At 38.7% G+C, this 63,147-nt stretch overlaps 1 protein-coding gene across 1 annotated transcript; it reads left to right on the forward strand.

Annotated features, from left to right (window-relative positions):
- Positions 1-6,389: 6,389 nt before the first annotated feature.
- Positions 6,390-57,464, forward strand: XPO4 (exportin 4). Its single transcript, XM_010194946.1, has 22 exons — positions 6,390-6,489; positions 10,095-10,236; positions 10,500-10,638; positions 21,004-21,120; positions 21,909-22,062; positions 29,827-29,939; positions 32,367-32,524; positions 32,797-32,971; positions 37,550-37,726; positions 39,926-40,068; positions 40,183-40,328; positions 41,671-41,848; positions 43,471-43,630; positions 45,265-45,434; positions 46,400-46,574; positions 47,695-47,988; positions 48,692-48,872; positions 50,398-50,516; positions 51,467-51,597; positions 52,382-52,499; positions 53,807-53,899; positions 56,795-57,464. Exons 1-22 carry the CDS (start codon positions 6,396-6,398, stop codon positions 56,990-56,992), a joined length of 3,375 nt encoding a protein of 1,124 aa, XP_010193248.1. The 5' UTR covers positions 6,390-6,395; the 3' UTR covers positions 56,993-57,464.
- Positions 57,465-63,147: the final 5,683 nt, after the last annotated feature.

Genomic DNA, 63,147 nt, shown 5'->3' on the forward strand with positions numbered 1-63,147 from the left:
CTTTCCAGCCACTCGTCCCCAAGCCTGTAAAGTAAAGTAAGTAATCTTAGTAGGCAAGTTTGGTGTTCCATAATCCTACTAGTGTTTAGGCTGTGCTGTTCATAGGGGACCTTTTTGTAGGTGGGAATACTGTGGGTGTCAGCTTAAAACACGCCGGTGTGCACGCTCTGTGTTCTCTACAGCAGCAAAGTCTGGAGGAGTGCGTGGTTGTTCTGTGTGACGTGCTGATTTGCACATTTCCCCCAGTGTAGTGGTAGGAAGACTCTGAATTCGGTTGTATTCAGTGCTGTCTTGCCATAGCAAGAGTCTGTGAAAAATCAGAATTTGTCTCTAGCAAATACTCCTGCCCGCAAGGTATGAACGCTGTCCATCCCATCCTTAATTTTGTTTATACGTGATTATGGGCAGGATTTTTCTTAGCAAAAGTATGATGCAGAGCTAGCAGTGCAAGCTGGTTAACTAAACCGCAGTTAAATAAAAAACTATCCCATTACTGATTTTAATAATAATGTTGTCGCTTGAATGTTAGAAGTTGTCAATTTTAAGATGCTGTTGCTGTCCACAAGTGACCGATAAGTAATATTCTCTGGCATGTCAAATCATTAAGAAAATAATGTCACTTCTAATATATGATTAAAAAATGTATTTTGTATGTCTATGATGATCAGTATGAAGCTGTCTGAACAGAATCACATCTGGGGGTGGGATTTGATACTTTTTTTTAAAGCAAAAAGTATTTTCAAAATAAGGGGAAGGAGCTAAAGAGGCAGACACCACTTCATATGTGGATGTGGTGTTACTTCTTCAGGCTGTTACGGGCAAATGCACGGTGACTTCAGCTTTAGTCTTACGGAGAAACCATCTGGTATTTGCAACCTTTATTGTGCCTCTGTTATCTTCATTGCTTGGCTCTCTCCATCCTGACAAGTCATAATTACATTTCTATATATGAGTATATTACCGAGGTAGGAAATGCTTGTTCTAACTGAATACGTATGTGTAGCTTCAGATCCTTTATCTTCATCTGACTATTTCTACTTAAAACAAAACTCTATGTCCCTTATTTTTACCACGTGTGCCTCCACCAGATGTTTCCTAGCCATGTGTGTATTTTCCAAATGACAGCTGGTCGATCTAACCCTTTCTCTTATCTACTTCTTTCCTGTTTTAATAATATTTTAAATTACTTGTAATATCTGTTTGTGTTAATCAGTTTCTATGTAGGTGACGTATGCCAGTTTTGTAGTCTCTCTAATCATTCCCAGTTGTGCGGTCCTTTCTTGTAGCATCAGTGAATAATATGAGATCATTTAAATTGATGGTGCACCATCAAGGGAGGACCAGAAAAAAGATGATCAAAGTTAGAAAAGAGAAATCTGTGTTCTAAGGAAGAAACACAGATGGGTTATTTTGGAGAAGGGAAAAAAGTAAATAGCAGTATATAAACTTATGGAATTTAATGGTGCTGCTGTATCAGGTGTTCTTCTTTATCTTCCCATGGTACAAAAGGGTGGTTGCAGGCAGTAAGAATGAGAAAGCTGGTTAAAAACCTACCAGGACTCATGGCTGTTTAGGAACCTGTGGTTTTTGGAGGGTTTAGTATTGTTAATTTGTAGCATTTGTGATTCTGCATTTTTCAGATCAGTGGATTGGCTGTACTAAGATTGCCAGAGATAAACAGTTGTTATGAACAAGGTTGGCATGCCTCCTGTTTTGTTAATAGAGAGAGGGACGGTGGAGCTTCGACTGTGATACGAAAAGTAAAGTATCTGGTCTAATAGTCAAGGAAGGCAAAACCTGACTTGGGACTAGTTTTACATGACAGTTCCTGTCCTTCCAAAATAATTCTCATTGCTATAACATCTGTGTAAGCTGAGATAGGTTATCTCCTGAAATAGTGAGCTGATTTTATTGTGGTTGGTTTGTTTGGGGTTTTTTTAATGTATGAAAAAAATGAAAAATCAAATGTAGGGTGATATGTGAGTCTGTGAAAGGAAACTGTTAAGACTCTAATCAAGGATTTAAGAACCTAATTTCTACCATTAAAGTTTGTTGCCCAACTTTTGCAAGGCTTGCCTGCATCTGGAATGTAGACTGAGGGACTGATCTTTATGTGCAGAAGGAGCTGTGGTCATTCCCTGTGCATTCAGTCTTCGTAAAGAAAGTTGGAGCACACTTATACTACACCAGAAAAACACGTTTGTACCTATGATTTGGACAGGTTTTCTGTTCGGCTGCTCTGTGAAGTTTAGTGTTTCTGTTCTTTTAAAAAAGATTTTTCCACTGGTTCATTTACTGTTTCTGGTTTGAGGAGAATCATCACAATTATTTGTGTTCAAAGAAGAAGAGTGAGAAGGGAAAGGAAAGCAAAGACCTTGGCTTTCCCATGCATTTTTCTTGAGCAGAAAAGCCACAGTAAAGGTATTTCACAACCACACAGAGAATGCATGGGATTTCTGTACGCACGTGCAGGATTTTGATCTTCTAACATGTGCTTATTGGCTTTGTTACAATCTTGTCATCAAATACCTTACCTTAATTTTTCTCTCTTTTCTCAGTTTCTCTTGTCCTTGTGTGAATAATCGCCGTTTGAGTCCTGCTGGATCCTATCAGTAGGCACCGCTGTTGCTGTTCCTGTTCTGTATCCAGACAGCCTTGGTAGCTGAAAGGATGTAATTTTATTTGTAATACTGTGTTATATAGGAACTCTGTTCTCATGGGGCAGTATCTTGCTATGTTAAAGCCAGAAAGATGATCGTTGTCCTGGAGAACCTTTTTATGGGTAACTTGTAAGAGAAAAGGGAGAGCAGATGTGTGTTAGTGGTAACATCAGATGGTACAGAAAGGAAAGTGGTAGAGCTGGAAATAGTTTTGATATGCCAAAATAGTGCCATCATTACCACACTGTTTTTTAATTCTCTGTAAGCTGGATGGTAGAGAAGAGTTTGCAGAAGGCAATTAGAAAGAAAGCAGTGGGTGTGTAGGTATTTTGGGAGGACCTGCCAAGCACAGTGGGTACTTGGCCACGTTTCTAACCCTGTTGTGCCGAGGGGGTGCTGGGCTCCGGCTTCCAGGGCTCTGGGGTTCACCTAAATCAGCGTTCGTGTAATGTGAAATTTGTACACAGAATATCTATGTGCTGGGCTTTCCGTTAAAGCCTTAAATTATCTGAGTGCACAGATAGCTGGTGTTTGAGTGCAGTGAGGGCTGTGAACTGCGAGCTTCCAGCTCCCTCTGCTGGCTCTACAGGACAGTTTAAAGCTCAGTTTAAAGCACTTGTCTGTTGTGGACAGTTTTGAGAGTCTAAACGCATCATGTATTATTAAATTATTGTGATTTTTAAAATTAATACATGGATATGGTGTGCCGTATGCCTTTCCAAGGTCAGTTGTCAAGACCTTATGCCAAAGGTCTTCTGTAGTCAGAATTAAGAGAAGTAGAAGGGTTAAAATAGTGTAAAGTTGGAGGTCTCTTTTCTGGTTATTGTAAGCATAAGGGGGGATTTTCCATAAAACTTTCTGTACTTTTTAAATGTTGCCATAATTTGCTGCTGATCTTCCTGAAAGTGCCCATAAGCATTACAGAGCACTGAAAATAGGTATGGTTTCTATATGACAAACTCAAAATATGTTTTGCTAATGCAATATCAGTTCAAGATCAGGTAACCCTGGTTTGCTGCTCTGGTTCTGAGAATGTGAATATAAATGATGCTGAACTTGCAAAATCTTGTGCTCTGTTACTTACACCCAGAGGGTTCCTTTGAATTTGGCTGTAATTAACGAGGGTTCACAGGACTGCAGAGCTGTGAGCTGCAAGGTCAGTGCTGCTGAAAGGGCAGTGTCACTCCACTCCTTTTCTCTCTGTTGTTGCTCTGGCACTTGCCTGACTTCTTGATGCTTATTAGAGTAGCAAAAGAGTGGTCATTCCCTTTGCCTCCCCCCCTTTTTTTTGTGGCCTAGTTGACTGAAGAGATAACGTGTGGAGGTGACAAGACCTTACAGGTGAGAGCAAGAGAGGAGTGGGACCTGTCCTTTTTGTAGCAGGGAGTTATTTTAAGTCACTTGTCTCAAAAAATTGGATTATTGGATCTCCTGAAGCTCCACTGGCCAAAGCTTGAGTTCCTTGAGACTTCAGAGTATTCCCATGGCACTGCATGGCAACAGAGGCTGTAGATTAAACATATTTTAAATGGTAATTGGTGCTGCAAAAAGCAGCCTGTCACCAGCCATTATGTCCCACACTGTGCTGGCATCTGATGAACTGAGCTGGGAGACTGGTCCAGATGAAAATAACCTGCCCTTGGTGGGATGCTTTTCAGTGATCACTTCCCCAGCCTGGTTCTCTGTGCATTTGCAGAAATGCTCGCTCATAAAACAGGAAAAAAAGAGGAGACTGCTGTTTTGTTTGTTTGGGTTTATTTGCCATAGCACTGGCTAAAGTACATGTCAAGGTGTTGCTTGTCATATAGTTCATTCCTGCATTTTTGATAACCCACTCCAAATATTCTTCTAGCGCTCAGTACGGCTCTGTTGCAGCGAGTGCAGCTGGAGCCCACACAGAGAAGTGCTGTCCTTCAGACTCCAGGAAGCACGGGTTGTTGACACAGCTCCTGCTGATCACAGAATCACACAGAATCACAGAACGTTAGGGATTGGAAGGGACCTCAAAAGATCATCCAGTCCAATCCCCCTGCCGGCGCAGGAACACCTAGATGAGCTTACACAGGAAGGCGTCCAGGCGGGGTTTGAATGTCTCCAGAGAAGGAGACTCCCCAGCCTCTCTGGGCAGCCTGTTCCAGTGCTCTGTCACCCTCACTTGACAAGAAGTTTCTTCTCAAATTTAAGTGGAACCTCCTGTGTTCCAGTTTGTGTCCGTTACCCCTTGTCTTATCATTGTTTGTCACCGAGAAGAGCCTGGCTCCATCCTCGTGACACTCACCCTTTAAATATTTATAACCATGAATGAGGTCTCCCCTCAGTCTCCTCTTCTGCAAACTAAAGAGACCCAGCTCCCTCAGCCTTTCTGCATAAGGGAGATGCTCCACTCCCTCAATCATCTTTGTAGCCCTACGCTGGACTCTCTCCAGCAGTTCCCTGTCCTTCTTGAACTGAGGGGCCCAGAACTGGATGCAATATTCCAGATGCGTGATGGCTGGCTGCGTGCAGGAGAGTGGGGTTTTTAGCACAGAAGTGTCATGTGCCCCAGTTTAGGGAAGTGACTGTGGCCTTGTAGTTGGCACTGGTGAGGCCACACCTTGAGTACTGTGTTCAGTTTTGGGCTCCTCGCTCCAAGAAGAGCATTGAGGCACTGGAGCGTGTCCAAAGAAGGGCAATGAAGCTGGTGAGAGGTCTGGAGCACAAGAATTATGGGAGCAGCAGAGAGAGCTGGAGTTGTTCAGTCTGGGGGAGCCTGAGGGGAGACCTTATCACTCTCGATACCTACCTGTAAGGAGGTTAGAGATGTAGTGAGGTGGGTGTTGGTCTCTTCTCCCAAGTAACAAGTGATAGGATGAGAAGAAATGGCCTCAAGTTGTGCCAGGGGAGGTTTAGATTGGATATTAGGAAAAATTTCTTTACTGAAAGAGAGGTCAAACACTGGACCAGGCTGCCCAGGGAGGTGGTGGAGTCACCATCCCTGGACATGTTAAAAGAAACAAATGCGTAGATGTGACACTTGGGGACATGGTTTAGTGGGCATGGTGGTGTTAGATTGATGGTTGGACTCGATGATCTTAGAGGTCTTTTCTAACCTTAATGATTCTGTGATCCTGTATAAGGAATGGGTGTATAAGAAGATGAGTGTAGGCAGCTGGAGAACTGGACAACCAGCTGACTCCTCTCAAATTCAAGCCCTCACTCAGTCTTTAAGATGTCAACTATAATGTGAGACACTAGAGGGTAGTATGTTACTGCCACTACTTTATTTTAGAACATATCCATAGTCATGATTTTTTTAATCGCTTGAATTTATTATACAGTTCAATATTTTAAAACAAGTCTAGTACTAAAGAGAAAATAGTACTTTGTTTCTGTGATGATGAGCGTGGTGTGTGATGATATTTTTGGTTTGAGTAGCAAAAGGTTTGAGTTGAATGGAGATCTGATTTTTTCTTCAGAAGCATCCTTAGGAATACAATACTTAGGATTAGTCACACTCTGCCTGATGTCTCAATATTCACACTTACGTGTACACAATGTAAATACACAGTGATATATAAGAAGAGGCCATGACTGAGAAAGAACAGGTGGTTTTGCCAGGAGATACTTGGTTTTGATGTTTAACAAGGCAAGTATTTATAAGTTCATGATATTGCTTATATGTATTCACAATTGAGGTGGGGTTTTAGTACTTGAATAACTTTATTTTCCTCTCTTTTCTTTCAGGCACCACCTTCCATGGTCAATAATGAACAACGCCAACATGCCGAACACATATTCTTATCATTTAGAAAATCAAAATCACCATTTGCTGTTTGCAAACACATTTTAGGTATGTTTTAATGAATTAAGTTAAGAAGTACGTACCTGTTTTTATAACTGGAACGATGTGGTTCTTCTGCAGCTGGGAATGTGAACATTAGCTTTGATACTTTTTGATGGAGTGTGAAGCCCATTGCTGCTGTTTGGTTTTGTTCCTGGCAGCTTTAAAGTCTGCAATGTGCAGACTTCATGTAGCAAAGTTCCTAAACTGATTTAGTAGATTTGGGTTTCCTCTGCTATGTGATTATTGTAATACTGTCTGATCCGTGGAGCTTGTGTAACTGGCTGTGGTGCGATTGCTTGCCTTGATGCTTCCCATTGAATCAACCAAGGATGCAATTTTATGTACTTTTGCCAGGTTTTGCACTGGTGCTGAACTTTTCGATGGCGAGAATTTGTTTCAGGTTGAATGTTGTGGTAAGCAGCTGTTAACAGCCCAACTGTTGCGTTAAAGCAAAAAAAGTTAAAGAAGTTTCTGTCCACCTGGTAGAAGCAATAGCGTTGATTCAAAGTTTTGTGGGGTTATACCTGTGGAGAAAGGAAGGAGGTGGGTAGGTATCTCCTTCTATCAGAAATTGAGTTTTACTGGAAATGCTGTAAATGTGGTTGTGTTACAAGTCTTCAGAAACAAATCTGTTTTTACAGACACTAGAGAGATTTATTAGAGTTTGGCAGCTAGATAATCTGAAAATTGTCAGAGCAGTAAGCATGTAAGATACCTGCTCAGCACCGACAAGATGGGAGTGCTGGGGGCGGCTAAGGGGGAGGTTTCAGTGAGACCTGGTGAGGAAAACCTGGAAATTTGTAGAAAAGAACACATGCCAAAACCACATAAAGCAACTTTTCTTTCAAATAATTTGCCAGAATGAACAGGAAAATATTAGAATTATGTTTAAAATAGGATTATTTTAATACTGAATTCATTCCAGAGTAATTTTCTTAACCGTTATTTCTAACTTCACCGTATTAGAGACATATAATTCATGAATATTCAATGTTGATATTGCAGGCCTACTACTGCGTTGTTAAATTATACTGTGATATATAGGGCAGGCTGTGGTTCCTTTCCTACACCTACTCCCCAACCAAAATTTTTTAAACAAATTAGTTTCTTCTAGTTTTAGTATATTATATTATTACTTCATCTGGTCCTGAAGACTGTAACCACACTTTTTGCTTTATGAGTCTGCAAAATTGATGCTTTTCATTTTCACGTTGATTTTTAGAGAATTTTAAGTGGGCAAAAAAAGGTAAGTAACTTAACAGAACCTTTTGGTCTCTCATAAATGATGTATTTGCCACTGCTCAGAAGTAAATAATGGTAATTTATGAAATAAATACCTATGTGTGCTAAGGGATACATCACTGCATCTTGCTCTCAGAAGGGAATACAATTTAGCATTAATAATGAAATAGCACTGCAGACATCTTTACCACTTTTCTGCTGAAATGTGGCTGGTTGAAGGGAATGTGATCCTTTTTTTAAACAACTTTTGCACGTCTAGAAATGTTGCATCCTTACACTGCTCACGTGCTAGCACCACTGAGAAAACCGCATGTTTCCAGGTTTTCCCTGGCAGTGGCTGCTTCGGTGTGCGGTTGTGATTGCTGAGACCTGGAAATGAGACTTTTCCCAAAACCTTTTGGTCTGTGAGTGAGTGTCTGTGCAGTCTGGACAGAAAGCAGCTGGTTAACGCTTGGGAGGCGAGGAGGGAGAGGCAGGGATTATGAAATCAGAAACTGGGAAGGGAAACAAGCTGTTCATGATGAATAGAAAAATTAAAGTGTACTGAAGGGATATGTACAGGTAAGAATAGGTAGGAACCAGAGGATCAAAGCAGATGAGTTTAAAAAGAAACAGGAAAAAAATGGTCAAAACAGGAATGAGAATGGAGGTTGAGAGACATAACCAGGATGTTGACAGCATTCGTGGAGAGAAGAGTGTATGAGCGATATGGGGAGAGCAGTGGAGGTGATGAGCGTAGGGAAAAGGGGTACAACTGCTACTGTATTTTTTTCTTTACAAACCTGGAGTTGAAGCCAGGAAGCTTGAGGCTCTGCGTTGTTTGTAAGCTTATAGCTCTTAAATGAACTGGCAAAACTTGTCCTGTCTTTCTTTAGTAACTTCATGTAGAGGGTAGTGGTTCTGGGGCTGGTTACGAGCTCACACCGAGTGCTGGAGGTCTGCACTGTTAGTGACTGCAGTTGTGCATCTGCAGTGCAAACACAAAGGGGAAATTCCACTCTCTCTTTTTTCTTTTCTTGATAGCATTCTCTTTTTGTGTGAGCTTTGTACAGTTTGAAAAGACAAAGACCCAGAAGGTAGAAAATGCCAGAATTAAAATACCCATGCAGGAATAATCTGTCTCATTTTTGTGTGTTAGACATACACATTACTCCTAATGAAGTGGATACTTACTTTTCCAAGTTAAGCTAAGTACATTTAACGCTGGCTTATTTTGATTTAAGCATGTTTACCTGTGTAGGGTATAGATTTGAAGCCTGATTAAATGACTCAAAAACATTTTAGCTAATTGGCTGCTATCTTAGATACAGAACTTGCATGTAAAGGAAATCTATATTATGAACTTGTGTGTATATTATTGGGGAAGAAGGTTTTTATAGTTATTTAAACCCCATCATTCCTTGACTGAGGCTTTCTCAAATAAACCTGATTGTTTTAGTCCTGGCAGGTTTCCCACCGTAGCTCAAACTGCTTCTTGTTCAGGAATGCTATTTCACCATTGCATATTTTATGCTTTTTTCAGCCTGTGGCTACACCTTTTCCAAATGCTCTGTCACCTACAGAGCGCAGAATGTTTTGAAACTGGCTACCAAGATACTACCTGCTATTTCTGAGTTAATTTTTAAAAGCAAATCAACAACAACAACAACAAAATCTGTAGCTTTGTATCATTGTCCAAATTAAATTCAAATTCCGGAGCTTTTCCATAAATTATGTTTTGTAGTCACATAAACTGTTACCTTTTTCCATAACATCTTTTTATTAATAAGGGCTAGTGATTCCTACACTTTGTTAGAAAGTTATATTTTGGTTACCTTAGGACAAATACAGAAGCTCGAACATAGTGTAGGAAACCTTAAATGTACCAGTCTGTAAAACTTTTGTTGTGATCATTAAGCACAAGTGTTATCTTTGTGTGTAAGTGGACTTGTTTCTCATTACCATTCATAAAATACGTGTAACTTCATGCAGCGTTAGTTCCAAAGGCAAGCACATGAATTATAAAAGACTCATCAGTTCTGGCATGCCTGACAATTTAATCATATCTTAATGTACTGTGATTAAATCTCTGTTATTTTTATTTTATTTTGTTCCACAGTTGTGTTAGTGTTCTTGTTCTTGACTTGTGGCCCATCTCCTCATGCAGTCAACTTCTCCTCTGACTCACATAATATTGGATTATTTGCCAGTTGGGTTATTGGTTTCCCCTCAATTTTGAGGTGTAAATTCTTTGTCTGATTTCATAGCAACAAAATTCCATTTAGTGATAAATTAACTAATCATAACTTCTTTTTTTTTGTTAGAAATACATACAAGCTAAATACACGTATGTCTTCTGATACTCAAATTGCCTTTGTTTTTCCCCACAGAAACTAGTAAAGTGGATTACGTCCTTTTTCAAGCTGCTACAGCGATAATGGAAGCAGTTGTAAGAGAATGGATTCTCCTGGAAAAAAATAGCATTGAATCACTGCGAACATTCCTTCTAACCTATGTCTTACAGAGGCCTAAGTAAGTATAGAAAAAAGCATCTCTGAATGTGTAGGTTTCTGCATGAAGTCTGGATTATCCTTTTATTTCCAAGGGTAGCAGTGGAAGATCATTTCCACAGTAATTTGTCTTCCAGTCTTAACACTTAGTTGACTTCAGTAGAGTTGTCAGCTTTCCCTTATGAATTCACACAAAGTGTTTGAAAAAGAAATGATTTTAAAAGTTTTATTGAACACTGCCATTCAAAATTATCTGCAAATATATTTTTGCAATGTTGTCTACAGCCTTCAAAAGTACGTTCGGGAGCAGATTCTATTAGCGGTAGCGGTGATAGTGAAACGGGGATCATTAGACAAATCAATCGATTGCAAAAGCATTTTTCATGAAGTCAGCCAGTTGATCAGCAGCGGTAACCCCACTGTGGTAAGTACTTTTTTTTCTTCTTCAAAACACGAGCAGTTTGTATCGGTAACATAAGCTGTATATACTTAGTGACTATGAAATCTTGTGTACTTCTCTTATGTAAAAATAAAAATTAGAAATGAAGTTGATAGCTATGCAAGCAATCATTTACCACGTCAGAGATATTTGAATAAGAATGTTCTGGGACAGGCAGTAGTACGTGTAGTTCTTTGGTGCACAGTTACACCGTGTTTCTTAGGGAATAGGTTTCTCTTGATAGCTGCTTTAACTGTCACTAATGTGATGTTTTGCTGTTTTTTGTTTCTCTGGGTCTCTTTCATAAAGCAGTGTGATCTAAAATGGATTTTTCCATTAGCTGGCAGGTTCCCCACACGCTCTGTTCCCCTTCCATCTGTGCAGTGCTGCACCCTCCTGTGCTCAGCTGTCGGAATAGGCTGCCCAGCGAGAGGTAGGGGCCTCTGCCACATTCGGGGAGGCGGGTAGGTGGAGAGAAAGGGGCGTGAGGAAGTAAAACGTGGAATGGAAATACAAAACTTACTCTAGATTTAATGTCACACTGCTAGGGGTAAGTGTTACCTTCCATACTGAGCTCAAAGTGGAAACAAGGTGTCCAATATCTATCTATGCATTTAGTGAAATTCCGTTTGCTATGCCAGGAGATAAGTTTAGAATAGGTCATAATAGAGGCATGTAACTAGAGATTAAAGAGAGGTGGTTTTTCTCCTACCAAATGCAAATCACAGATTATGTAGATTCCAGGCTGAAACTTTGAACCCAAGCTTTTCTCCAACAAAACAGACCTTGAGGAACAGACTCCTGACATTGCTGAGCATTTAGAGCAGCAGTTGTACTAGATGTGAGTGGCAAATGTTTAGCTCTGAAAATTCGATCAAAATGTGCTAGAAGTAATGCAGCTCGTGTCATGGTCCTAAAAATAGTGTGTCACCTCTGAGCACAATTGATCTTCCCCCAGGGTATGGAAATTTCAGTTACACTTCTAAACTTAATTTCACTGTTATTTAGCTTAAGGAGAGCATTTCAGCCTTTTTGGTTGTGCGTCATTTGGATAGAAATGGGTATCTGTTTAGGACAGCAATGTTAAGTTCGTGGTTTTTTGCAGGGAGCATGGCCTTCTTATTAAAATGGAGTTACAACTGAGATTTTTCAGACTTTTTGCGTGCTGGTGTTTATGCTTACATAGTTTGTGATCTTTCCATAAAGATACAAAGATGGAATAAATGGAAACCTGGATGTAGGTGCTGAAGTCCTCCCTGAAGTAACTCTTGCACAGTCCAGCTTCTGTGCTTGCGTTAATATACAGACACAGCGTATGGCGAGCTAAGGCTGCCAGCTGTAAGCAGATCACCCTGCGCTTGCTGCATGTCGCAGGGGAGCTCTGGCTGGGGGAAGGAACAATACTGCACTCTCTTCTCCAAGTTTCACTCCTTGCCATTGTACAGAGACCAAGTTCGGCTCAGCTTTTTATTTCCCTTTATCTACCCCTCTTCACAGGTATTACTTTCTCCATAGTTTTTCCGGACTATTTGTTCTCAGGTTTTAAGAAGGGTATTTAAAATGTCTTTAGTATATAAAGATGTTTTCTATTCTGGTACGCTGATACAATGTACTAATGAAAAATGACAGGTGATGCTGCTGGAACATCTTTTCTGTAAAGCCCAGTGACTCTGTGCACTTTTTGAACATGTCTTTCCTGTGATGTGATGTGCCCTTTCCTCAAGTCTTACACGCTCAAGTGTCAGAAGTCTGTCACTTCGTTGTGACTCCCTGTTCTCTACTGGGTCTCTTGGTCCCTTTCTGTGTCCTTCCCAGACTTCTACTCCGTATTCCCTCTGACTGCTGCCCACCTCTGTGTCTTCCTACATGAGGGTCACTTCAGCAGCTGAGAAATAACATATGGTGTCAACAGTGTAAAGCTCTCAAACATGGCTCCTAGCTGTTGATAATGGCTTTCTACAGCAGTTTGTAATTGAGAGCAGGTCTTTTTTAAAAACATGGTCTCTTGCCTGCTTCCTCCTTGCTTTCTCCTCTGAAGCTTCCTGGACTTTCTTTAACTTACAGGAATAAAGTAGGTACATAATCTTTTCTGTTCCCTGCAGCCCTCCACTCGGTTCCTGATGGACGTCTAAACTAGATTTGGGTGTGTTACTCTCATGCCCCTTAAAATGTTTGGGACTGTTCAATAACATGATGTGCAGTAACATGTTAACATGCCCTGAAGGTTGGTGTCATGAGGAGAACAGCTAATGTAGATGATGCTGAGTCTTTTGCATGTGTCCCTTTGCAGGATCCGATTTGCTTAATATCTCAGCTTTTTAAGTATTAGTTGAAAATATTACTAGAAACGGATGTACTTCGAGGATGGGTCTTGAAGGTATGTTGAATAGCACTGTGACAAACTGACACAGGAGCAAAACTGATGAATGAACTGTTGAGAATGAAAAAATGCAAAGGATATTGGAAGGAAGAAAGTGGACAAGAGCTTAAAAAGATGGCTTTAGTTTTGAGTAATCTTGTCACAGTGGAACACAGTATTCGTGTTAAGGAAATGACAAGGCACTGAGGAGAGGTGGTGCTGCAGGATGGAAAGGATGTGTGGTCAGAGCCAGGGTTTGAACCTGGAGTGCTGGCTCCTGCTGCCGCTTCTCTGATGCATGGACCTTTCTAGATCTCATGGAAGGAACCTCTGTCTGCGAAGGGAAAGCAAACTGTAGAGGGTCTGGCTGCCTGTTAATTTATAAATGAGTTTAGATAGTAATCCGCTGGGAGGACAAGGATCAGCTTTGAAGTTGCTGGTTTTGTTTTTCCTGGCTCCTCCTGTAACATCAATGCATCCATCCTCCTGCTCATGAAGGACAGTCTCTAATCTCCCTCCAACAGCAGTTTCAGGATCTTTTTTCAAAATCTTCATCTCTGGGGGACAGAGCTCTGGCAGTAGACAGAGAATCACAGGCCAGTCTTAAAATGCTAAATACATGTTTTCTATGACTGACTTCAAGATTTTTTGAGAATTGTGTGAGCCAAGTTCAACTATGAATGGCTTCAATTTCTTGGCCTTTTTGTGTTAGAATATCCTGCTTTTGCATAGCTGAAGGATTTCGTTTGTCCGTCATCCCTGCCAGAAGGACAGGAATGCTGGCAGCTAAGGTGGCTGGTTCCCAGAAGGAGGAACTGGTCTGCATGTGAACACGGTCAGATGGACTTCATTTAAAACTGGCCTAGGATATGGGTTACACCTCCGTTTCTTCCATAATATGGGTCTAGGCACATGCAGAGGGGTCCAGCGGCTGTAGACCTGACATGAGACTGGGAAGTAACAAAAGCTGTGTTTTGTAAGAGCTGCAATGCATACAGTAAAATGTATTCTAATATAAAGCTCCATACTTAAAGCCTTCATTTTTCCATATATGCAAGAAGCCTTGTCAAGACTTACTGGAAGAGCTCTGGGATCCTAACAGTTCCTTCACTCTTAAAATCAGTAAATCTGTTCACCTGTTTCCCAGTGCTCATGGTTGGGCTAGAGAGAAGATTCAGATGCTTCAGGTTACCTAAAACTGCTGAGGAACGTGCTGTGGCTGGATCTGCTGTGAACAGTGAGAAGTATTAATAAGCAGAACTCTAGGCACTCATCCTCACTGAAATTAATCTATTAATAATAATGGCTGCATAGATAAATAGTTACATTTATTTAGCATTTATGGTTCTTATTCCTGTTCTGTAAGAGGAATTTTACTTCTGGATCCCTGTCTAGCTGTTGCTGCCTCATGTGGTAGGGTAAGAGTTGAGGAGGGCTTTCATGACTTTTACATATTGACAAGAATGTATATATTATTTCCCACCTCTCTACCCTCAGCTGTATCTTCTGGTCTAATAAAATTGTTACCCTGTCTTATGAACCTTACTGCCCTTGAAACATGTTGACTATAAAAACCAGATGGTAAACCAGGATTTTTAAGCTGTTTCCTCTATGCTGACAAGTGCTCTCTATAAAGGCCTAAGTTAGAGTGTTAAAGGTTGGTTTGGGAACTTTAGGAATCCAGAAACTACTCCAAATATGAGGTTAAAAGTTTGTAATAGACATGTATGAGAAGTTTAAAAGGTAAGTATTTTTAGCAGTTGTATTAACCAGGGTGCCTTTTAAAGTCTTCAGATTTTTTTTTCTGTTGAAAGAGAGCCTACTTCACTGGGGATGCAGTACAGCAAGACTCCAGCTTAGTTGCTTAATAACTTTAATATTATAAATTAATAGTTCCCAGTATTATAATTTACAACAGAGCTACAGTTTGAAAGGCAAGGCTGGGAAGTGAGGAGAAGTGATCCATAGGAGAGATGTATGCCCCCTGTTCCTATGTTTGGCATCCAGGACTCTTCATTTCCTCAATTCTGCTGTCTCATGAGATGTGCACGTGGGGAGGCCCTCACCTGTAGACCCCATAGACTCATTGGGAAGGAAGAAATTATGCTTTTCCATGTGTTATGCCTATATTTCTTTTATTATTGTGGTGACACACAAAGAAACGGGCCTCTCTTTAAGAAGTTTATTGACCCTAGCTGCTCTGTCTTTGAGTTTAACTGAAAGTCTTGGATTTGTTCTTGCAAATCCTGTAGGGGTGAAGATTCAACTGGTACCTTTCGGACAGGAGCCTGGAGAAGGATAAATGGCATTCAGACCTTCACTTCTTTATGAGATTACTTTTTTTTTTTCTCCTCCTCCTGATTTCTGCTTCACCACTTTGCCTGTCCCCAGAGAAACAAAGAAAAGCACTTTTTGCATCAGCAAACTGCCTGGACCTCTTTCTTTATGAGTAGAGGCTGCAACTTCCCTTCTCTCTTCGGCCAAAGCCCGCATGCTTCACATGCCTCAAGATCATCTTCCTTTGACCCCAGTGCTTCGCAGAGGGATTGGTTTCCTCTTTCTCAGCTCATTCTGGGGTGTTTCCCTTGCTTGGTTTTCCTGGTTTTCCCCAAAGAAGGGGCTTACTGCTGTTGTGATTGTTTAACCTGGTGCTGTGATGGTTTAACCTCATCTCTTTGCAGAGGGGCAATGGGAGGCAAGGGGTGCACGGCCCAGCCAGTCCCTTACTGCTGACAGCACAAAACTGCAGCTGTGGGTCCTATTCCTATCATCCTGTCTCTGCTCTACAGCTTTTTTCCACCAGTTGGCTCATTTGGGAAGAAACAACCAGATAAAATCTAGTAGGTTCTTCCTGATGCTTGCTTATATTTCAACAGAATATATTCTTGCTTTCTTTGGATGGGAAATACTGCTTCAGCTCCTGCGTTTTTTGCCCCCCATTGCAATACTCACTGGAGTGGCCCCAGTTACTCTGCATTTCTAATGGTATTTCTTTTGGTCCTGTGGCCGTCCTGTTAACCTTTCCATTTGGTTTTGCAGCTTACATTCTGGGGATATACATACTCTGAGAATGTCGGCAAATACAGCTGTGCTTGTTCAAGGAAGTTAGGGAAGAAGTATATTACTGCCTCTATAAAGGAAGCCTTGCTTTCAACAATTTAATTGGTAAATTTGCTTTTGTGACGCATTACTGAAGTTTTAACACCTAGGAGCAGCACAGCAAACTGTACCTCTGATAGATTTACTCTTTGATTCTTACTGCTCTTGTGCAAGTTAAAATTAGGTGGTTTAGGGATATTATTAAATGCTTCTTGTGGCTTCCCATTGGTTTCAGTGACAGAGTTGACATATGAATGAATGCCTATTTAGGCTAGCAGTAATTTAATAGAACAGGGTAGATGTTATGGTTTGGTTTATTATTTTAAATATATTTACTTATTTTTCTGTAGGTGTAACTAACGCTTGCAGGAGGTGGGAGGGTATGTGCATGATAGTTAGGGTTTTGTAGTAAAATGAATTATTTAGTCAAGCCTGTGACAACCTAGCTGTATCTCTGCTCTGGGTTTCAGGAAGGAGGAAGCACTTTTGGTGGTGTAGTTCGTTCTGCTTTGGCTTTTCTGCTGTGGAGCTGGTGCACCACATGCTCATTTTTTCCTAAGCTGCATTTGAACTCTTCTTCCTTTCAGATGCTTTGTAACCTAACTACCCTCAAATGAAGCCATTCGCTTATTCCATGGGCAGCCCAGGCACAAGTGTGAAATCCCTTGAAACATTATGGCTTTAACTCCTGTTATGGGGACATTCCGTTTGGAGGAATAAGCCACATTTACCTTCTGCATCTGACTTTTATGAGTTACATACAAATATTGTTTGCTGTTAAAATGTTGCATGGTTTTTCTCTAACGTCTGTGGTTTATTAGAGTATTTTAAAAAGAAAATGACATAAATGATGTTACTACTGGGTGTCTGATTGCCAAGTTAATCTCTTATCACAGGTCCCATTGATCTCCTGTTTGAGCAGCTGAGGCTCTATTTTATGTATAGCGATCTTTCATAAAGTTTATTCCTGGTAATAAAGCTAACTGGGGTGAGTGCCAAGCTATTCTCAGAGGCAGTCTGCTCTCAGCAGGAGAAGTATTTGATTTTGTTAGATGGGGTTATTGTTTGGGTATGTACTTGTGGCAGAACTGGTGAAGTTGCTAGTGAGTGACTCAAACTATGCTCCGAGGGGTACTCTCACAGGTATGAAATTAATGACAGTACTGCGCAATAGATATTCAGATCTGACTTTTAATATGATGCCCAGAATTACGTGCATTTTCTACTTATTACTGTATCGTATTATTAAATTGGATTGTTAATTTCTTCTGTGGCGTGGCAAAAACCTTATGAAAACCCACACTACAAAACAAAGAAACCCCTAGAACTTTACATGTGTTAAGTGCATTCAATTTTATTGTGTTTAAAAAGGAAGTCATTTTATTTCACAGAGCACAACTTCATTGGTTTATATGAAATTATGTAGTTTGTCAGATTTTTTCAAATCTTTCTTCTGATAGCCTGCATTTGTGCTGAGGGTACTTAGTGTCTTCATACCAAACATACGTGTAAGTTAGAAAATATATTTCAAAATAGTAGTAAAGTAAAAATTTACTTTTAGTAAAGTTTAGTTAAGCTTTATTTCAGAGTTTCTTAAGTGTTACTGTGTATTCAGAAGAGTTCAAATTGCAGGGCAAATGTTCTTTTCTGTTCATTAGCTTGTTAATATTAATATGAAGATGGCAATCTTACTGCTATGCACAACAATCTATATAAATTCCTATAGTCCTATAGCTAAATTCCTAGGAAACCAATCTCAAGCAATCTCCTCTCAGCCTGTTGTTGCAGTAACTTTTTAAATTACTGGCCAGCATTTCATCTTTGGTTGTCTTCTGGTCTACTGACCTGGATACAGGGGAGTACTTACCATTCCTCATGGACACAAGGGGTAAGTGCAGATGCTGACAGTGACAGGAGGGTGTGGATGTGCCTGTAATGCACACAGCACCCTTGGGCTTGTGAGAGAACGGGGCAGGATTTGCACCCCAGGTATTGACATGCCAAGGTGAAGAAGCTGGTGGGATGCTGAGGATTTGGTGGGAGGGAGTAGAGGGGAGGGATGCAGCGTGCCTTGGCGTTTGCTGAGAGCTGGGCTGCTCCAGGGAATAAATAGCGTGTAGACCTCTAGTAACACATCACATTTCTTCTTTCATGCCCAAAGCAGGTTCTGGTGTCAGAACTCCCTGAAATAGCTGTTACTGCAATCAGTGGGGCTGGTCACTGCTCAGGGTGTTCTATTAAGCTCTTAGGAGATTCAGTCTGCCTAGCTGCATTCGTTGCTTTTTACAGCTTTGAACCATAAAACTTTACCTTCCTTTAAAATTTCTTCTTGAAATCGGGAGAAAAGAACACACAAAAAAACCTGAAACACGCCTTTATCATGCATTTACACATTACTATCCAACCAGAAAGGGTAAATTATTATATGCCCTATAAACAAACTGGAGAAAACAGAGGAAGAAAATATCTGTTATTTCAGCCAATATTAATTACTTGGGAACACTTTTTTCCCCTATTTCTCCTTACCTGTCATTTGAACATACTGATTTATTTTCCAGTAATTGGCAACCGACTGGGGGTGGTGAGTGCCCTGCTTCACTGCCCTGCTTGTCCTGTGGTGCTCTGCATGGTGGCTTGGCATGAAGATCTTGGCACGATAAAACAGAAGCCACTTAGCTTTAGCCAGACTCCTGTACTGTTGTAATCGTTACTACTACATGGTAATCATGGTATATTACAGAGCATTGGGCTGTACAGATTTGTAATTGCAACTAATGAAGTCCTTGCATCATGGCTTCTCTGAGCTCAAAAGCATCAGTGTGTCAGTCATTCAGATATCAAAATTCTGCGTTTTAGAGAGTTGAGAGCCTTGTGGGACTTCTGCATCTCTGGCGTGTACTGAAATTGGGCAGTGTTCTTTGGCAACTTTGCATCATTCTTTTAAAAACATGGGTTCTTACCTGAAGCGTTGTTCTAGAGCCAAACTTCGGGGCTTTATTCAGGTTTGGGGGTTTTTTCCCCCCCAGATTAATTCTTTTCATATGGAACTTTTAATGCTGGATTTTAAACCCAGTGTTAGCCTACGCTATTTTTTTTATATTGGATCAAATCTGGATTTCCTCTAAATAAAAAAAATATATTGTGTAAGTAGCTTACACAGAAATTTGGAAATAAAATACTGAAATATTGGTGCTAATTAGACCTCTTTCCAAGTCTAGTGTAGAACTGACAAAATTGTGCTTTTGCTGGAGTAGCTGAAAGTGTGATGCTGTTTTTCATTGGCTAAACATTGGTTTTATCACACATGGTGTGTAACAGTTGTGACTGCAGATGAGAAATAGTACACTTGAAACGCTTGAAATAAATAGCTTTTTCTTTAAAATGGGAAAGCTTGCATTTAGCAACTGGCCAGCTATTACACAGTACCCATACATTGTCACGAAGCCACCGTGTTCACTCCGTCTGGGACTTATTTAGCAAGCAAGAATGTTAATTTAGTGTATACTGGCTAAGATAACTTGTTGTCTGGGGGGTCAAGGTACTGACTTCAGAGGCATTTCTGAACAAAGATGTTGCAGTTGGTGGGTGGATGGCACTGGTCTCAGCTGTCGTATGAGCTTGCATAAATAGTATCATCTCCACTTTAATCTTTCGGGTGTTCAGAGGTAGTGTGCATATTTCAGTTTAACCCCTGGACACTTGCTGGCATGCGTGACCCTTTAGCAATTCCTGTCCCTCTGTCCATCCCTGGCACCTTGGCTCCAACCAGTCTGGGAGGATAGCCAGTGATTTGGAAGGTTTTGTTCAGAACATCTCTTGAACAAAAAGGGCTTTAATTTCATGGCTGTGCAGTTTGTATTGTGCTTATTACTATGGCACACTTCTGAAGTGCTACTTGCATCTCCACTGTACAATATTCACCCCTCTGTGTGTGCAATGATCAGTTAAAATAATACACTAAAACTGGTGGTGGTGGTTATTGGACTTTGGCATCAGGGAAAAAACGCACTTTCAATGTGTTTCAAAAAAAGAGCTGCAAAGGCTGGAGCAGTGTGTTTCATAAAGGAAAGTTGGCTTTTAAGTTGTGTTTTGGGATAAGAATTTTATTATCTTACCTTAAATTTTGAGAATGTAAAAAGACACTTAGGTCCTTGAAGACAGAAGGTTTATCTTTAGAATTAACGTGCCTTTTCCACACCAACTTTTGTATTGCTTCAGAAACATCATTCTAATAGAGTCATTTTAAAGGTTGTTTCTGAGGCTTTTGGATGTTGTGCTTTGGAGGGAAGTATCCAAAAGCTTGCAAGCATGAGAGCTTTCTGTGTATTCCTCTCCTTTTTTTGGTGGGGGCAGAGACAAGATGTAGTAGTTGGTGTATTGCAGGTGTTGTTTTTTACTCGCTTTTATCACTTTCTTTGGTATAAATTTAATCATGATCCAATACCAACATGGTAAGTGTAACAAATGCAAAGAAGGGCCAAAACACTTCAGAGTGGCCTGATCTATTAGATCAATACAAATAAGCAGAAACTGAATCTTCCTGAAACTAATACCTGTAAAGCCCTGTGCACAGGGAGAGGAAGTAACCAGCAAGACTGGGAAATGGATTGCAGTCAGTTTATTTCCATTCTGTAGTGACGATCACACAGATGCTACCTTTTATATTGCTCAAATACTTGAATTTCTTTTGTAAGGAAGGAGCCTAGATGATTCCAGAGGTGGTTCACCCAAGGATCCGTATTCCTGACAGTTGGACTTGTTCTCATTTGTCTTAGAAGAAACTGAAATAGTAGTTGTAGAACAATGCTGATAAAAATATTGAAGGACAATGTTGGTGGTATTATTTTATTTGACATCTTTTAGTTATATTATTCTCCCTTATTTTTTTATAGCAAACTTTGGCCTGTTCCATTTTAACAGCGTTGTTGAGCGAGTTCTCAAGTTCAAGTAAAACCAGCAACATTGGACTGAGCATGGAGTTCCATGGGAACTGTAAACGTATCTTTCAGGTAAACTAGTTCTGGACTGATATATGCTACCTTGTCTTTCTAAAATTTAAACACTGAGAAACAGAAGTACTTTCTTGTGCCAAGTACATTCAGGTACAGTGCGTGCCTAACAGCATTTATTAGGACAAACATTATAAATGCAGATACTGGCTACTTTGGGAAGGTTGATAAGGTTTTTTTTAAAAAAAAACTTATGTCAAAAAGGTGCAATCCCTTTTCGCCCGTTTTATTAACGTGGAGCTACAGATCTCTGTGTGGTTGGACTCTTTAATTCCTTGGCTACCAGTTGCAAACAAAACGAATACTCTGTGGAACAATGATAGTCTTAAATATAGCTTTGGTTTAAAGCCAAGGAGAGCTATGTATTTAAAAATATTATTGCAGATGGTGTAGTCTGGTTGTCTCAGATGTATTGTTTGGCCAGGCAGAAATGTTTGTGTGAAGGCATTGCTTTAAACTGACTGCTGTGGAACAACTTACCAACTTTTTTTCATGCCAAAGACCAACCCTCTCCTCCACCAGTTGTTAGAAACGTATTGTTAAGTTTTGCTTTTAATGACTAGCATTTATGAGAAGACCTTTTTTTCCTTGTTCTTTAGAAACACAATCTATTCATTTTGACAAAAGGGGGGGTCTGATTGACAAGTTCAGAATATTTTCTGTATTTTATTGAAAAATAGGATGAAAACAGATTTTTTTTTTCCTTTTTTGAAAAGTATTTTATTAATCAACATTTTAATTACTGACTGAGAGACTCTACTAATATATTGTGTTCGTCCTGACTGTAGGAGGACGATCTGCGGCAGATCTTCGTGCTCACGGTAGAGGTACTTCAGGAATTCAGCAGACGGGAAAACCTCAATGCTCAGATGTCTTCAGTGTTTCAGCGTTACCTTGCACTAGCCAATCAGGTCTTAAGCTGGAACTTCCTTCCTCCAAATTATATCCTTTTACCATCAGGCCCTTTATTTCAGCTGACGTGGGTCACTTCTACCAGGTGTCGTCTTTGCGAGGAGAGAAAAATGTGAAACTTATAAGGCTTGTATTTAGTCCTTCATTTGTGTTTTCTTCCATTAGTGCTCTTGGTTACCCCCATGTTTGCTAAAAGACACATACAGAAGTGACTGTTGCACTTCATTAAAGTTTAAAAGTATTTTATATAAAAGGCAAAGCTAGTTCAGCAGATCAGCCCCCAGTTACGGGTTGATGGTCTGTCTGGTTGGTGCAGTGGGGAGGAAAAATATATTCTGCTTTAGTGCAGAACCAAATGATGAAGAGGTGTAAGCTCTGTTGAATTTTTATGAGAGATCTGATCTGTCCTACTTTTTCCCCTTGAAGAGGAGGGGGCAGGTAAATGCCCTGTCATCTAGGAATGTGCATGCTGAACCACCTCCTCAGAAAAGAGCATGGTCATGTACTAGAGCTAGAATGGGTTTGCTTTGGTCTGAAGAAAGAGGATTTGCCAGTTGAGAGGAGAAATGGCATCTCCTTACACAGGAGCCATTGTTTCCATTCTGATGTCTTTGTGATGTGGTGATTATGGAAGTCCAGAGAAAGGTGGAGACGGAAAGTAGAGGGGGAAGTGGGGATCAGAAAGAGAGTCTTAATGAGGGAGAGAAGAAAATAGGTATCAAAGTGCCTAGCCCAGAAAATGGACTAGAAGAATATTGTAAAAATAATCAATCATGTTTTCTGTTCAACATAAAACATTACAATGCCTCTTTTAATAGCTAGACTGTCTTTATGATGCTCAGCAAACTTTCCAAGAGCCAAATTTTTAAGCTGGTTTGTAAACATGTTTCTAAAAACTTTTTGAAATTGCTACCAAGTTACACGTATTGCAGGAATCCTGGTTGCCTTCAAATCCACTGTAAAGGATTTTATTTGCTTTCCTGGTTTGACAGTCAGAAGGTGTTATCTCTGTTTCTCTTGTCTTTGATTCTGTTCATTATGCAACCGGCAGCAAAAGTGAAATTTATTTGAAACTGGATATTCCTTCGTTCACATCTGTAAAGCAGAATACCAGTTACATTGTCTTTATGGAAGGTGCCATGGATTCAAAGTAAATATCCCAGTCCTATTAATCACTGCAGTGATTTGGCAGGGGTCCAGAGAAGGATTTAGTACATGTGTCTGCAAGACTGAGACTGGAGTCAAGTTATTGCATCTTATAAAAGTTTTTGGAAGAGGATTTGGGATTTGTAAGAATTCAAATAATGTGTGAACACTTTTTTTTTCTAAGCTGTAATTGTAAATAGAAAGGAAATGTTCCTGTGTTGTGCAGTGGCTGTTCCCCCTGCATTTTAGTGTTGCTCTGTGCGAGCCTCTGATACAGTCCTAAATACTGATCTTGTTACAGTTTGCAAGTGAAGGCCCCGGTTCTTCATGAGCACTTCATCCTAGGCTGAGGTTTGCAGGGGTGGCGCTAGATATATACAAGTGAGATGTGGAGCCTTGGGAGTTCCAGTGTTCATTTAGACCTCTGTATCATATGAAGTGATTTAGTCTCTAGGTGCTAGTAGATAAGTGTCAATTGAAATAGCTAAGCAAACTGTACTGCTGCTTAAGGTTAACAGTGTTTTCTGCTACTTGACCTACTTTAGATCCTACAGCTATTAAATGAAATTCTGGCAGCTTCTAGAGATCAGAAGGACCTTTATCTGCACCACCACAAGTGCTCTTTCATTGCTCTATTTCAAATCTTTTTGTAACTTTTACTTCCCTTGATACCATCTTTCTGTTTTCTACCATTGGACCTTTCACTTTGCTGTATGAATTGCAGCACCAGCTCGAGTTTCCCTCCTCTGTTTAGCAACCTGTTTTCACAGCAGAAGAGTTGTAGTCATTGTGTATTGGTTGTTGCTAGCATTAAAGTTGTATTCTGGAAAAGCCACCTCGTTGGAGCAGTGAAATGAAAGAGGCTGGGACCTACCTACTTTCAGGTTGGAACTCAGTATTTTTCAAGTGTATTGGATGTAGTGCCTGCAATAAGAAGGGCAGGGCATGATGCCTCCTTTCAATCATGTAGTTCCTTCCATTTCATTTTATAACACACATGCAGTCATCTATTGTTATTTTTATCTGCTGCCTCAAGGTATTAGTTCATCTGGTGTTTGTGGATGCTTCAGAGGTTTTTGGCAATACTGTTGGAAATAACAGTAACAAAGGATTCCTATTTTGCACTAAGAGCAGTATTCTGTTGTGGCACATTGGCCTCTGTAGAATTTCTTTTTTCAGTGCTGTTACAGCACTATTAAATATTGTTTACTTGAGTGGAACTAGTTTTAACTGCATCTTTAGTGAAATGATTGTTTAGACTAAAAAAGGAAGTGCAGGTGATCAGTACTAAGAGGTACAGCCCTCTCCTTTACAAAAATGCCTCAAAGATCTCCCTTCTGGTACACTGTGAGAGTCCAAAGTCTCCAGTTAAAGAGCTGAATGTTGCTGAGCTTTAATGCACCTTGACATGGACACATATGTCCTGTGGAGTCAGGATGTAATTATAATTTATACACTTTTACTTCCAGAGATGCTTCTCACTTGTTGACGTTGGGATTTATCCATTCTTGGCAGCCACATTCTAATGGACTTTGGATGAATGTCCTCAAATGCCAAGGTTCTTAAACAGAACAGGAGATTCTTGGCCAGCTGATTCCCATCTACAAAAAAGGTGTCTGTTTCCTGTCACTAGGAGCTGTCGTAGAACTACTTATCCCTTATTCATTAACATATGGATGATAGTATGTGAATAAAGAGGAACTTGACCTTCAGTTCTTTTTTTATGGATTTGGTGCCTCTACTTGCTTGGAGGCAAGCTGGCAAATTTTCAAGTGAATGTAGACTAGGGGATTTGATTTCAAATATGGAAAACTAATGGGATGCACTGCACTAATGTGCATCATTGCTGTTTCACTGAAATTAATGGTGCAATGGCAATTATACAATCTGACTGAAACTTTTGCCTAATCCGAACACTTTTTTCCCAAGAGTGTGTGTTCGTGGGCCACACAGTTAAAGGAACAAAGCTCTTCATATCTCTGTTTTGAAAATGTCTGTTAAACCTCAAGCCGGAATGAGACACCTTTCTGGGAGATCCTGTGAACCATACAGTTCTGCAGACTTTCACAGTTTGAACTCGGTCCAGCTCAGATTGGCAGCATCTGTTTTGTGGGATGGAAGTGCATGAAAACACACGGGATGCTCCAGAGAACTCACTCTTTGTTTTGAGGAATGATTGAAGTTGGCGTTGCTGCTGAAAAATTATCCTGCTCCCATGAGCATGATACTGAGCAGGGAACCACCTGGCTGAAAATCCCTTTTTAACAGGTTGGGGTCCCCAGTTTGATTTGTTGCACAGCTACAGAAAGGGTTGTACTGAGGAAAAACAGCACAGATTTCCTTCAGCAGTCTTAGGCCTTGTGTGTGTGAGCAGCCTGGGATTATTCTGAATTTACTACAGCAGTCTGCCCTTATCTGAAAGATGTAGGGCTGGGGTACTATCCTGGCTATTGTTAGGGATGCAAAGAAAACTTCAATGTAACTACAACAGCTGTATTTAAGAAAGTGCAAAAGAGAGCTACATTTTACTTTAGTCAGACTTAACACTCTTAGGTGAAAACTGACCTGACTTTGAAATCCCTGATGTTTAGAAATTATTTCTAGGGTTCTATGGGTGTTCTTGACAATCCTTTCTAGCAACTTTTTAAGGCAAAGTTGGGTAAAACCAAGAAGACTGACAAATCCTGGAATTTGGTCCTAATTGCACTAAACGTTTTTGTATTGATACTGAAGTTTTTAACAGGTAGTGTTTCATCATTTGGGTTTCCCGGCATGAATTCTGAAATAATTTGCAATGTAAGAGCATCTTAAAAGTATTAATATCAGAAGAGGAAGAGAGACCAGTAATGACCCTTTTTACGAAGGGGAATTGATAAAATATATAAACAAGCACAGAATGGTTGGGGTTAGAAGGGACCTCTGCAGATCATCCAGTCCAACCCCTGCCAGAGCAGGATCACCCAGAGAAGATCACACAGGAACGTGTCAATATATATAGGGTTTTTTCATCTTCTGCTTTCTTGACCCAGTGGTTTTAAGTTTCCAGTCTTGCAGTGATTTGTCATGGGGTTCCTTGATGGCAGCCAGTATACAGTGGGAAGGTGACTGACTCTTGAGCTGCATCTGCCTGGCGGTCACTTCTGTGTAGCTGCTTTAAGTGCAAGTTAGGCTTAAAGTGAGTAGCTTGCATAGTATTAGCTGTACAACCATAGCAGCAAAACGGATCAGGAGCTGCAGAATCCACTTGGGTGCTCAATGTGAGACTTGGTACTGGTGTGGCCGCACTGCTAGCGGCTCCAGAATTGACCATTTTTAAAATTGGTGTGGGTCTTCCTGCACGTCCTACACCTGCAATCTGAGTCCAGCGTCTCCAGCACGGTTTCATTCAGTTAAGAATACTTGTGTTCAGTACTTGAAGATGTAACCATAGGTTCCTTCTCTTGCATGCTGGATACGTTTGCTGAGAGTGTTAAGTTTTAGAAAGATTTGTGGAGCGTTTCTCCGTAGGGGGCAGCAAGCCTCTGCATCAGCCTTAGGCAGTTGCTCCTAGACTCGCCCCATGTGCTTGGCTGAGTAGCTAGCAAGCCAGAGGAGGTCTTAAAAATCCAAATAAAATCATTATGTTGCCATTATAACACTGGATGGTAGGTGTCCAAGCAGTTACCTTTCTGATGCAGTTTTTTATTTGTAAAATATAAGTCTAAGACTTGCACAAAGCTCTCCAGAAATGTTGCAAACAACAAGGGTAAAATGATTAAAATAACTTTTAAGAAAGATATCCAGGCTTTACCACTCCAGAAGTTTTCAATTTCTGAGTTGTTCTTCACTCCTGTGGACAAATTTGTGAATGAGGTCTGGCAGAAGAAATCTCAGCTTCGATTTTTGAGTCCCTAATTTACGACTTTGTACAAAGGCAGGGCTTGCCTCTCTTAGGAAAAACGCCTGGGATCCATTCTCACATACTGGAATTTGTAGGAAGTCCCAAACTGAAACGTTATAGTCCCTCATGGCTGCCTTAGATATGAAATATTTTGATACTCATCTTCACCTTTCAGTCCCTTCCTGGGACAGAGCCAAAGGGTGGGAGCAAAACTACACATTTTTATATTTTACTTCATTTTTTAAAATATGTTGCTCCAAGAAGCATATAAAATTTCAACTATTTTTTTTCCAAATTATAATTTTAAACAGATTATTCTTATTTCTTCAGCTCTTGAAACAAAACTAAGCATATGGCCTACAATGCTACAATGTCTAGCAACATCTACATGCCTAAATTTAGGCAAAGATAAAATCTCTCTTAAACATTCTGGTCTTCACTTTTTCTCTAGACACTGATTAGTGACCATATGAGCCTTATCATACATGAAGGCATCTAGTTAGTTGTGCTAGTTCTGTACTTAAGCATTGAGAAGTACATTGGTTTTTGATGATGAAGACTGCATTTTCCCCCAAGTACATGCAGGTACTGGGTAATTCAGTGCCATTTTTTTCAGGTTTGGCATAACTGGCTGCTGCTGAAAAGGCTGAACCATAGCACAGAATAAATTGAGATATTTCATGGCAGCAAAGCATCTCCACAGCCAACTTACGCTGATGTTTGCATACATCTAGTACTTGGTGGAAAATGGATCTAAGATTGCCATGATAGGTGTAAGAATAATTTGTATTGTTCAGTGAACAGATATTTTACCCACAAATCTACTACTGTGAGATGTGTGACCAGTCCATCAGTGTGAGAAACAGTACTAAAAATAACAGGATAGGGCTGCTAAATACTGAGGCTCGTTAAAATAGTGACAGCAAATGAGCCCTTCTTTCATTCCACGTGAAAATGTGATGTAGCTGGTCCCCTCCATAGGCTAAAACTAGTGAAGAGCAAGTTGATTTTCAGAGATTGGTAATGTATCCGTGATCGTCTTCTGATATTGATGTCTTTCCAAGCCAGTTGTTTATTGGAGAGTTACAGCAAAGAACACTCTTGTCAATAAGCAATTTTAAAATCAGGTTTTTTCTAAAACATTCCAAATGAAAAGGGGGGAAAAAATTATAGCTTAATTTGCCAGATAAAATTAGTTTTAATTTGTAATACTACTCTTGATAAAACATGCTTGCATTTGTGCCTATATTTTTCTTTGTTTTTGTTTTTTTTTCATCTGGGAGAACTGAAGCAGTTTTGATCACTTAAATGACGTCTGTATTTCAGATGGAAGTAAAGCAGACAATTCTGTGATTTTTTTGTTTTTCCCCCATCTGAAATAATGCAGATCTGGTATGGTTGAACACACATTGATAATTTTGAAAATGGTGAAACTGGTTTTGTTTTGCACTAATCTGAAAATCCCTGGTTGTTCTTATGCATTATAATGTCCTGGCAGCAGTTCTGGACATGTACCAGTGGTGAAGGTCCACTTGGTCCTGTGCTGTGGACAAAGTCGCTTTTTCGGAATGTGATTCTGCGCAGCGCTGTTAGGAATTTCTGCTTTTGGCAGAACTCAGGAGAAGTGTAAATAAACTAAAATTGTGTATCCTGCCTTGTGCCACAGCTCTTCATGTTACGCTAGGTGTTTGCTTTATATATTGTTCTCTTAAACAAAACCCATCAAAGGTTAAGGGATCAGTTTTCTTAATACCATTGTGAAATTTATTTTTGTCTAGACGTACAAATACTTCTCGATACACATTTTTTTATAGTACCTGATGATTTAGAGTGCAGAAGTTAATGCAGTTTGTTACCAGTAGGTGAAATACATGGAGCTGAGTATGCTGTTCCTTATTCTGATGGTTGGGTTAGAAAGGGGTCAGAGAGGATAATGAAGGGTTTAAAAAAGACAAATGAAAATGTCAGTTGCTGAGTTAACGCAGTTTTACTGCTCCTTGGATTGAGGGGTGTCACAGAAGGAAGCACTTTCAAAAATCTTTGTTGAACTCTTCTGTGCGATCAGACTGACAAAGAATGCAACCTGCTTGTTTAAATGGCTTTGCTCATGTGTCTCTTTTCTGTACTACAGCATTTGCAGAATTTTGTAAATTAAGTTATGCTAAAGCACACGGTAAGAACTGAAATTAGTGCAGCAAAACCGTGGCTTCACTGTGTGTGCATTTTTCGTGCACGTCTCACAAACGTGTTTAATACAGCGATGCCTCGTGCTTTTGTTCTGCGATTAAAAAATGTAGATTAATGCAGGGCTAACATATCTGCATTCTGTGATGCATATTTGGCTATTTAGAAAAATAGGATATAGATTTCAGTGAGCTATCTTTAGCTCTTGTAAGGCCTTTTTGAAAGCTGCCAGGAAAATTTTTTTGAAAATGATTTCCTATTTTGCATAAATTTTAACACCTGTTAATTGCGGTTGCTTTTTTCCCTCCTCGCTGTGTCACATTAGACACCCTGGTTATCAAAGTGATCGTATCACTATGGTATGTCTCATAATTATGATCAAACTGTTATCTAACATTCCTGGAGCATTCTTTTTTTCAATACTTAATACCTTTTATTCCTTGGCCTCATGCATGAATTATGCTGTGTATGTGAAGAGGCTTAAAGTTTGTTTCCATTACATTCTTTCTGAATGGATCCTGTTGTATCTAGGATTTTTTTAAAGCCAAGTAGGAATGTTATTGTTGACCTTGACACCAGATAACTGGGCAGACATTATATAGCTATGTTTGAATCCTCACAAAATGTGATGCTAAAGCCAACAGAATCCTGGCGCGAGACCCTCCTGGACAGCAGAGTTATGGAGCTTTTCTTTACAGTAAGTTTCTTTCTTCAACTTTCATAGTCCAGACCGCAGGGAAAGCAGCTCCCTCCTGTTCTAAAACTGTTGTTGGACTCTTCCTTTTGCATCAGGTAGGACTGATTCTGTTAACTTTGGCTTGCTTATCAAAGCAAACAGAAGGGTTGTGTTTTTCCTAGGTTACCAGATATGTATTTTGCCTGTAAATTGTCTTAAACTGATGACCATTAACAAAAGGAAAAGGTTTATAGTTATCTAAACTTTTAAACATTTAATACTCTGGGACATGTATTCATCAAACAAAACCAAGCATGGTCAGCAGTAGCAGAATGCGTCTTTCGGATAAGGTGCAACGGCTTGCAAAAAAGATGACATGAACAGCATTTGCTCAATGGAACAGCTGAAAATACGTAACGTAATTGCACTTTTCTAGCCACTTTCAGCATACGGAGTTCTGCATCTCTTTCCTCAGCACAAAGTAAATCCAAACAAGTTAAAACAGATTAAAATAGGGGGAATATGTAGAATTGGGGCAGGGGAATGTAATACTCAATTTCTGTAGCTTAAAAAACCCCCATGATATTAAAACTCATAAGATTAATATTGTTTTCTTTCTTCCACTGCTGGGTGGAGAAGTTTGTAGTCTTTGCTTAGCTAGGAGTTACTGCAGCAGCAACATATACTGGCTTATAAATCCATTTACTGTGCTATTTTATCTTATGTTACATCTCTTGAGACCCAAGAATGGAGCATTCTCCGGCTGTTTTCATTTTTGAAACGCAGAGAAATAATATGCTCAGAACTTGGATGGAGTTGTTACTAGGCAAAGTAAATCTAACTCTCCAGTCCTGTTCGAGAGTTGTCCGATACGTGCATGGATACATGTCCTTGCTTTATAGGATTTTTTGATAAATTAGATTTGTTTTTAATAGTTCAAGTTTATCTGTTCCAGCAGTTTTGAAAAGGTGAAAGAAGTCACTGGCAGAGCTCTCAGCAGCTACACACAATCTGAACAGCTGTCTAGACTATCCAGACAGTTGCTACTGTCAGCTGTGGACCTCCACAAGCAAATAACTTTTTGGCTTACGTGTTAACCCTTCCTCACTTCAGAGCATGAAGTAGTCAGAGTGAGAGATCTGTCTCTTTGGTGGGTTTACAGTTACTCATTCTGATAAGAATGTTTTGAACACCAAGCAGAATTGTTTTAATACATTTGCATTTTACTTTATAATAAACAAAACCTGCCTGTATTTGGTTATTTTGGAATGAGTGCCAGCCAGGGCAGCACGCTGCCAGCTTTGCTTTTAGATTCCTGATTTGCAATGGTTGAGGCTTGCAGTATTAGTTTACTATTGGAAGTAATGTAAGTGAATGGTAGTAGTTTAAATTCATTTATCTGATCTAAGAAATTTTAATAACCTTGCAAAAGTTGTCAGGGTTGCCTTGTTAAAGAGAGCCTTCAGTTCTAATCTCAGCCTTGTGTGGGACGAGTATTAGAAGGTGTATTTCTGTTGCAGGGTTTGTTTTTCCTGCTAGTTTGATCTTTCAGAGATTAACTGTGCAGCTGATCCAACTAGTTATGAGTTGGTGAAGCTGCAGCTATGACACCACAGAGAAATGGTTAGTGCTTTAACTGTACTTTTATGTATAATATATGCATAACATCGTTGAAATAACATAACTAAATTTGCTTCTGAGTGGAAAAGGTACCCTATATTTATTTATTCAGAAAATCCAGTGTGATTTTCTGAATAAAAAATAAATAATAATAAAATAGGAAGCATGCCTAAGAAAATTATTTAAATCCATGCTTGACAATTAAAATAAGTATGTGACAATATTATTACTGAAATACTACGATTTGAATCTCAAAAGTCTCACCAGCAACAGTAATGACGTAACAGTTCACAGAAATGTGGGAAGATTACTGTTGGCCTTGTATAATGCAAGGGTGTTGCCAAGGAAGTGATGCATTCATTTTTGTCTGTGTCTTCAGTGTTTACCTCTGCTGAAGCAGCATCTCCATAATCTTGATTGAACTTGTTGACTAACTTTAGCAAGCCTCTGTAGCCTAGGCATAGTTAGCATAATAGAGATGACTGTCATTATTGCTGTTTTTAGAAGGAGCAGCATGTCTGACTGGCTGGCATCTGTTTCTCTCTTTAAGACATAACATTCAGTAGACAGTTCAACTTTCAGCATGTAGGTGAGACTGAACTAAATGTTAGTTTCAGTGAGTTAATTCAAGGCTTGCGATTTTATGAGCCGAGTCACAGTCTTGACATTTACTATGGTTTAGAGAGTTGCAGAAACCCTTGCATTTCGGACTTAATGGAAGTGATAGTAAGCTTTTTTTGGTGTGTGCTCTTTTGGGTTGAGAGCCATGTGACTGTTGTAAGAACACCCTATTTTCCATGTATTACTAACTATCTCACTTCCTGAAAGGTACATCGAAAAATCAGAGAAGATACAGATATGGCCCAAGATTCATTACAGTGTCTGGCACAGCTGGCGTCTTTGCACGGGCCAGTCTTTCCCGATGAAGGTTCACAAGTTGATTACCTGGCACACTTCATTGAGGGATTACTGAATACTATCAATGGGTATGTATGCCTGCTCTCTAAATTTAGATGGCATCTTTTAATCTTTCGTTTGGAGCATAGCGTATCTATGTGGAGAACTGCTATGGCTTGCTTATTTCTGAGTATAATTTGTGCTTACTGTTGAATTACTGACATTAAGAAAAGGCATTTTAAAGTAGGTGCTTTTGAAGTAATATTAAATAGATCTGTTGATTGAAAATGTATGTACAAAATCAGTTCACTTTTAGCATTGTTCTTAATGGCAAAAAACTAACTGCCACTTCTATCTATAGAATTGAAATAGAAGACTCTGAAGCAGTGGGAATTTCCAGTATTATCAGCAACTTGATAACTGTGTTTCCTCGCAACATTTTAACTGCCATTCCAAATGAACTCTTCTCTTCGTTTGTTAACTGCCTTGCACACCTCACTTGTTCTTTTGGAAGAAGTGCTGCCTTGGAAGAAGTGGTAAGTATCTGCTCTCAAATAGCAGGTAGTCTGGTTTTGTTTCTCTCTGTTTGGGTTAAGCGTAAGTCACATGAGAATTTCGGTGTTTTATTAATAACTGTTGTGACTTTAGTGGTTTTCTTCTAGATATTTTTGAAATCATATCTGAGAGGATTTTCTTTTTATTTCCAACAGCATAATGAACATAATTAAAAACTATGCATCTTTCAGACTTTGCTTTGATTTAAAGAACCTGTCTGACTTTCATTTTTAAAAGAAAGTTCATTTTAAAATATTAAAAGTCTTTAAATTTTGCTGACTTGCTTCTGTAGGACTTTTCTGAAAACTGTTGTAGATAATGAACAAGCTACAGTCCTGAAAGCTTAAAATGACTACGTGAACATATGGACAGACTGAAACTGCTGCCAGGAGTTCTGAGTCAGGAACTTCTGTTTTAACTCTAGGTAGCTGTTAACTCTCCGTATTTCCAGGCTGTTCAAATCATCCCTTCATTGCTGACACAGCTCAAGTGGTAATTGTGTACAAATCTAGCACAGGAATTCAGAGGATTTTTTTTTCTGTTTTCTTTAAAACTTTGGTTGTAACATTAAAGAGCAGTTGGGATAGTCTAAGTTGTCTGCTTCTAACAATTGCATTAGAAATAAAATCTTCTAAGGAAAATTACTTTAAGGGAGAAAAACCCTAAGAATTAAGATGAATAATCTTGCACTTGAGCTCTTTATGTGCAGTAGCAACTGATTTAAAATGAGATTGTCAAAATATTAGCCGGTATTTCTCCATCATCATTAAAAAGTATGAATTTTTAACAGTTTTGCCATATTGACTGGAATTAAGTACCTGAGCTTGAAAATAACTGTAGAAGGATTTAGTTATAAAATTGATGGATGTGTTTCTGTACCAGAGATCACAGGTGTGTTAATTAGCATTCATTGCAGAGCATTAGATCATGTCTCTGCTGCAAGGTTAAAATGGATTAGATTTAAAGCTTTCAAGTGTGTTCCTGTATTTATCAAAAAATTAGCGATTAAATTTAGAACATAAAATACAGCTACTTTCCAAATCTTGTTGGTCAAAACTTGTTTGACGTTTTTCTAGTAGAACATTGATCAGATGTTTTGTTGCTCACCAGCACATCTATGAATGCTCCTGAAGCCTTTATAGAAAACACTCAGCAAAACCATAGACACTACCATTTAAATTAAAGAGATTAAGGGGATGATTTTTCCTCAATTAGCCTTTTGCTATTTGACAGCTAGAATATGCAACGATGTTTAATGAAAACAGTGCTCAACATAATGCCATTCAAAGCACTTCATCTCTCAGCAAAAGCTTAAGGTAGCTTGTACCACCATCTGGTACAAAGAGTTTGTTTTGGAAATGACTGGCCTGTTATGGCTTGTAAACCATGGCTGCCTAAACTTATATGATCCCATAGTTTTTGCTGAAGAAAGTCTTTTCAATATCGAACTTAAATGTTCTCAGATTCAGCAACATCAGAGAGAATGCAAGGCTTTGTTTTTTAATTTTAAAAGAGTATTTGCTCACTGTCCTTGAATCTTTAAGTCATTCTGTGGAAAGAGGAACATTACACTTTCTCACCACTTCCATTCTGTCATAGCTCCTACGGGCATCTCAACTTCATGTTCTTTCTCCGATTGCCAGGATGATACAGAATTCTGCGGCCTTCAAAAAATAACTCTAATACCTTAATACTGTGTCAGCAATAAGGCACACTACCGAGACTTTTAAGCACTGCTGACAATCCAGATGGTATAAACATGGTGTGTTGTGCCTGTAGAAACAGTACTTTGCATCCCTGAAAACAACCTTTTGGCTTAAGAGTGTCCCAGCCATGGATAATGTGTTCCCCAAGCTTCTTGCTTTGACTGCTTGTAGTGATGCCTCCTGTGAGCTCATGTGCTGTCTGTAGTTAAGAGCTTTTGATGGATGAAATACTTTGTGCGTTGGGCTCAGTACAGTCCTGAGATAATATTCCTGGAACTTTTCAGAAATCTGAAGTGCAGCAGAGTGTGGGCAGACGTAGTCTATGAGCTTTGCTGGGCAGAAAAACTGTTTTCTCTGTATTTCTGCAACTTAACATGCCGGCAGAATGGCTCATGTGAGCATTGCAGAAAACCCTCAGGCACAAGGAATGTACTTGAACCTTGCTATTGAACCTGTCCAGACTGGGAGGTCCCAAACCATAATACGCAAACCACTTCAAAGCAGCTAATACTGATTTTCAACCAAGGTGGGGAAAAAACCCAGTCCAACCATCGTGTTCAGTTTTTTTTTTTTTTACATTTACGTGTGCACAGCTGCACTGGTGGAGGGCAGTAAGCTTCAGCAAGGCTGGGCATTAGTTTATGGTGCAAGCTGGACCAATAATCTCCACAGCTATGCTTCCCCTCACTCAACACTTAGTGCTTATGTGAGAGTAGAAATCAAATAGTCCTTCTGAATTAGTGAAGGGTATGAATAGAATGTTGGATGAAAAGTCAAATAGAAACAGAAATTATATCAAAGACTTCTTTTTCTCAGCATAAATCTTAATGCACTGTTCCTGTTTCATGATATTTTTTATAAATGACACATGGTAGGAGAGCTCATTCTGAATTTGGTCCTCTCTGCTGTGCTTCCACCACTTTCCAGCATCAGCAGACTGTGAAGCAAGAAGCACCAATTCTCTCTTCACTTCCCATACTAGAGAAATCAAGCATCTTTGCTTTGACTTTGCTGGTTGTTTCTTGTCTCTCCTGAAGATCTGAGTTCTGAGCTGGGCTCTGCCATCGTTTCTGTTGGATCCACAAGAATGATGCAGCTCCTCAATCTGCAGGATGTCACTTAGTTAACCTGGACAATGTCTTTGGTAGCCCAGCTGTAACTAAGATAGGGATTGGGAATTTTTAGTAAGGTTCCTTTGTTACCAAATTTGTTCAATACAGATAAACCCTTTCTACTATTTGGGCACATAGTTTATGGAGGCACTTAGTAATCCTAGCTTCTTTATGAGAATACCATGAAGTGTTAAAGCCTTTTTCCCCATTATATTACCTTCTGTACTACCTTCTGAAGTAACTAAATTGGATAGATGGGAGTTCTTTTCTTCACGAAAATACATGTCTGTTTATTAGTTTATGCTTTGAATTCTTATAAATTATTAAAAATTCTACGTACATTATATACGTAATTATATTATACACACAAATAATAAAATATTTCAGGATTGAATGTCTATAAATTTGTGTCCTTTAGCCAGGTTCTAAAAAGCCATGAGTGATGCCCATCCTACATTTATGACTTATGTTAGTGTTGAATACAATTTTGCCTCTCTCCTTGTCATCTGCGGCTTTTCTTTTCATGCTTGCATCAGTGTGTCCCATATTTTAACTTCTGTAAACGTGATCACTGTGCAGTTATAAAATGATGCTATTAAGCTATCTTGAAATGCTTCCAACATGATACCGGTTTTCATCCAGCCAATGTTTTCTTTTCCTTGCCTGTTCATCCAGCTGTGTTTGTAACTTCACTGGAAGTCAGGAATTCTTCTGTCTGGAGCATGATTCAGGCCTTAATATCTCTCTGTTTCATCAAGGAATCATTTTACTAAGCTCTGCTATCTCAAAGTAACTTTTGTGAGCGATGCCATTGATTAAAACTTGAGAAGGCTTAGATGAAAGAAATGCTTTAGCAGCATGTTTATCTGTACAGTTATACACTGAAGTTATTTGAAGTTGGATATATTTACTGATTTTCCATTTTTGCATCAAATAAAAAAATTGATACATACATTAAAAATACTTTTAAAAAGAAATGGGCCCTTTGCTATTTGGGTTCTTTAAGTTTGCCTGTAACTCAGGACTTTGCTTTTCAGATGCGTTATTTCCTTTTGGAACTTATCTACCATGCAGAAGCACACATGAATAATTCAAAGCATAAAGCATCAGTTAAAATACACTCAGCAGTTGGAGGTGCAGGCTTATTCTGTGGAATTCTGGTTTTCGTTTGCGCATAGAATGAGAAGTTGTGTATCATCATCAAAACTGGCTACCTGGAGTAGGGTTTCTTGAACACATGCAATCTTACAATAATTTCCTCTGGAACAGAGAATCATAATTTTTCTTTCTCTGTTTCAAAAATAGTGGAGCACATATAAATCTATATGCATATTGTGGTGTCAAATTAATTAAAAAGAAATTGCTTGATTCTTTGGTGTTACAAATAAGAGCTGAGATGCTTGGCATCTTTGGTGTAAAAGCTCAGTAGCTCCTGTATTTAGCTAATTATGCATTAAAGGTTTTAAGACTATTTTGGTTTTGAACATCAGATGAGAAGAAATAAGTAAATACTTTGACAGTTTTTTAAAGTCTAGCAAGCATGAAAGCTGCACTGACCTTTTCAGTGTGTTGCCTCAGTTCATTCTGGTATTTTCTTGGTTATCAGTTTTGTGACTGATAGCAGCTTGGTTTGTTTTAATTATTTCAACATCAGAAGAACATCTGTTAAATAATAAATATATGTTTCTCTGGTTTAGTTTAGGCATAAGATTTTTTTGTTTGTTTCTTTCATCTCTTACAGCTTGACAAAGATGACATGGTGTATATGGAGGCATACGATAAGTTGCTGGAATCTTGGCTGACTTTGGTACAAGATGACAAACATTTCCATAAAGGTTTCTTTACCCAACACGCTGTTCAGGTCTTTAATTCCTACATTCAGTGCCATCTAGCTGCTCCTGATGGTACAAGGAATTTGGTAAGCCTTCATTTTAGTTGTTCTTGGTGATGATATATAGTAACTAGCCCATGTCTTCTGGTGGTGTACTATGTTATGTAGCTTAAGGTAGCTAGTATAGAATTACTATTTGTGACTTTAGAAATGAAAAATCTGCTGAATTTGTTCCTCAGTGGTGATTTTCCAGTCTGTTTCTCATTCTGAAGAAAAAATAAAGGAATATAAAGTTGGAAATCACTTTAAAAAATTAAAAAAGTAACCCCGTTGCTCAAATCCATGTACATCTCAATGTTCTTCCCACAGATCCAGTGACTAAACTTCTGACCATCCTTCTCTGGACTAAGGTCCTCGTTAAAATCCCTGGTGAAATTGGAAGCCTTTTATCTAGTTGTTACCTCCCATAGGTTATCTTCAAAGTATACTTTTGAAATATAATTGACTTGCATAATATCTGAAAAAGCGTGGAAGGACTATGCTCAGACTAGAAGAAACTTGCAGTATTTTGTGGTTCTTTTGGATAAAATGAGTTCCTCATATAATTTTTGAGGTGACTGCTCTAGAGAAAACCTGAAAGTACATTCAGGTGCTTGAACCATTGAGAAGGAAAGCAGATTAGACTCTTTGGCAGCAGTCTGGGTCTTACTAAAATAGATTCTTATACAGAAAGTTGGATGTAGATGTTGGGTGAAATAATTATTGCATAGATTCAATTAAATAACTTTCTAAAGTCTGTGATTAATTTGAATCTGTGCAAAGATCTTGGAAATACCTTATTCTGAAAAGTACCATATAAAACTTAATTCTACTATTTCAGTATGTAACAGATGGGAATAACAGTGCCAAAACAGAGAGAAATATTTCACAAGAGAACTTTGGATTCATATCAGGCGGTCTTGACATAACTCATATACACAGGTTAATTCATGTCATTCTGTGAGATGAGTCATTTATCCCATCGGATACCTTTTAAAAGCCACAGCTGGCATTTCAGAATGCTTCTCGTCCAATATCAAAGCAGTAACAGGAACTTTCAGTCTCTGCTTTGAGAGCAGAGGCTCACTCTTCAGTAAACAGCTGCAACTTTGAAGTTGCCAGAAGAGAGAGATTTGCTGGGTTATATAAAGAAAAGATGGGTTAAAAGCACTTTGGATAAGAAATTGTGCATGGATTCGGTTTTCCAGAGCCTTTATAGAAACAAAGCAGACTGATGGCTTTCTCTGTTGCTTGTATGTTACTTTTAGTTGTGTAACTTCTGTGACTCTTTAGGAGATTTTTTTTTTTTAAAAAAAAATTTTCAACATCGATACTTAGTTTCTACATGTCATGGTTCATCTCTTCAAGGAATAAGGTCTGATTAGTATTTTAAGTAGTTTTATAATGCAGCCAAGATAAGCTTTGAGAAATAGTGAAACTTCTGCATCAGCAACAAGTAAAACTGAGATGATGATGACGATGGTTGTTAGCAGTCTTTTGTTTTCCTGAGGTTATAGCATTTACTTTTTAAAGCTTTTTTTCCATTGGAACAATGGGTTATGGAAAATCTTTCATTAAAGAGACTATTTTCGTTTCATCGTGAAAAATTTTACTGATTATGTGATTTATGTGAGATCTCAGACAAGTGAGAACAGTATCTTTGACTAATGAGTAGGGGAAACCATGGAAGTTTCACTGTTTAAAGTGGTTCTTGGTCTGCTATATATACGATTTGAAATGCAAATGTACTTCAGCAATCTTCTGACCACTGGGTTTGCAGACCATCTCTGTGAACCAGAGTCATTCAGTACTTTATATTGTACTTCTTGCAGCAGATGCTTAACAGCTGATTTACATACCCTGTGGTGTAAAGAATTTATTTTGCCATTGTCCAGCCTGTGCTTACCCTATTCATAACAAGTATCAGTTTTCATGACTCTTATGCTTGAGTCTTTTCACAAACAGCAATTTTTTTGACTTGAGAGCACTGTTGGAAACAGTAGCAAATATACAATTAGCTGAATGTGGCATTTTGCTAATGAGTTTGTGAAATGTTGATTTAAAACAATATGAAGCCATGTTTACTCCTCTGTTTAACTCCCCTGTGTCTAATTTAGTATGAGTCTGTTGTTCATCCATGCAAAGCACCTTGGAAAAAAAAGCCAATATAATGTAGAAAATTGTGGTGATGATAAAATTTAACAAGTATAACACTGGTTGCTTCTAATTTTGTTGAACTAACCAAAGACTGCCAATGGTGTGGCCTCTCGGGAAGAAGAAGAAATAAGTGAACTGCAGGAAGATGACAGAGACCAGTTCTGTGACCAGTTGGCCAGCGTGGGCATGCTGGGGAGAATTGCTGCAGAGCACTGCATACCTCTTCTTACAAGGTACAAAAAAAATAGTCATGAACACGAATCAGTAAAGACATCAAATATGAAAAGCCTTGTTTTGACGAAACAGTTTAAAACCAGTGAAGTTATTTTACTGTTACTTGTCCACAGTTTATTAGAAGACCGAGTGACAAGGCTCCATGGTCAGTTGCAAAGACATCAGCAGCAGTTACTTGCCTCACCAGCATCAGGCTCAATTGACAATAAAGTGCTTGATGACCTGTATGAGGATATTCATTGGCTTATTTTAGTCACAGGTTAGTGAACAGCTTTAAATAGTTCTTATTCTTGTATTCTTATTGTAACTGGAACTGCTCAGGAGAATAAACAATCCCTGTAGAGCAACTACTCTTAATTGAGTATAAATTTTATCTCTTATGATGGTTTCATCTTACATACACTACCTGCAAAGTGTTGGTTTTAATTTTGTCTGTCTTGAATAACATGAGCGTTATCTTTTTTTAAAGGTTGATGAAATCTTTACATGAGATACATCCCTTGGAAATTCCTGCAACTAATTTTGATATAGATTTTTTTGAGATGTGTTATCAGTCAACCTATTCAAGAAATTAGTCTGTTGATGATATCGGTTGTATTGTCTGGGGGCACATGGCTTTATAAGGGAATCAGTGTGAGTTCAGGATAACGGTATTACTCAGTGGTGGCAAAGAATTAAGTAAGTTCTAGAATGGCTCAGTGCTGATGATCTGTGTCCTGGTATTTTGTTATGTTTCAGGGAACTTGAATTTAGAACGTTTTTGTTTTGTTTTGGTTTTTTTAGATGGAACTGTCTTACATCTGTTTGCAAAACATAATAACAACTAAGACAGCGTCTGTAGTTTGTTAGGAGAAATGTGTACTTTATGACATTATGACTTTATGTGTACTTTCTGAACATCTGATGTTTTAGTCACTCTCAGATGTTGATGTGAATGTGTTTATATTTTTGTATCACTGTGGGATGAAGTTTGTATTTGTAGCTCACAGATGTTTATGAGATCAGACATTGAAAACTACAACTAAAGCTGGAATTAATATTAATTCTGTGGACACCAGAGTATTGTATAAAAAGCCTTGCTTCACTTGATCTGCAGTTGGTATGCAAAGAGAACTATTATATAGCACGTGTGCATGGTGTCTGAAAGCCTCTGACAGGTTTGAAATGTTAGCAGAACAGAAGTCCCAGATGAGATGGACTTGGTGGGGAAGCTGTAAAATCAACACTTTTTTTATCACATAACAGAAAGACAAAAAAAGGTGATTAAAAATGTTGGTTTGGGTTCCCCTGCTCCCCAAAAGTTGAATTTACTGTAGTACTTTTACATGAAGCAAAGCTTACATATTTTTCTGGTTTTCTTGTTCATTAGTTTTTATTTTGGAGGTTTCTTTTCCAGTCGTTTCTTTAGGTTCTTCTCTGTTTGGATGGCTTTAAGGAATCTAAAGTTACCTTATATGTATTCAAACACTGTTAAACAGAGTTTGTACAAACCTTTGCTTCTGATGTGATCTCTGCAGTTAAGCCAATGGATTCTTCAATGAAAAAGCCCTAAGTTAACCTAAGGTGGAAAGTTGTGATCACTCTTTCTTTTTTAATGTAAGGCTACCTCTTGGCTAATGATACTCAGGGAGAGACTCCACTAATACCTCCAGAAGTAATGGAATATTCCATTAAACATTCAGCTGAGGTTGACATCAATACAACGCTTCAGATTCTGGGATCTCCAGGAGAAAAGGCCTCTTCTATACCAGGGTACAACAGAACTGATTCTGTAATTAGGTGAGGATGTATCTTGTGCTATTACATATGTTAAATGAAAAATAAGTGAGCATGTGAGTGGACTTGTGCGAATTTGAAAAGTAAGAAAAAGTAATATGTGAACACTGAACATTGGAAAAGAAATACCTCTTTTAACCAGTACTAAAGTAAGGGCAAGTAATTTGTAGGAATGGTTTTATAACAGACATACTAAGGCAATGCTGTAAAAGAGACAAGAAAGACACTTAGAAAAGACAAATTATGAAGTGATTTTTTTTTTTATGGTAAAGGCAGGACAAATATAGATGGTATTTCAAGTCAAGGTGATCCAAAGGAGGACTGAGAAGAAAAATGAGATTAAGGCATCAAAACAGATAAAACTGAGTCAAAATGGGAAGGGTGAAATGACTAAATTGACCTAATAGTCTTAACAGAAGATGAAAGCCAAAGTCTTGGAAATAAGCAGAAATGTTTTTATATCTCAACGGAAAACGCCTCTTTATTTGTTACAGTAAATCCTTAAAATGACTTAAATTACTAAAAAGTTGTTAGATCAGAATCTCTAGATATACTACATGCTGTATAATTCATTCAGCACATGTATGGCTTAAGCAAATGCTTTCCAGAGCATCAGTGAGCTCTCATCTACCTTGGACATAAGTTGCTGCCCCGCCTTGGCAGTAGCAGCTCAGTTGGTCCTCAGCATGGTCCTCATTTAAACCCTCACTCTTCAGAAGGTTGCATTTGACTTTTAATGGACATGGAATATTCTTCACCTGAGATTAGTTGTTGTGTATTTAACGTTTTCTTCTTCTGGAAGAGGCTAGAAAAAAATGGATCTTCATTAGAAATGATGTGCCCACTGTTTAGAAGTTTAAGTAGTGCTCACCGATCCTGTTGGCAGCTTCAAGAAGTGGCCCCCAAACAGGATTTCTTGATGCAGTGCCTCAGTGGTGATGGGAATAAAACCAGATCTAAATAAGGAGAGATTTGAGGCTCTCTGGCAATAGCTCTGAAACATGTTCAAGAAATAGACCTCTGTTAACTCCTAATTTCCTTGTGTAGTATCACATCCTTACCAAACTTAATTGATATACTACAAAAGCTCATATTTAATGTAGTTTTATAGACTGATTGTATTAATGCAATCACCTAGTGATCTGCTGTTTCTCTGCAGTAATGAAAAGGAGAAATAACTGGTCATTTCTGTATTTGTACTTTAGTATGCATCACTGCAAAAGCTGCACAATGAGGTCCCTCTTGGTCTCTAAGTTTGATGGTGCAAGGGAGAATCAGGTTTTTGGAAAAGCTTTTCAAGCACTCCAAGTCCATTTGTCGCTGTTCCCTCCATGTCTGAATGCTTGTGAGGATTCTTTGTTGCAGTCAGTTTGATGTCAAAGATAACCAACTTATCTTTTAATATATATTTTGAGTTTTTGGAGGCTGTTTGCCAGTCTATCCTGTCTCTCTCCTTGCATTTGAAGAAACAGTAAATTCAGGTGGTTTTTTACTTCACTGGAATTGAATTGCTTTGTGTTATTCTGTTCCTTCTGTCATATTTCATGAAAAATAAAATTGTTTGGTAGTCAATTTGCTTCTCCAAAAATCACTCTCAGCATCCTCATTGTATTTTAAATCTGCAGGTTGTTATCTGCTATTTTAAGAGTGTCAGAAGTAGAATCTAGAGCAATAAGGGCGAATCTCACGCACCTCCTGAGCCCCCAGATGGGCAAAGATATCGTATGGTTCCTCAAGCGCTGGGCAAAGACTTACCTCCTGGTAGATGAAAAGCTGTATGATCAGGTAAGGATATAACTTTTATGAATTAATTGGTGAGTATTTGCACTACTATTATCCTGTCAGTGCAGATGTCAGTATACCTAATTTAAATTGCAGTTATAAAATATTTTTAATGTTAAATGGGTTGTGGTTTATTTTGGAATTTGTTTGAAAGTTGATGTTTTCTTCACTTTTTGAATTAGAAGTATAAGTTGTTAGGTGACCCCTCTTGCACGTTTTGGTGCAAACATGATTTTTTTTGTAGCCGTTGCCAGAGCAGAGTAGCATAGCACGCTCTCAGACTGCAGAGTGGGTGAAACTCATGGACTACAGCAATGTTATAAGCTATTTCTCACTGTTCTTACATATCATCTTTAATACAGTGGTTGCCCTTTAATGGATGATTTAGTGAGTGACCTACTCATTATTCTGAATTAGACGCATAACACCATCACAAGGTAGTATGCACCAGCTAATGGCATGCTACTTTCCTCTCTCATATGTTCTCATCGTAGACATCATTTCAATGGTGCATTCTTTGTAAAGGGCAACTTCTTATTGTGTTTGGACAGCACTAATCATGGATAGGCCTTGATCCTGATTTTGCATATAGAACTAACTGTAATCCAGCCAGCTGATGGATCATCATCAGGGGGTTCTGTTGGCTCTGACTTTTGAGAAGGAAGCCTCCTCCTCTTCCCCTTTATTTCCACTACTGAAGCAACTAAGAGTACTAACGCTTCAGGAGGCCCTTCCTTAACAAAAATAGGTATACCAAAGACTTATAAGTATTTGGAATCATACTATTCAGCTTGTAATTACAGCAAAGATAAGAATCTGTAAAGGAACCAGTTAGGGAAGAATTGGAGAGCATGTAAGAAGGAGATCCACATGAGAAACAACGTAGAGACAAACTAGAGTACCTAGGAAATGCATGTTTAGTTTGTGTTGACATGTGAAAGGAACTGAAACCTTTATTTAAACCTCATGCTTAGTCGTGTATATGTTGTGAGTTCTAGAGTTAGAAGTGTTAGTGGTGTGCTGATAGGAAGCCCCTGCACAATTATTACAAAATCCTTGGATTTCATTCTTCAGAAACTTATTTAAAGACAGGAGAACAGGCAACTTCAAGGAATCATATTTTAATGTGACAGAACCAGAACGTGACATCTTTCCTAAAAGAGAAATAGATTGAGGGAAGAATCTGCAGAAAGCAGATGCAGGAAAGTTATGATGAAAATAAGTTTTTTACAAGATTCAGTCTAGATCAAAAGCTAGGTTTATTTCTCATAATTTTTATCACTGAATTTTGAGGAGTTAAAGCATAAATTCATGGAAACATTTTTGGGAGATGATTTTGGGATCTTTTATTTTGTTAAAGCTTTTGAACATTGGCATTAAAGGCTAGACATATTCAAACCTAGTTTTGTAATGAGATTGAAACTTTTCTTTGTTTTAGATGTTGTGCTTAAAATTGCAAGATAAATTTGGCAAAGATTTTTCTATTGGAGATATTCTTTGCCTTTGTCTATGTAACATTTGTGCGTTTTAAGTAGGGAAGAAGTGACAGCCTGAAAAGAAATTGCTGACAATTATTACCATACACTTTGGGGTTCTGGCTGCTGTAACACTCACTCATGTTAATGCTTTTCTTATAGATAAGTCTGCCATTTAGTACAGCATTTGGTGCTGATACAGAGGGTTCCCAGTGGATTGTGGGTTACCTTTTAGAAAAAGTGATCAGTAACCTGGCAGTGTGGAGTTCAGAGCAGGACCTTGCAAATGATACTGTACAACTACTAGTAACATTAGTGGAAAGGAGAGAGCGGTAAGTTGCTATACCTCTGGAAGTCAAAACATTTCTTTTGCTTCCTTTAAATTGTTTTGGCCGAAGTAATACAGATATAGGGCACTTCATACTCATGTCTCTGTTAAGTCAAATTTCTTTAATAACATTTACTATAAATGGAAAAAAAATTGTGTGACAAAGTGAGGAGTGAGACCTAGATTTGACAAAACATAACCTAATTTTTGTTATTGTTCAGAAGTGCACTCTCCTTCCCCTACCTTTGTGCCTCACTCTTCAGCACTGAGAAAGGAAAACTCTCCTGGTCTCTACTCTTATTGCAAGGATTTTTGTGGTGTTTATTTTTGTTGAACAAGTTCTTCTGGATTAAGAGTTCAGATACTGGGTTAAACCAGTATAAAATCTGTTTTGTAAACATATAAACATTTTTTTTTTTTTAATCCAGGATCTGGCAGATTCAGACAAATTTCAAAGTTTTCCTTGGTATTACAAAATGTGAAGCAGGAAATTCTTGAATGTTTTACTTTTGTGAATTGATATGCAATTATACATGCATTCATGCATTCACGGTCTGCTGAAAGACTGTTCTGAAGTTTGAGGAGTTACACACTTGAGGAATTTTCTTTTTAAAAAAATTAAAACCCACAGGAGCTAGTTTTGGAATAAACTGCTTATTTTATCATGACATAATGAGACTAAGCTTTTAATCCATGCAATATGTCCATTAACTCTGTGTGTGTCTGTAAAACTAAAGCACTTCCTTGCTTTTCTCCTGTATGAATTGAGCTATTTTCAGAATATATACGTAAGAAATCTGAGAGGTGAGGCATTAATAAGATGAAAGTCAAAAGGCGATTCAGCCTTAGAATAAAGGAATTAAAATTTTAAAAAAAAAGTCTTCTGACAACTGCTAGCAACCTGATGCGCTCTGTTCATGGAATTCTGTAAAATCTTTTCTTTAATTAAACTGTTTTTCCATCTTCTAGGGCAAACTTAGTTATTCAGTGTGAAAACTGGTGGAATTTGGCTAAGCAATTTGCAAGGCGAAGCCCTCCTCTTCACTATTTGTCCAGTTCTGTGCAGAGAACGTTAATGAAAGCTTTAGTTTTAGGAGGTTTTGCTCATATGGATACAGAAACAAAGCAACAATACTGGACAGAGGTAAGTTATTTTGATGCTCCTCTTAACTTCCTTTAAGCAAGCAGTACAAACAAGTTAGTTTAGGGAATTGTATGGTGACAGAAAATCAGCTTGTACAGAATCTTTTTATTTTGAACGTCTAATATTGATAATTTTTTAAATTATTATCTTTTAGAAGACCCGTAGTTGTATGGCATCCATAAGGTGCCAAAAATTATATCTAAAACATCACAGCCTAAACAACTAATAATTACCTGGAGGATTTATGAAATAGCCAGTATAGTAGTACGCTTGAAAGGGGCTATTAGAAAAGGTGAAGAATTTTCCTTGGAACTATGTAATTTCTTTTTTTTTTTTTTTTTTTTTTAATTTGGTGGTATTATGAATTACTCAACTATTCACTTAATGATAAGAACAGTAAGTAAAAAGCTCATGTGGAACATAATGAAGAGCCTTGACTAGCTTTTTGTGCCCTGGCTCCATTAAAGCTCGGATATTTAATACCAGAAAGGTTGGTGCTAGAAAGCAGCTGAAATGTGTTCAGGCAGGCCCCTGAGAGTTTGTAAAGCATTGCGCTTCTGAGGGAAACTTGCTTTTGTTAGCAAAGCTGTGAGGTTAGTGATTGAAGGTAAGACTGTGATGGACTGGAAGTAATTGGGAAAAACATCTGCCTGCTTTTATCGAAGTTTCTAAATTTGTTTCAAACACAGCTGATTACAAAAGAGATTGCACTATTGAGAATCGTAATATGACAAAGATAATTGTGAATGTGAATCTTAATTAATGCTTTTATTCTTGAACTGCAACTCTTTTTTCCTCTAATACTGAATTTGAAAGAGAATCAAATACTGTGAGCCAAAGAAAGTCATTATCATTTGCTTAAAGGCTACAAAATAAGATAAAATATTTATGGAGTTGCTCATTTTGAAACCAGCCTGTAGGAGATGATGGACAATGAGAATAACTAATCAATTATGTTAATGTGACAGTTAATAACATAATTGAGCCACTGGATACTGAGGGTTATTGATTCTTGTGCTGCCATGCCAAAAGCAATCCATGAGCTTGCTAAATTACTTAAACCTCACATCTGGTGTAATAGTGTGCTTATCTTAATGTGACTTTTCTAAAAAATTTTAAGGTTCTTCAACCGCTTCAGCAGCGATTCTTGAATGTGATAAACCAAGAAAACTTTCAGCAGATCTGTCAGGAGGAGGAAGTGAAACAGGAAATCACTGCTACATTGGAAGCACTCTGTGGCATTGCTGAGGCTACCCAGATTGATAATGTAGCAATTCTCTTCAATTTCCTAATGGACTTCCTTAATAACTGCATCGGATTAATGGAAGTGTACAAAAACACACCAGAGACTGTTAATCTCATAATAGAAGTCTTTGTTGAAGTTGCACATAAACAAATTTGCTATCTTGGAGAGGTAAGTACAACCTAAAGGGGAAGGAGGGGAAGAGAGTGTGTGTGTGTGTGTATGTGTTCATACGTGTGTATACCGTGCATCTCTTAAATAAAATAAAGCCTAGTGATTTTTAGATTCTTTAGAGAAAGAAATGCTATATGGTCACATCTGTTAGAGGAATTCCTTTGTTTAAAAGCATATACTTGCAAAGATTAAAAGCAGGACATTTAAACTGTTCTTATACCAGTAAGCTTAACCATAATTCATCACTAATCTAACTATGCATGGGTGGCAAAAGTGCAGACCATGTTGAGTATTTTTTTAATCATATCAGACTTCTCTGGAGGCTTGGCTAGGAGAATTGCAGCACTGTTTTATGTGACAAATGTATACCATAGAGAGACCATGCCTTGGTCCTAAACAAGGCATAATGGGTACCAAAATGTTATCTGGTAAAACGAGTCAGTGCAGTGCACTTACATCTTTGCGCTGTTGCCTGATTTTGGTTTTGCATCTAGAAATGATCCTGTTTATTCCAGACTGGGTATGCACAAACAGTGCTCCAAACTTTGGTAGTGCAAGTGAGTCACCAAGGGATTTTGTTGGTAATCCAGTCTGTGAGATTAGACCAAAAAAATTTAAAAAAAAATTAAAAAAATTGTAAACCAGAGTGTGTCACTTTTAGCATATGAAAATTTTCTTATTACCTAACATTGTTTTATAGGCCAAAGCCATGAACTTGTATGAGGCCTGCCTAACTCTGCTCCAGGTGTATTCGAAGAATAACCTCGGTCGACAACGGATAGATGTTACAGCAGAAGAGGATCAGTACCAGGATCTCCTTCTTATTATGGAACTTCTCACTAATCTTCTATCAAAAGAATTCATAGATTTCAGTGATACAGGTATGTAGGAACTGGTAATTTCTGAACCGTGACTTGTGTCCTAAACTGTAAAAGCCATTGTGTGGCATGCATTCAATCAAGGTAAAGCGAAAACTGAAGTTTAGGCTTGGTTAGATTAGGATTCGGAAATAACTATTTAGTGTGCCAGTAGCAAAGGAAGGACTTTTCACAGTATTCTAGCATCTGAAATTATTATTGCTCTCATAAAATAAATAGGACATGTATAAAACAGCTCAAAACCTGAATGTTGCAAGTCTGAACATGCAGTAGCAGCAGCATTGTAACAAAAAACCCATAGAGGAATAGTAATAGGAATAGTAAACCCATAGGAATAGTAAATTACTGCAAGAGGGCAGATGAATTTATCTTCTTAGTATGAGATCCAACTTTTGTGAAATGCTGAACTCATTAAAATTCCATCACGTCTGAGGGTTTTCCGTATTCCTCATTCACAGAACATGCCTTATGGTATGAGGATGTAGTAGTTAAAGGTTCTGTTTTGTATCCTAGCCTGTTACTTTCTTTCCTGTCTTTGCCACTTAAAGTTGCAGTAGTCCTGAATGTGATGTGCCAGTTGCAGCTTAGCTGTGCTGTGCTTTTCGATAAGTTAAAACACATTTGCGTGATTCAGATCTTACCATGTCCTATACAGTTTGCACAGAAAACATGCTTAGTAACAAACTGAGTGTGCCTACATTATTTTGATGTTGTTTATTGCTTTTCTTCTCTTGCATGAGAGAAGCCTGTACGCCGAAATTCAGTGCATCAGTCCAGTGTTTTGTCATGCATGCACAACACAAATACAAAACCAGATTTAGACTTTGTCCATTGAATGGACAACTTGGTGCCATGTAACATTCTCTTTGAGGCCAGACATTATAAATTAGTTGCATGGAAAACACTGTAAAATACTTACCATGAAACTAAGGAATGTGAATACTACCTAAATGTAATGCCCAGAAATCAAATGTATTAAAGTTGTCTGACTCAATGCAGAAATTATAAAAGCAAAGTCACTGCCTGTTGATGGGAAATGTAGGTCTTGCTTGTAACTGGAGTAAACTTGGCAGTGTCTAAAGGACACAATTTTCTGCAGTAACTCTCCCTTTTTTTTCTCCTTGTGTTTATAAAATATACGTAAACGTGTAAATATATGTAAAGTATAAAAATGCGGTAATACTTTGCTCACTGCCTGTTTGTGCATGCAGGCATGAAGCAGCTATGACTAGAAACAAATGCGATGTTCTGTAGTGGAAGGGAGCCCTCAGAGCATCTCAAGTGTTCTGCTCTAGCATGCCATCTGCCACACGTGATTATGAAATGCTTAGTCCTAAGGAATATAAATATAGAGTGATGTGGCAGCTTCCACTCACTAAGTTCCTATTTTAATACAGTGCCTCATCTTCTAGTTTGGAAGAGGGGAATAGTCCTATTTTTAAAATGTAAAGATTATGAAGAAATGGGACTCTTCCTTCAGTACATTTAATGCTCTTTATATATGAAACATTTTTTGTCTTTTCTACAGATGAAGTATTTAGAGGACATGAGCCTGGGCAAGCTACGAATAGATCTGTATCGGCAGCAGATGTTGTCTTATATGGGGTTAATTTAGTTCTGCCTCTAATGTCCCAGGATCTGCTGAAGGTAAGTATGCTTTTACATGTAGTTGCTAGAATATGAGAGCTTTATAGTAACAAATTACCGGAATTCATTCCTATGTGCATTTCACCTCCATAAGTTGAGTTTTCTAGGCTTTTTAAATGTAAATAACTGTTCCATAGTTCTAGGTACTATTTTGAAAGAAATATTGTAAGCTGAGAAAATGTATATTTGAAGAGCTTAAACAGAACATTTTTCTTCTATAAGTGGGTCTGCAAGTCAACACTTAGCCAACCCTGAAATGTGACTTGTGGAACCCTTTTTCTGATAGTGTCAGAAATGTGATAGGAAGCATAAACGGTGATATTAGTGGAAAAAAAAAGTGGAAGCAAGGAGTAACTCTTTAATTATTTTCACAATGCAGCTGGCTTTCATATTGTAGATGGCAGCAGCTTGTCAGTAGAATAGTAAAATATGAACCAAAGGAAGTGCAGTGTTTCCTTGGGTTGCCCTGTGTTAATGTTTTACACTTCAGAAGTGTTGCCCTGGTTGAAAGTATCTCAGCTCTATCCAAGTATCCTCTCTAACACACTTTCTCGTCTGGTAGAGCTCGCCGAACACAAGTGCTACATCCATTTTAGATGAAACTGAGTTGAAGGATGTACCCTAGGAGCCCTTCTCCTGTGCTCCAAATGCTTGTGAGGCTTTTACTCCACAGAACAAGACTTGCTCATGTCTGAAGTAAAACTCAATTAATTTCTACAGACCAGATACCAGACTCCCATCACCAACATTTAGCTTTAGCAGTCTTTGTTTATTGTGCCACAGTGATTGTGAATAAAGTTGCAGCCATTCTAATGACTCTGAAGTTGTCTACTAAAATTGTCTTTTCTTCTTCAGTGGAACACATCAGTCCTGTCTTCGTACAGATGGAAACTATGTCAGAATAGAGTTATGTGATTGAGTCTAACATTACCATGTTTTTCTTTTGACAGTTTCCATCCCTGTGTAATCAATATTATAAATTAATCACTTTCATCTGTGAAATATTCCCTGAGAAAATTCCTCAACTTCCAGAGGACCTCTTTAAGAGCCTAATGTACTCACTGGAGTTAGGGATGTCATCGTATCCTTTATAAAGCTCGGGAGTGTTTAAACGTCTGAGTTGCTTTTGTGTTAAAAATCTGAATTTTTTTTCTTTGCATTTTTTTCCTTTCCTATCAATCTCTGTATCTACAATTATATATCAGTAGTGGACTCTTCCTCTCTGCTCACTGGTGATTAAGTTTCGCTGTAGTGTCTGTTGAGACTCTAGGACTGGCTGAATTTCCTCTGACTCGTGTTGCTTGAATGCAGCCTTTAAGTGGTTTAGCGTGTAAGTTTTTTCTGGCAGCCATTCCTGCCTCCTCCATTACTTCACTTGAGTGTGTAACTTCATAAGCCTTCAGCTGGTTTCCCAAAGCCATTCCTGAATTAGTTTCTCAGCTGGTGATACAAAACATTGCTGCTGCTCTACTGGGCTGGCTCCAGAGCATTTCCTGTCAGGGTGCCAATGGGCTCTCCCTCTCATCATGGGAGCACCATTTTTGCTAATCTGTGGCACGTGTCAGAAACAGATGAGCTTGACCATAAGGAACTCTTTCTGAAAATGTTATGTCAGAGAGGGTTATGTTACCTTAGGGCGTACAGCTAATATAAGAACGCGACAAAGTTGGAATTCTTTTTTTCCCTTTTTTGGTTTTGTGGTTTGTTTTGGGGTTTTTTAGTAGTATTTTTTTTAATTAACAGCTTTATAGTTAAAGAAATCATGGAGCATACAGGCATTTAAAATATTTCCTAGTGACACAACTGGGAAGTTTTACCACAATTTAATTGAAATGTGGCTTTGATTCTTTAACGCCTGTTATCAGAATGAGTTCAGAGGTTTGCCAGCTCTGTCTGGAGGCTGTAACACCATTAGCAGAACAGTGTGCAAAAGCACAAGAAACAGATTCAACCCTTTTTCTAGCAACAAGGCACTTTCTTAAGGTAAGACATCCGCGTTTCACGTTACTTTAGTTTTTTGCATTCAGCTGGTGTCAAGAGGCCAAATAGTGATTATATCTGACCGGGTTAATCGGGATCACACATATAGTAAGAAACAAGCTGTTACCTAAAAAACTGGCAATTGAAGAAGAGAGAGAGCATGAAGGAGACGCTGGACTAGAGTATGAAGGAGGATGGAGGCATAGAGGAAGGAAATTACTTATTGCCAAGCAACAAAAGACTTGAGCCTCTTGGAATGCAATTTATATTTATCTGTGCTCTGCACATGAGCTCTAGAATGAACCTGATTGACAATTTGAGCACTTACATTTACTGTGAAAGCTGTGAAATAGAAAGCTGCCAGAATTGTGTGAACAGGAAGCTGGACAGAGTACGAAAAGAAGAGGCAGAAAAAAAAGCAGAGTTGGGAACTAGAAAGAAAATCCTGTCATTTATTCAGTGTATCCAGTGAAGAATTATTTTCTTAATCCAGTATAGTATTGAGTACTTTCCTTTAAGGACTGTCCACTCTATCTCATTGAATTTTGGAGTGACCTGGTACCAACCAGGCTGCTGCTAACTGGGTACAAAGTAATTGGGGAACTTGAGTGCCTGTCTTCTGATTTTGTAAAGACTTCAGTTTTCCTTAAGACATCTTCTTACCAAACTGCCATTTGAACTTCTGGGGATTCCTCATTAAAAACATGTATCAGCCAAGCTGAGAGAATAAGAAACACCTTAAATAATTTTATTTGTATTTACATTTCTTTTAAGTTAACGTAGCTTTCTGCCTTTTCTCTAAATTTCCACTTAAAATCATACTACTCTTACTAATCTGTTCCCTGTTTGGCTTTCTGTGAGCTGTAGGAGTCTCCACACGAGGAAAAGCTCCCTGTTTTATTGTGGAAGAGCAAAGACTCTTCCAGATATAAAAGAAGTAAAGCAAAAGAAATAAAACATTATTTTTCTGGCATATCTACACTTAAGAAGAAAATTTCAAGAGATGCCATTTCTCTCTGAAGAACACATATAAATAACACATATATAAATCAACAACAAGTTGTAGTACTTTATGATGTTAATTTGTGCTGTTACACCAAGACTCAGCTTCTAAAGGAACTTGGGTTTCCAATTACTGATACCTAAATTTTAAAAAAAACAAAAGCAACAAAACAAATGTGAACTTGGATGTTTGTAAGTGCATGTTCATTATTATTATCAGAAGTGAAGATGAGTTTCGACAGCAAATAACTGGTAAAGTAGAAGGTGAAGTTTACACTTCCGTAACTACTTCTGTTTTGGGATTTCAGATGGTCTTTGATATGCTGGTACTTCAGAAGCACAATACAGAGATGACAACTGCAGCAGGTGAAGCATTCTACACATTAGTGTGTTTGCATCAGGTATGGCGTTTAAACACTTACACCCTGAAACCAGTCATTTGTTAATGGAGAGTGGTTGGTTATTGTGCGCCCAGCAAATCACAGCATCATTCAGGTTGAAGGGGGTCTGTAGTCCAACTTCTTGCTCAAAGTGGGGTCTACACTGAATTCAGATCAGGTTGCTCAGGACTTTTTCCATCTGTGTCTTGATAACATCCAAGATAGATATTCCAAAGCCTCTCTGAGAGGCCCGTTGAGTGCTTTATTAATCCTTATAATTCTTGTGCTTTCAGCATCTGCCAGACAGTCTTGGTGGCCCACCACTGGACTCATTCAAGTTCATTAACATCTCTCTTGTGTTAAGGAGTCCAAAACTGGACACAGTATTCCCCATGTAATCTAACAAGTGCTGTGTAAAGGCAAATAATAAACGCAGCCTAGTATGCTGCTATGTTCATTGCTCACCGGGCACAATGCTGACTTGCGTAGCTTGCTGTCCACTGGACCTTCAGGTCCTTTATTCAGCAGAGCTGCTCCCCAGCCTGTCAGTTCCCCATCTGTGTAGTTGCAGGGGGTTAATCTGTTGCAGCTGCAGAACTTTGCATTTGTCCTTCCTGAATTTCATGAGATTACTGTCTGTCCATTCCTCCAGCCTGAATAGGTGTGTCTGAATGTCAGTCGTGTCCTTGAATGCATTGGCTGCACTCCCCAGTTTGGTTCCATCCACAGACTTGAGGAGAGTGCATTTTCTTTCCTCCTCCAGGTCACTAAAATATTTAACAAGACAAGGCCCAAATAAGACCTCCGAGTGCCACTTGTAACCAGCTTCTAAGTGGAATATGAGCCTTTAACCACAGCCCTTTAGATGCTGATGATACAGCTGTGCTTTCACCCATCCAGACAATAACATCCCAGCTGGGTTACAAGGATGCTGTGCAAAACTCCTAAGCACTTGCTAAAATTAGGCAGCCAGTGCTCTCTCCTCATCCACAGGTATAGTCATTTCATCACAGAAGACAGTCAGGTTGGTAAAGCATGATTTACCCTTAGTAAATCCATGCTGTCTGCTCTAAATCCACTCTGTTCTTTTTCATGTGCCCAAAGGTAGCTTTCAGGAGTACTTGCTTCATTATTTTCTCAGTTGTTCAAACATGATAGAGAGCAGCCCTGCAATGACATAAGACAGGTTTCTGAACCCTGGGATGGATTCTGTCAGGTCTCATGGGATGGTATGCATCAAGATTTCTCAAGAGATTCCTGATTTGATTCTTTAGTATTGGTAGTCCCTCTTCCTCTTAAACCCTGTCTCTAGCCATAAAGGTTTGGGAAAACCTGTCAGTGAAGACCAAGGCAAAAAAAGCATTGAGTATTTCAGTTCTCTTTCTGTCTGTTGTCACTAAATCACCTGCTCCATTTAGCAGCAGGACCCACATTTCCCTGTACCTTCTTTTACTGTTAATTTACTGGCATTTGAGCAAGTGTCAGGGAGATAATTGCTTCCAAGTCTGAAAACTTCATCAAGTTGCTTAAAGGTGACTTGGTCCACTACTCACTCTCTTTTGGTGATTTGTAACCACTTCTTTGATCATGACACATAAGCCCAGCCCAGCTTAATTGGAGCTGTTTCACGTAAAAGGCAATTTTCTGGCCTCTTCTTCCCTGCCCATCTGTCTGAAAAAGCTTCCATCTGCATTTCTGCATGGGCATTTGGGTTGGCCTCCTTTCAGCCCATTTCATCCATTCTGATGAGCACTCTTAATCATGTCCTTGTGTTCTTACTACTCTTGGTCTTTGTCTCCTCACGTATCTACAAGCTGTTACCGCTATTGCCCAACATGCCCTTTAAAGACCTTCCTGCCAGACTGGCAACTCTTCAGCAAAGATGTTCGTAAGCTACTTTGTCGTATGGATTCTCTCTCTTGTTAGCAGCTCTCTTCCCTTGAAGAGGGACTCATGGTAATGTAAGACAAAAGGATACCAGCCATAACTTCATGTTGTGTCTACCCCCACCCAAGCCCTTCATCAGTAGAACTGAGGGGACTGTCATCCCGGCTCCCCTGTCCTTCACCCTTGCTCCCAGAGCTTAGTAGTCACTCTGCACTTGTTCCAGGTACCCCTTGGCAGTGCCATTGGTGGCCATGTGGCTGAACAACAAGCAGTGATAGACTGAGGGCCGAGGATGATCCTCCGCAGTCCCATCCATACTAACAGCCCAGATCCCGGCCCTTAGCAGAATTTTTAGGTCCTCATCTCATCCCCTGCTGCAGAAGGGGATGTGCTGCTGCATGCCAGGTAGTGAGGTTTTCCCACAGCAGCTGAGCCAGGTGCCTGTTACTCCCTCAACAGTGGCCAGTTTTGCTGCTGTTCTCAAAATGCTCAGCGGTTCTTTCACTGTCCTTTTAGTAATGTCTGACATGTTTCATGAGAATAAGCAGGAGACTCTTAGAAAGGAATTTAAGCTCTGTCCCTGGGAAGGGAATCCAGAGAGGGTAAAACCTGTGGGAGGAGATGGTTGGTACGGCACACCAAACATGGGGCACGTGTGAAGAAAGAGAAGTGCACTTCGTAGCAGTGAAAGCCTATGCTAAGTAAGAGACAGAAAATACTTTGAAGGGTGTGCCTTAAAGTTTTCTTCTTACTCTGCACTGCAGAGCGCTGTGCCTTGCTCTGAAGACTTCTGTAACCTTACTAAAAACCTGGTCTGATGGAAGGGCTTTGTCTGGGTTAGAGGCAGGTGTAAGGCTGCAGGTCCATAGTCGCTTCTGGCACACTGGTCAGTGAAACTGGGGAACAGATGGAGAGGTACTGATGGTTTTCTGTCACAGCCTTGATTCTGGATTTTGTCCTGATGAGAGAAGTCATATACATTGTCTTTTTTGTTTATTATTAGTAGTAAGATTCTTGTTTGTTTTACAGGCTGAATATTCAGAGCTAGTTGAAACGTTGCTATCAACTCAGCAAGACCCAGTAATTTACCAGCGGTTAGCAGATGCCTTCAACAAGCTTACGGCAAGCAGCACTCCTCCTACACTGGACCGTAAGCAGAAGATGGCCTTCTTAAAGAGTTTAGAAGAATTTATGGCAAATGTTGGAGGACTTCTCTGTGTAAAATAAACAACAAAACTCTATGCCTAATTTAGACCCTTTCTGCAAAATGCACTGAGAAATGCTGAATGCTGACTAAATCTTGTACCTGTCTCTGGGTTCTTTGCAGCCATCTCAAATTCTAGAGAGCCTGGAAGTTTGAACGTAACACGATGGAATAGGAGAGGTCAACTTTGAATCAGCTTCTGCTATTATGTGTTAGCTGCAATCTGTCATACTTGTGTGTGGGAGAGAATGAACAGAAAAATGGAATTTAATTTTTTTCATATGTGTGCAAACAGATACAGGCACAATGAAAAATAAATTCAGTGCCTTTCCCGCCCCCACTGGTTTAAAATACGAGTGGCCAGATAAACACAGATTTCTTTTCTACCCAAAGTCATGTTAAGTGTGATGCAGATACATACAAAGCTCTAAACAGTTTAGCTGATTTTAAGCTTTATTTTTCCTCTCTTGAAGTTTGAGTTTGTGTTCTAATGGGAAAGAAAAACCAAATAGTATCTTAACTTGTGTTTAGTTCTGTTTTTCTACATCAGCCTGACATTGCATGTTTAATGCAGTTTTTACATTATGTTCTGCTGCCTAAAGTTCAGAAGAAAAAGAGGTGTATATTTTTGTTTCCCTAAAATGAACTTTAGGAACTGTAGCCATTTCATTGCCTTAATTGAAAAAAAAAAAAAAAAGCTCATATACTTCAGATATGAAATTTAAGGCAAGATTTGACTCTTCAGAGTTGGTTTAGGTTGTTGGCATTAAGCTGCTGTGTACCTGTTGCAGCTCTTTGTGTTGACGTCATTTTTGGAATGAGTGTCTAATGCAAGGTTAATGTGTAGTTTTACTTTCAGTATCTGTTTTGATTCATACCTGGGTTGCACACAGCTGCAATGTATTTCTACACTGAACTGTTTGCTTAAGCAATAACAATTCGAAAGGTGTAAATGACTGGCAAACTTTTTAAAGTTGGGGCATTAGCTAAAACAATTATGCTAGAACAGGGGTGTCAAACACTTTCACTCAAGGGTCATGTTTGTCTGAGTCTCATCAAGGTAATTGGGATGTGTAGTGCTGTGAGGGATTTTTGGTTTTGCTGAATCTGTCTCCACTTCTGCAGAGCCCTTCCAGCTGCTCTGCTCTTGCTTGGGTTTTTTATATCAGCACTTTTAGCTATTATGGCAGCAGAATACAGTGCCCTGAGTATAGTGGACCAACAAGGGAGAGCAGCACACTAATCCAAAAGCAAGGCCTGCTTTGTCTCCAGTCACGAGCCAGAGAAAACCAAAGCTAACACAAATGCTGCATGTCTGGTAAAATGTATTTTTTTGGAAATACGTGGAGGCAGAAGTGGGCCCTTTTGTTTAAGACCTATGCTAGATTACGCAGTTGAATATTTCCCATGTGTTTTAAAAACTTGGATAAAATGTACAGTATACACCTATGTATAGCATCATGTTTGCAACTTTGTGCCATTCTTCAGCTATTCATCTCAGAATCGGTCACAATAGCCAGAATTTTTCAAAGACATATGTCTATAATACTGTGCTATAAGTGATCTAAGTCTTTTTGTTAAATCCATACCTGTCTCGAGCATGGATCCACAAGGTCAAAAATGCCATTTCTTCATTATACTTCTCTCTTTTAATTTATGTGAAAACTGGGTTAGGACAGATTTACACATTAAACAGTGACCATAAAACTTGCTAGATAATTAACCTTCCCAGCTAGTATTTTATTTCTAAGATAATTTGTGTAGTATGTTAGAACAGGGATATTGCTCTCAATTCTTTCTTGAAACTCTACTGCTTTGCTTTTAAGAGATCTCTTGACTGTGGGCTTGCACAGGAGATAATGATTCTGGCAGATCCTTCTGTATTTCAGCAGTTCTGGTGGCTGACTTTTTACATTTCTCTGGGTTTTGCTGTATTTTTGAACTGCTTCTGGAGTTTCTCTGAGTTTGTACATTGGTTAGGGCAGCAGTTCTGAAACCTTTTTTTCAGATGAAGGGCATTAAAGCCTGGGAACGTAAGCGGCAGTGGGAGCTGCTGGTTTGTCATGGTGGGCTCCATGTCAAATATTTACGCCAAAGTCTTCAAAGAGATCATAGCAAACACCATGAATTTTTTTTGTATCTGACTCAGTAACTGATATATTCAGTCGTCATTTCTTTTATAACTAGTTCTGTCACTATCATTTTCTCAATCCTAAAGCTATTTTAAAATATTTAACAACTTTAAAATTGTGAAATCCTCTTGCATATTGTGATTGCTTAAATGGGAGCCCAAATTGTGGTGGCATTCAGGACAAAGTCTTGTGCATACCCATTACTTTTTTATCAGGCCCATTGTTTTGTTAACAAGAGGAGACACAGAGCATCTTTTGGCTATCAAGACTTTAGCTAAAGTATGAATGCTTACTTTCAAAGTCTAGTTTCAAAGGTTGCTTAAAATTTTCCTTTGCCCTTAATTTAAAATTAATATTATATGTTAAAGGGAAACCGTCGTAAGTTGTTCTATTTTTCTTTTAATTTTCCTGCTTGATGTAATGCTAGACAACATTCTTCCTTTCTTCTTTCTTATTTTTTCTTCCATTCTTGTATATTCAATGGGGATCTTTTAATGCCAATATATGTTTCTTTTAGAGCAAATGCTAAGATGTCTCTGCTTAGTGACATCCATGAAATTGGTGCAAAAGGTTTTGGGAATAACAAGTATATTTGTCTAGACTTTTCTTGCTACAACAGATTATTGCTCCAGTGTTTTCGTTCTGAGACTAGAAATCAAGTTGCTTTTTTCCACTCTGCCAGCTCCTTCCCCATTGTAATAGGCAGTTTTAATGCTAAGAATTTTCTGTTGTTCAACCTATAATTTTCAATGGATCATCAAATTCAAGACCTTCTTGAAAGCACAGATACACAGACAGGGAGAAGTGGATTACTGCTACATGAAACTTCCACTTTCATGTGCATTTATGCCTTAATTATCTTCACTGAATTACTGCTGAAATCTGCTACTTATTGCCCAGATGTTTGTGTTTCACTGTTTAGTGACAAAGGGCTCACCATTTTCCTCAGGAACGAGAAACTTGGGTTCTCAGCATGTCCAAATCCTACTAGTTGGAAGAGAGGAGATTGAATCGGAGTCATCTCTTTGATAGTGCATATTGCTCACTAAAGCCCCAGTGATTACCTGGGTAAATCCCTTTATATCTAAGCCATGTAGTTCTAGAAAATAAGCTTGCTCAAAGCAGTCAGTTGTCAGTTTAAAAACTTAATTCTTTAAAAGGTGAAGTGAATTCTAATTTATGATCTCTAAAGCTATTCAGAAATACAAACTGCAGCATTTCTCTTGTAAAACACTTCAAGTAATTTCAGTTTTGGTTAAATAATTACATAAGAAGGGGTGTTTTTATGGATGTAGCTTGATGAATATAAGCGCAGGAGTAGGAGCCAGGCTCCTCTAATTTTGTATCAGTTTTTCCACTGGATCCTCTGTGGTGTTGGCAAGTGGCTACAAGTGTGTTGTTGTTAAAATACCGATGATACCTACCTACCTACCTCACAGGGGTGTTGTGAGGATTAGCTTATGCCTATAAAATGCCTTGAGGATCTGAGATGCTATGTAAATATTAAATACTTTAATTTTAGTTTTGTGAGGTGTAAGATTTACTGTAATGAAAACAGAAGATTTTCATAATTATAAAGCCCAGTAGAGGCAAGACTGGTCTACTGCAGTACAGTAACGCTTGCTGTAAATGGTAGTTATTTCAATTAAGCCAGTTGAAATGGTGGCTGCTTCTTAAATAAGTTAAGGTTCCCCACCAGTGTGCCTCGGTTCTGGTCTACAAAGTGAGAGGACATTTGCCAGTTCTGCAGGCTTTGGTGCCTCTATTGTGACAAGTGCCACTTGTGGTGGTAGGGTTTTTTCGTTTGGTTTGGGTTTGGTTTTGGTTTTTTACACTTTTCTGCAAGGAACAAACATCACTCGTTTCTCCCATATCTGTTCCAGTCACTCAGTATAACCAAAGCTCAATTACATCAATTAAAATTTAAATTTTAAATCCCCATAAATTTGTTTTTAATACAAGTAGGTTGTGCCCTCTTTGCAGTAAATGAGATTAATGCTTTCTAGCACTAATCATGAAGCAAATAATGAAGTGTGATTTGCTCTGGAGCCGTAAGCTCTTGGCTATCTTACAAAGCTCGTTTTTCAATATGAGATTTATTGGGGCCCTAGCAACTGAGAAACAAGATAACCCTGGCTTTCCCTTCACCTCAGTGAATTAGATTCTGCTTTTCCATTTTTTCCCTTTCCCTGTCCTGCTTTTCCTGTCCTTTTAAGCCATTCCTATAAAAGATTTGGAAAAGCATTCCAACCTCAAGGGAAAGACGCTACCCATATGATTTTCCAATCTATTACAGCTTGATACTTGAAATTGATAAAATCCTTACTAATAGCATTCCCCAGCACATCTCAGTCACCCATTGAATCATTCTAGAGTTTATAATCAGAAAAAAAAATAATTCTCTTTTATTTGATCCCTTTGTGCAAAATAAGAAACCTCCATGCAGTGAACACGCAGTTTTAAGGCAATAAATGCTAGTACTGCTGTTGGTCAAGTGTGTACATATTTTAAATGTGTAATTCAGTACTATGTTGAGTTGATACATTAAAAACGCAGGGACTGAAGTGCTAGTTGATTTCAAGTATTGTTTTACCTGTACGGTTGAAGATATGAAGTTACAAAGAAATATTTCACAATTTGTTGCAATAAGACTTGGGAAATGGCTGTGTAATCAAGCCTTATCACAACTGAATTTTCAATTTTGAAATGAACACTTTGTGTATTTTTAAGACTCATAAGCAGGAGGAGGATAAAATTGTTTTCCACTAAAGACTTTTATTATTTTGTTTTGGCCATGCGTGATTTGTGTGTATTATTGTTCAGTATTTTTCTAAAATCTCACCTGTGTTGAATCCCTGAAATAGTATTTGTTATACCTCCTTACAACAGAAACAAAAATAGGAACATTATGAAACCTCAGGCTATACATTGTGCTCTTTGGCTACTGTGAATGCACAGTAATTCAGTTAAAGTTGATGGAGTAATTTTAACTTACATAGGCACTTAAGGCATGAATTTGTCTATCAAAAGGAAGAAACATGTGAGCATATGTGCAACAGGGGTATCTCACAATGGACTACAATTACCAGAAGTGGCTACCAGTGTGAATATATAATAAAATTCATCTTTTTCTCCCTCCTCCAAAAAAAATTTAATGGTGGTGACTTTTCAGGTCACTGTTATTGGTAGTGTTTGTCTACCCAGAAGGAATTCTGATTTCTGGGTCTTGATTTTTTGTTGATGGTGGTTTTTTGTTGTTTTGGGTTTTTTTTTGTTGTTTGTTTTTTTAATTTTATTTTCTAGTTTGAATCTGAACACTTTCTGATGCTACCTGGCACAGAAATGCTCTCCAAGCTCATAACCCATTCCCATGTGACATCTGGCAGTGCGTTACTTCATGTATATTAGAAAAGCTCAGTGACAGACAGCAGTTCCTCATGTGCTATCATATAATTACATTTGGATGAACTACAGCTGTTGTCTGTTGTTCCCTTCTTACTTTCATGCACTCACTTTTTTTTTTTTTAATTAACAAAAAAAATAAGGGTGAGGGGAAAGCGTCACAAATCCTGAAAGTAAAACTACATGACAGCTATGGTGGTGACAGCTTGCTATACATCTTGACTGTATGTATCATTAGAATTTTACTGGTTTCAGAAGTAAAATTGTTGCAATTATATATATGGTTTAGTTCAGTGAGCATTTTGGTGAATGACAAACATTTAAGGTAACTGAGCAAATCCCTGGAAGCAGCCAGTAAGACTGACAGCAGCAGCATATCCAAGAGCCTTTCATGTAGAAAATGGAACTGCTCTGCTTGACCTTAAATATGAGGTCTGGAATAAACTTGACTGATTTGGGTACAAAGCCTTTATTTACACTTGTTTGTGTAAGTGTACGTGAAACTCATCAATTTTGCCTTTATGAAACTTACATTTGCTTCAGTTGTGAGTGGTGGAGTTGGTGGTGGTTTTTTTCCTTCACTGATTTGCCATGTGTTACAAGCAGAAAGGCAGGAATGGTCAAGCTTCCCCATGGGGGTTGTC

The sequence above is a fragment of the Mesitornis unicolor genome, unplaced genomic scaffold, assembly GCF_000695765.1.
Source record: "Mesitornis unicolor isolate BGI_N332 unplaced genomic scaffold, ASM69576v1 scaffold34871, whole genome shotgun sequence".
In the NCBI taxonomy this organism is placed as follows: Eukaryota; Metazoa; Chordata; class Aves; order Mesitornithiformes; family Mesitornithidae; genus Mesitornis; species Mesitornis unicolor.

Coding starts and splice junctions, on each gene's coding strand:
- XPO4 (XM_010194946.1), top strand. CDS start 6,396: ATGGTCAATAATGAACAACGCCAACATGCCGAACACATATTCTTATCA. Junction 21,121..21,908: donor ACTGTAAACGTATCTTTCAG/GTAAACTAGTTC, acceptor TCCTGACTGTAG/GAGGACGATCTGCGGCAGAT. Junction 48,873..50,397: donor CATAGATTTCAGTGATACAG/GTATGTAGGAAC, acceptor TCTTTTCTACAG/ATGAAGTATTTAGAGGACAT.